General features: G+C 35.8%; 5 protein-coding genes, 1 long non-coding RNA gene and 1 pseudogene across 8 annotated transcripts; 3 read left to right on the forward strand and 4 right to left on the reverse strand.

The window, feature by feature from the left end:
• Positions 1-7685: 7685 nt before the first annotated feature.
• On the forward strand, positions 7686-18473 carry LOC145582197 (proline--tRNA ligase, cytoplasmic-like). The gene is made up of 13 exons (XM_081639201.1): positions 7686-7880; positions 7954-8033; positions 8132-8220; positions 8314-8406; positions 9774-9890; positions 10078-10265; positions 10969-11035; positions 14278-14400; positions 14558-14710; positions 15148-15432; positions 16755-16973; positions 17809-17902; positions 18216-18473. Exons 1-13 carry the CDS (start codon positions 7735-7737, stop codon positions 18278-18280), a joined length of 1719 nt encoding a protein of 572 aa, XP_081495327.1. The 5' UTR covers positions 7686-7734; the 3' UTR covers positions 18281-18473.
• A 1485-nt stretch (positions 18474-19958) lies between these two features.
• On the reverse strand, positions 19959-23862 carry LOC145582199 (ammonium transporter 1 member 1-like; annotated as a pseudogene).
• A 3802-nt stretch (positions 23863-27664) lies between these two features.
• Positions 27665-29369, forward strand: LOC145581138 (uncharacterized). Its single transcript, XM_081638201.1, has 5 exons — positions 27665-27878; positions 28045-28290; positions 28465-28668; positions 28756-29004; positions 29152-29369. The coding sequence occupies exons 1-5, from the start codon at positions 27665-27667 to the stop codon at positions 29367-29369; spliced, it is 1131 nt and encodes a 376-aa protein (XP_081494327.1).
• Positions 29370-38117: 8748 nt separating this feature from the next.
• Positions 38118-51001, reverse strand: LOC145582200 (uncharacterized). Of its 3 annotated transcripts, XR_014099830.1 has the most exons (6): positions 50113-51001; positions 49899-49969; positions 49696-49797; positions 49453-49530; positions 49268-49349; positions 48723-48841 (listed from the first exon to the last, which is right to left on the reverse strand). It is a non-coding gene; the product is annotated as an uncharacterized LOC145582200 (long non-coding RNA). The 3 variants fall into 3 exon arrangements; XR_014099829.1 differs by lacking the exon at positions 48723-48841 and adding an exon at positions 38118-41637 and having other exon boundaries at positions 49899-51001; XR_014099828.1 differs by having other exon boundaries at positions 49899-51001.
• A 1244-nt stretch (positions 51002-52245) lies between these two features.
• On the reverse strand, positions 52246-54967 carry LOC145582201 (pentatricopeptide repeat-containing protein At1g15510, chloroplastic-like). Its single transcript, XM_081639203.1, has one exon. It carries the CDS (start codon positions 54913-54915, stop codon positions 52267-52269), a length of 2649 nt encoding a protein of 882 aa, XP_081495329.1. The 5' UTR covers positions 54916-54967; the 3' UTR covers positions 52246-52266.
• A 2301-nt stretch (positions 54968-57268) lies between these two features.
• LOC145581139 (uncharacterized) lies at positions 57269-58033 on the reverse strand. The gene has a single exon (XM_081638202.1). The coding sequence runs from the start codon at positions 58031-58033 to the stop codon at positions 57269-57271; it is 765 nt and encodes a 254-aa protein (XP_081494328.1).
• A 7275-nt stretch (positions 58034-65308) lies between these two features.
• LOC145581140 (protein ACCELERATED CELL DEATH 6-like) lies at positions 65309-67762 on the forward strand. Its single transcript, XM_081638203.1, has 3 exons — positions 65309-65978; positions 66570-67093; positions 67205-67762. The coding sequence occupies exons 1-3, from the start codon at positions 65309-65311 to the stop codon at positions 67760-67762; spliced, it is 1752 nt and encodes a 583-aa protein (XP_081494329.1).
• Positions 67763-72089: the final 4327 nt, after the last annotated feature.

Raw genomic sequence — 72089 nt, forward strand, 5'->3', positions numbered from 1 at the left:
GTCCATGGAAGGCTAATTTCCATGCATATCAAATAATGTAGAGTCAAAACTTATTTGTAAATGAACATACTATATAACACAAATCAATGAGCATAATTTAGGTATACAGAGCATATTTTCCATAACATTAGTCAACCCTGTAGGTTTTGAGCCCAAGATATTAATATTTGAGAGTAGTTTCAACTGTTCTAGACGGCACGTGGGTGTTTGAGCTATTGCTCATGTAACATGCAAATATTGATTCTTCAGAAAAGTGGTGTTAAGTTTCATCATTAAGCCTTTCTGATTGGGACAAAGTGCCAAAAATAGGTGTCTACAACATTTGCTGTAGTTTATTGTGTCTGGCTTCTGGATTTGGTGCAGTGGACTTGCTAGTATAAATTTTTACATATCGTTCTAGCTTGAATGGTATCCCTTATGAATCAAATAATAAACCTGTATGCATTATAATATTCCAGGCTATTACATCTGTAACCTGAATAGGTTGCAGTATCCCTCTTTCCTGGCAAAGGTTAATATAGTTCAGTATCCCTCAATCTTCGCAAGGGTTAAAAATGCATCTCTGAAGGCCAATAATTGGAAAGAAGAGCAAGCTATAGTTTCATTCCCTGATGGTAAAGCTTTTCAAGAAGTGGCAACAGAAGAAGGTGGAAATACAAAAGAGGAAGGTGACCTTGACAACTTGGATAATCTCAAAATGATCCGTGTTTGTGACAAGTTGATTGAAGTTTTTTTATTGGACAAACCATCTCCAGCTGATTGGAGGAGGTTGTTAATTTTTAGCAAAGAATGGAGTTCTATCCGACCCCACTTTTTTCTGCGTTGTGAGGAAAGGGCAGAGAGTGATGACAACCCTGAAATGAAACACAAGCTACTTCGGCTTGGAAGGAAGCTGAGAGAGGTAGGTAAAAACATTTAACTGTGCAATGGGTGAATTTCTTGAGTGGGTGGCTCCTATTTAAAATTGACGTTTAAATTGGCATCAATTATGGTTAAATGTCTAAATCTGCTACTTTTTTGTTTTCGGTTATTGGCTTTTATCTCCTGTTTTCTTTACAAGATTCTTTTCTGGAGCGTTGTTTTGTCTTTTTGATCATTCAAGTAAAGTAACATACTCTATGTGCTTATGTATCAATCTTGCATAAGTTTTTTTTAACAGGACGATTGTGCTTTGTTCTTTTTTCTTTTTTTCCTTGATTATACTATAAAATGCTCTCAAATTTTGTGTGCAGATTGATGAAGATGTCCAGAGAGCTAATGAACTTCTCGAGGTAGTGAGAGGAGCCTCAGAAAATATTAGTGAAGTAGTTGCAAGGCGTCGTAAAGACTTCACTAAGGAGTTTTTTGAGCATCTTCACACTGTTGCAGAATCTTATTATGACAATCCTGAGGAGCAAAATGGTTAGCCACTGATCTTATGTTCCATATAACTAATCATCACCTTCCTAATCACAGTTCGTTTTCTACTACACCATCTGATTAAGTGGTGAGACTGGTGACTTATTTTGAAAGTACAAGCTTTAGTTGCTATAATGTATGGGGAAATTAACAATATTGATCCGAATTAGTAGTAGCCTTTTCAGAATAATCCTATCTATTGTTTTGCTAATAATATTTTCAACTGATACTCTACCTTTCCCAAATTAGCCCCCCTATATTGGTTTATTTCTTTATTTTTATGTATTTTATTAAAATGCATCTCGTTCTCTCGCTTTCTTCCTCCTCCCCCCCACCCTGCCACAAGGTCCACAACCACAATCATCGCTGCCAGCCTGCCAGGTGCCATCCCATAACCCACTCCTTCAGCACTTTCTAGTTCCTCTCCCTTTCTCCTCACTCCGGCACGGCTGCATTTACCACCAGCCCATGGCATAATTCCTACACTTTTCTGCCATAACTACTGAAACTTGTGTGCGACAACTATGTCAATGGAGCTCCAGTATAAGACAAAGAAATTATTGATGCCACCAAATTTTTATTCCAAAGTTTGGGTACCAAGACCTCATTGAGCTCAAGACATATCATGGAAAGATTAGTGGCACTGTAATTGGTGAAGAAGACGCGATGGTGGTGGCATAATGATACAAACCTTAATGTCAAAAGCAATGAGTATAGACTTTTGTGGTTAATTTGTAGTTTTTACTTCCAAATTTTACCATCAAGGGTAATTTCATTCTGTCATCTGCCTTGGGGGTGGCAGTGGAGTAGTGGATGACTGCCATGTTGCATTAGTGCCTTTGCCGCTCTCCTCCTCTTTCTTTGTCATCAAAACATTACTGTATCCTTACCATGGTATTATCAAAATTTGAAAGTTGGGTGTGGGAAAATTGAAATAATAATGGTAACTAGTCAAACTAGATTTGTTGATTGTAGTACTGACAAGAAAGAGAATGTTTAGACATTTAAACTAAGGCAAGTAGACAACACAACAATAAGAAGGTACCACAGTTTGTTATAGCATCCATGAAGTAGCCATGGCTGGTTTATCAGTGACCTGTCTTTCTATCTATCACAAGGTCTTAGATCTCCATGAAACTCCAGTCTGATCTATGAACTTCAGTAGGATTTTTCTTGTACCAATTGCAACCATATCAGAAGTACACACATGTTCTAACAAGCCTTGGATTTCAAATTGGTTAGTGTTGTATGTATATTGTACAATCTTGTCCTTGCTGTCATTGTTGCATGTAAGATTCACTCGTATGCATTCAAGCCTCTTGTCCCCATGAGGATTTTTCCTCATCTCCTTTTCTGTATCACTCTTTCACCTGCCTTTTTGTTCCATTGGTAACGAATCTAACGATACTTCTTTGCAAAAATAGCTGTGGTAGAGCTTTGGAATAGGTGCTTATCTGCCGTACAAGCTTATGATACAGCTTCTGAAAGCTTAGAGGCTATCAATTCTGCTGAAGTGAAGTTCCAGGACATTATCAACTCTCCCTCTTTAGATGCTGCTTGCAGAAAAATAGACACCTTGGCTGCGAAGAATGAACTTGATTCTGCCCTGGTTTTGATGATTACAAAAGCTTGGTCTAGTGCCAAAGAATCAAACATGATGAAAGATGAGGTAAGATATTATTAGTTTTAGAGGAAGCTTTGAATTTGGTTTGGAGAGATGTTCAATCTGAAAAAGGCCTTTTCTTTTTTTCTGAGCTCAGAGCTTAAATTAATCTACAATTGAGAATGTTATGATGTTTATAATTTCTCACAAGGCTTGAAGCTCCATCAATTTGTTACTCGATGTGCATGATGAATTGTCTAATTTCTAATGCCAGAATGTTGAACGGTGCGTCAGCACATAGATACCCATAGTGAAGTGGTTTGTCAATGCTACAAAGTTGTGTAAGCCCTTGTGGCCTTGTTTGATACTCCATCTGTTTTCTTTTATAGTTTATTCAAGAGTAAGGGATGTGAGAGGAGAGTAATAAAAAGGTAGGAGTAGAAACCATGAGACTAGAGATATATCTAGTAACTAGTAAGTGTAGAAGATTTCCTTAAATAGAAGTGGCATACTCAAAACAAATTTGGCCACTTTAGGGAAGAGGTGCCCTTGAAAAAAAGGAGAATTTAATAAAATTCTCAGTTCTGTTTGTTTTTTGCTGTAGGATGTGCTATGGTCAATGCATTAAGGACACACCCTTTCACTGGGGCAGGGAGAAGACCTTAGTCTAAACCACTTGGGGAAGGGAGCTGAGACGCATATAGTACCCTTGTCTCCAAATTTGGTATAAATGTACTTCATGGAAGCTAACAATATAAGTTATGTCTAAAGAGTTTATGCTTGTCTTATTACTGGATTAAATCAGAGATGAAAGTTCCAGGTTTAGAGAAATAGACCATTGCACATGCTGATCACACTAGTTGACATTTTTAAGTCAGTGTGTTGGCACTGCTTCTTTCGTTATGGATTGATTATGCATATGATATTGGTTGGCAGACAAAAACCATTTTATTTGCTAGAAATTGAATTTAAATTGAATTATTTTTCACAGGATGTATTCCTTCATGCACTCATTAATATTTTTTCTGTCATCCATCTATAGGTAAAGGATGTTTTATATCATTTGTACAAGACTGCAAGAGGTAATCTTCAGAGGCTAATGCCAAAGGAGATCAGGATTGTGAAATATCTTCTGACAATTGAGGATCCTGAGGAGAAACTTTCTGCTCTGCAAGATGCATTTACTCCTGGAGAAGAGCTTGAAGGGACTGACGTTGATAACTTGTACACGTATGTATATCTGTGACCAATCTCATTAAAATTTCCTTTCCCTATTCTCAAACGTTTTGTTAGGGTTGCTTTCGGATAATTACCTTCCTCACTTTAAGGTGTTTCATTGCTGTTTATGTGAAATATACAGGACACCAGAGAAACTACATACTTGGATAAAAGCTGTGGTGGACGCATATCATTTCAGCCAAGAAGGAACACTAATTAGGGAGGCAAGGGATTTGATGAATCCAAAAATTATCCAGAAGTTGGAAGAACTAAACAAAATTGTTCAGGATAGGTTTTTGTAAGTAGATTAAAATGTAGCTCAAACACTATCCAAGATTGGCGTCTCGTTAGCAATGTGTGTCCATATCCTAGGCAGCTCTATCTCTTTCAATTCTATCCCATCCACAAGGAAAGAAAAAAGAAATGTATTTACTCATGACTGTACTGATATAATTTCGTCTCCCCTATTGGGGTTCATTAGTTAACTTTTATATTGTTTATCTCTTTTTGTAAGATAAATCAGTACATTTGGTTCTGTATAGTTTGTGAACTATAGTCACTAGATTTGGTAGTTTGTCCCTTGACAAGGCATCTATCTGCCAACCAATACGTCGTATGTAATCGATTGTCCGTACTATCTTAACACTTGAATTTTGGTTTGCTCCTAAAAGATTTTTATAGTACTCTTATTACATTACCTCTCTTAACTACTACCGGATGTCACTACTACTAACTACTTCCAACTGATACCTTACCTAGTACTAACTACTACCGAACATCACTACTACTAACTACTACTGCTGCTTGCTACTTCTACTACTCCTACTACCAGTGGTACTGCTACTACTACTTCTACTGTTGCTATCCTTACTGCAACTACTTCTATTACTGCTGCTACTGCTATTGCTACAATTGTTGCTGGTGTTGCTACTATAGATGCTACTGCTACTACTACTATTATCGCTGCTACTGATAAAAACTTATTTTTACTAAATATCTATGTTATTATATTATCTAATTTTTACTAATTAAAACTTATTTTTGATGAATTGATCTTATTTGTGCTAAATTTAACTTATCTGAATATTATTTGAATAAGGTGAAGAGAAAAAGAACAATTCAAGAAAAGAATGACAACACACAAGATGTACAGGCCAAGCCCTTATAATATTACAACTTATAAGTATATTATAAACGACGACTAACTCCCTATATTCTTTTTTGTTTTACCTTCTAATCACTTTTCATTTTAGGTTGTTCTTTTAAATTCTACCCACTTTGTTTTATTCTATTTATAGCATATCCCTTTTACAATCTTACTCTTTTAAACCCATATTAACTCACCATTTCAGACTCCCCTTCTCATTTTATTCAATTCAGCTTTTTCTTGCACAAACCAACCTTTTTTAGATTCTATCTCTTACTTTATCTTACATCCACTCACATTCTTCAACAATTTTTTAAATTGTGTATCATAGTGAGTAAAAACATACAAGAACAAGAGTAGTAAGAAGCTCACTTTCTATACTAATACATATACTTATGACATTATTTCATTATTTGTAACAAGTAAAGAGTTGCTTATATTAATCGGATGATTAACTCATGTATGGAGTAAAGTTGTGGTATGTCACTCATGAAGACACATCAAGCTAAAGTGTTAAATCCACCTAGTCAACAAGTATTTTATAACACTCCCCCGATGGATGTACGCCCATGAACACCTCTTAGATCCTATGTATGCAATGTGTATCATTAAAAACCTTACATGGAAAAACCAAATGGGATAAAACATGGCTAGGGGAAATAGAGTGTATGTACATATTATTATCCTCTTTAACTTGGATACTACATACATCATATTAATGTCATATACTACCTCCGTTTTATATTTTTTTACAGCCCTTTATGTTAAATCCTTGCAAATAATATAAAACGAATGTAGTATGAGTTTTTATAGATACAATTGTAGATAATGACTTTGTAAACAAGCTAAATGCTTATGTAAGCTAATTTGTTGAACATCAAAATTGCCTTTCATTTGTAATTTTCATAGGATTTTGGTACATATGTGATTGGTTTTATCGCTTTTAATATGGAGTATATCTTTCTTTAATTAGAGCATACAAGTAGCATTATCTTTAATCTAAATATCATTGTAGGTTTCCCCTAAACCATGTTAAGCCACACGACTTTTGGATATGGTGAATTAATGACCTACCGCCTTTTGCCCTTTAATAAATTTGATTAATGGAAAAGACTAAGACATTACTGTCACCTTAAACATATTTTATCAAAGACACATAATGAAAGCTTTTCAAAACAATCAATAACTATATACTAAAAAACACACCAGCAATGACACGTGTCATCTCCTAGTGTGTCTTTAGTTATTTTTTTTTTTAAAAAAGTCTATTGATTAAGGAAACAAATTATTTATAAAAATAATATTATTTTATATATATATTTCATATTAAAACGTAGTAATTATTTTATATTTAAAATAAAAAGATTTCACAAATCTTTCTAAATTTTTTTTTGACAACTATAAACCAAAAATCATATTCTTAAAATAATTTGTGACCTGTTTTAGAACAAGAAAATATATTACTCAGATTTTTGCTTACTTTTGTTTTAGTTGTGTATTAGAAGTTACAACTAAAAAATCAAAATATCACATACTTTTATTATTCCTCGATTAATTTATGATTATATATTTATTATCAATCAATAAATCTATATTTATATATAATTGTACATTATCGTGCATGGCACGGGACCTAACCTAGTTCAAACAAAATCAAAATTCAACTAACAAAACAACTCAAAATCAAACGAAGTTTTGTCAAAAAAAAAAAAATAAAAAAATAAAAAAAATAGTGCCAATACTCAAACCTAAAAGTTGTAACCATTGTAGGCTCTTAAAACCAAACCAAATATTTCAAAATCAATAACATTAGTGCCAACACTCAAATTAAAATATCCATAAACAATAAAGTTCACATAAACAAGTAATAAGAGAAACATAATCTCTCTATGCTCGATTCCCAATATGAAATATGTTGCATTACGTGAAATGTTTCTCTTTATGTTATCCCTACTACTAACAATTAAATGGATCATGATAGGACCAAGATAAAACCTAGGCAACACAAATCAGCATAACTCAGTACATAAACGTAAGTAAAATACACTAACATGATACATCCTAGCGATATCAAAACTTACTTAGAATTTCCTTAGGTCAATGTTTTCGGATCAATTTTCGGGTCGCAAGTCGAGTCATTTGGGTTGGGTCAATGTTGCTAGGTTATATTGCAAATAATTTGAAACGGGTGTAGTAATTTATTTGAAAACGAGAAATAATTACTTATCCTATCCTAGCTATAGCATCAGTGCATCACCCTATCCAAGTCAATTTGTAGGGTTTTAGCAAGAAAGTGTAAGAAGAATGTGGGGGGCTATCTAGTAAACCCAAATACACTAATCAAATATAATCAAGTCAACAACTTTTAATGTCTGCTGCCGGTTTCGCTTGCACCTTTATTAGCGCAGCATCATCTTCGCTCACCCGCCCTTGTTATCTCACTTCCTCTCGCATTCTCTCCTTCTTCTCTTTCTCTCTCCTCTCGTCACCTCCGCCGCCATTACCGTCGCACAGGTAAACCTTCTTCGCCGCCATTTTTGCCATTCAAATTCTGCATTTGCTCAACTCTAGGTTTGACTTTTTGCAGGTATTTTAATCGTAGTAGAAGATTGTTTGCTATGGCTGGTGATTCCAAGGCTAAAACTGCTGATCCAAAGGCGAAAAATGGTGAGTTTGTGAATTTTTTGATGTTAATTTAATAATTTTGATGTATTTTTTGTTGTTAGTGGAGGATTAATGTAGTTGTTAATGATTGGGATTTTTAGCTGGGAAGAAGAAGAAGGAGGTGAAGAAAGAGACTGGATTAGGGTTAACTAATAAAAAGGATGAGAATTTTGGGGAGTGGTATTCTGAGGTATTTGATTTTTGTTTTTGTATTTTTTGGTTGAATTATAGAACTATGTAATGAGTAATTGGGTTGTAATGGTATTTGTGATTGATAATGCAGGTTGTTGTGAATTCTGAGATGATTGAGTATTATGATATTTCTGGGTGTTACATTCTCAGACCGTGGACTATGGCGATTTGGGAGGCTATGCAAGTGAGTTATCTTTTATTTCAGTAAAATGCTTTGACTTGTTGTAGAAAGAATTTGTAGATGCAATTAGCAATCGACTTGCTTATGGGGTTGGGATCTTTTGTTGCTTGGTCAGTTTCGGGGTTACGTGAACTTGTCAACGTGTAAAATGAACTTTTATTGAATGTGAGCTTCAATAGCAATATCGCATTAACACTTCAAATTCGGATAGGAGAAGGGTTCCTAATTTCTTTTCGAAATGTTTACTGTTGTAGTTTGTGATGAAACCTTTCAAGCTTATGTTGAATGCTTTTTGAGGAATGACTCTAATGACTTAGTGTAGTCCTTTAAAAACTTATAGCGGAGGTGTTCTTCTTCTATGGTTATGTTCTCTTCACCTTATTTCAAGAACCTATTCTTTTAGATTCAGTGTGTCCATGACAATGTTATTCACCAAGTCAGACTAAACTTCTATAAAATCAGACAGATCACCTCAGTTGAAGAGTCGATAACCTAAATTTGTCATGGTTTTTTTGGTTCCCTTATGTAATATCAAAAGGCTAGCGGGGATAGATTTTAGGTTACGAGAATTTCTATGTTTGATATGGTATTCAAGGTAAATTTTGTTGGAGGGAGGTCACTTGCTAGTTGTTACATCACCAAATTTGTGATTATACTTTTGTGCAAATCATGTTTGGGATATATGTTCTCTTATCCACCCCCCTCCCTATGTTTTGTACGGAAGTGATGGCTTGATGTATCTACTATTATAAATATTAGGAATTTAGGATATTTGAGAAGGATATTTCTGAAATTTGTGAAATTTGCCAGTGATTGAGGGAAGGACTCGATTCTTTGGATGGCAAATGATCTAAGTAGAGTATATGGTTTTTTTCGTTCTTATATCTTCTCTTTTATCATTGATGAAAGTCTAGGAATTTTCTATCATGCCGGACAAATGTCCAGGGTCAATTTGAAATATTCTTTGTTGCAAACTTACAAATTCAATCTCTCCTCCCTCCTTGATCTCATATCGTTTTAGAATGACAATTGCTGCTTGATTGAAGCCTAACTGAATATATGCCAGAACCATCCGGCGAAATTTCCACTTTTCCCAATCTAGAAGAGTAGAGGCAGGGTATGAAACAAGCTGATATTAGACTTTTAATGTCCCCTTGAAATGTAAGTTTCAGGATTAACATGCTTATATTAATTCAGAAAGGGGTCAATTAGCATAGGTAAGTCCAGATTCGTTTAGTAAGTCCTAAGTTGTCTTTAAGGCCCAATCTATATATGATTTCAGGGTTAAAGAACATACTTGTGAGGAATATTGCTTAGAATTATAGAGACTACTACGTGCATCTTCCTAATTATATTAATGATTCTATAAGGAATTTTTTGATGCGGAAATCAAGAAGATGAAGATAAAGAATTGCTACTTCCCACTATTTGTCTCACCTGGTGTTTTGGAGAAGGAAAAAGATCACATCGAAGGGTTTGCCCCCGAGGTAAGCTCAAATGAGCACATTTGTTTGTTGAACTATATCTTTGAGACTATGTGAAAGGGAGAGGTTCAGATGATAAAGGAATGCTGGCTGTGTCGCTAATTTGGATGGATGAGATTGAGAGAGCTGTTAATAGAATTTCTTGGGGTTTTTTTCCGCATGCTTCTAATAATTGAAACTTTTTATATAGGTTGCATGGGTAACAAAGTCTGGGCAATCTGACTTGGAGGTGCCTATTGCTATTCGTCCAACCAGTGAGACTGTTATGTACCCTTACTATTCAAAGTGGATCAGGGGACACCGTGACTTACCTCTAAGACTGAATCAGTGGTGTAATGTTGTCCGTTGGGAATTCAGCAATCCAACTCCTTTTATCAGGTAGTATATGGTGTACTTTTCTACATAATGCTTTGTAAGTTCTTTCTACATTGTGCATTTTTCCTTTCTTTTCTTTTCCTTAGCGTATCATGGTTGATGGCTCTATTGGATAATACATTACTTTGTCTTGTCATTTTAATTGCAAATATAAAGAGTCATATAGTGAAAGAAAGAATTGCTAACCCTGAAGCTCTGATGACTCCATATAGGGATAGAAATGAATTGCTAACCTGAAGGTCTGATAACTGTGAGGGGGCATCTGTTTTGGGGTATTCAGTTAAGAAAAGAGTATCTATAAGGTTTATTCCCTCAGTTGTTATATGTTAGGTTTGCATTATCATTCTCTTATTTGTAATTTGTTGGGTAACGAAACTAGGTTGGGTTTGTATTAGTAATTGTCTTTTCTTGATTATTCTGGATAGTAATCTGCCAGGTAGTTGGAAGAAATGGTTATTTGGACATACAAGTGATACAACTCTCGTGGTACTTTATTTATGTAATTTTTTACCTGTTAAAAACAAAGGTAGGAGCACTATTGAAAGGAAGAAATATATAAATAAGTTGATTTTTTCTTTGTCAGGAACAAAAGTATATTTTTAAGAAATCAGTCTACTGAGAGAGGAATACAATTCTTAACAATCTTTGTTACATGCAAATGATCTTCAAAATATAAGCTAATTTAGGCTTGCTCTTGTGTTTGTAGGAGTCGTGAATTTCTCTGGCAAGAAGGCCATACAGCATTTGCAACACAGGAAGAGGCAGATGCTGAGGTATGAGCGTATGGCAGTGGAGTTTGCTAATATCTGGTTTAACTAATTACTTTATGCGACTCCTATAACTACCCCTGTGTGCCAATACATTCTAGTACGCGACCCTGCTAATTCATATTAGCTTACTAAAGTAACTTGGGGCTTTTGCAATTTTGAGTAGAATGGATGGTTTTAGTGTCTAGTCGGCCATAAGTTTTCTTCACTTTGTTGGCAAAATGGATGTTGGCAAAAAATCAAGATGAACAAATACGCTAGATATGAAAATCAAGGCATTGAATATAGAGGAATGAAAATACTACCTCCGTCTTTTTTTAGTTGACACGTATTCCTTTTTGGGAAGTTTATTTTTAGTTGATACGATTCTATTTTCGGTAAAAAGGGTAATATTAAATGTCACTTTTGCCCTCATCTCTATACTCTCCTCCACATAGACCCCCCTCTCTCTCCTCTCTTCCTTAACCCCCTCTTTCTTCTTCCTTCTCTGTCACGACATTCAGACCACCATGGACACCAATTGTTTCTCTTTCCTCCCTATAGCCATCACCATCATTCCATTTTCTTACTTCATTACATCTGTTGATCAATTCATCCCTTCTCTCATCCCGTGATTTGTGATCTTGTGAGCTTGATGCCTTGATGGGGTTTTCCAATCTTACTATTTGAAGGCGGCAGCACGAGTGAATCCTACCCTCCAATCTTACCATGACCCGTTGGCGTTCGATCTGGTCATGGCAGAGAGGATTGCCCGATTTTCTGACATGAGGAGGAGAGAGAAAGTGAGCATCGGTCGCGAGAAACACCACACTCAGGGGTAAGGTTGTCACCGGAGTAGATAACGGTGAGAGAGGTGCGGCGGCTAAGGTTCAAACGTCAGCTTGGGGTAGTGTGGGCCAGACAAAAGGTTGGGGTGGTGTGGGCCTTGTTCATTGTTTCTATTATCTGGCCAAAGGGAAGGGTAGGTGGTATAAGGTTGGATAAGGGTATATGGGTCTTTTGCTTTTCTCTTTCACTCCTCCTTAATATGTGCTCCAAAATGAAACGTGTCAACTAATTAGAAACGGAGGAAGTATAAGTTTTGGGCTTTTGGTTGACTGAGTGACGCGATTCTATCAATATGTTTTTTGGCTTATGATGCCAGCTTAGGCATGTTGTACAGTCACAGGGAGAGGGAGGTGGAGGTGGTGAGATAGGGAGTTATTTTGGGAGGAAAAGGTAACTTTTTGAAAAGTATTATCTTATATTCTTTTTCGGAAAAACAATTTTATTTACTTTTACAGGTTCATTTTTCACCTTCCCATACAAACACCATTTCCCATTTTCTCTCACCTTAGCCTATATACAGAGTACTACTTTTTGGGTGTAATGTCCCATAGCGTATTATGATCTGAAATAATTTGTATAAAAAACTCCAAACATGTTAGAATTCTCCCAACTAGTGTTTTGCGGTCTTTGTACTCGAACCGCTTACCGAAGCATACTTTGTGATAGGTACTCTAGTCTCAAGTTCCATGTAAAAATGATGGAAGCCTGCGAATTGCCATGATTTTTAAACACCACCTTGACCTTTCAGGATATAGAGTATAGGATTTTGTTATTTTAGATCCCCTTTATCGTCCGTATAGTTCGTAGTTCATTTTAGATATTGATCCTCAGCCTTCACTCATTGCTTGATTGGTGTTTTCACCCTGATTTTGGCTGTGGATTTTTTTTTCCCTAGTCATCCATATCTTATAGAAGAAGACTTGGTTAATTTCATCGACTTTTGATAAATTTCTGGCAATCTGTCGCCCTTTTTCATCCTCATTCCCTATGGATTCCTATCTACGCTTTAAATATCGATCAGTTATATATCCAATTCAATATCATGGACTATCTTTCTTGTCTTTTTCACGATAATAGATTTAATCTGAAATTCAAGAAAAGGATTTCCTAGATGGTTGACTTACTTGACTATACCAACTGGCTTTGTTCAAAATTCAGTGGTTGCTGTCATGAATTGTATTATAATTTCTGTTAGAGATTTATGTAGTATTTCGAAATATTTTTCTATCTTTTTCTTAAGTTGCTTATGCTTTTTGAGATTTTGTTCGATTTCCCCCCTTATTTTTACATATTTGGATTTCTCTCTCTCTCTCTCTCTCTCTCTCTCTCTTTTTTTTTTTTCCATGTTAACTCCAAAAATAAAAGTTGTATCATTGTGGAGCTGTTTTGGAATTGTTCAATTCTGAAAATGGATTTTATCTTTTCCACCTTCTGTTGGTCCTTTATCTTAGTTTTCTTGCTAATATTTCTTGGCCGTTTTTATGTCCTTTCTCCTCTATAATCTTTTTTTTTGGGTAAGTTTGGGGTTGATTAGTTTGAACTTCTGTTAAATGTTATAGAGCTCTCCAAGGTTCTTTCTTGACGTAACTTTGAGATACTGAGGAAGCATGTTGTAGTTTAAGTTTATTATTATTATGCTATTGGTCTAACTCTAAGACAGGGGACCTTTATGCTTGTGTACCTTTCCTCCAAAAAATAAGAAAATATTTTGGACTAGATGAATGTCTAACACCCACATGCCAGGCAGTTATAATGCCTTTTTCTGCTTGGTCACTATTCATGCCTTTAATGAGCATCATCATTGATAGAATCTCCTTGAACCAAAACACCCCTATTAGTGGGGGGCTGATGATGAAAAATGAAAGGGACTTGCAGATCCATTTCCCAAGGCGCACCAAGATCATATTGAAATCTTTACCTTGTCTGAAACATGTTGAAGATGTTCGTCTACTGGCTTCTCCAACGTCCTGATCATGGCGTCATTTACAGTTTAAAATGGTACAGGGCATTAGCTAGCCGTGCTCCAATGGAATAAATTTATGTAGATGAAGCAAATAAGAATGAGAATGATTCTAGTGAGAGAGAGCTATGATTAGACTTGCAATTTTAATGTAATACTCAAGTGGATGACAATTCCAAATAAAGTCTGTATCTGCTGCTCTTTGAACTACTTTTTCAATGGTTTGTCACCGTCTGTGAAAACTGATAGAATCTGGTGTTTTCTCTGTATTCTAGTTCTGTTGGATGTTGATTGATAACCAGTACATTATTATATGCCTTTCTGAAAAACAAAATGAAAAGAATTAAATCCTTTTGTAGTTATTTCTTATTATAATCATATGGCTGTAATGTTGTTTTGATCATCCATTAATGGCCAAAATAATAACTTAATGTTATCATATATTTTGGGGCTACATTAGGTTCTTGATATATTGGAACTCTACCGGCGAATATATGAAGAGTTTTTGGCTGTTCCAGTGGTCAAGGGGAAGAAAAGTGAAATGGAGAAGTTTGCAGGTGGATATTACACAACAAGTGTTGAGGTAGCATTTTTTTTAATAAGAGTTGAAACTTCTTTGCATCTGAATTTTTCTATGTAAATTATTGGAATCTTGATAAATGTTGTAATATTTATTATGAGACTCAATTTTGTCTGTTTTCTTTAAATATCTTAAATTGCATATTGTCTTCCTATTCCAGGCATTTATACCAAACACTGGACGTGGTGTTCAAGGTGCAACTTCACATTGTCTTGGTCAAAATTTTGCAAAGATGTTTGATATTACTTATGAAAATGAGAAAGGAGAGAAGGCAATGGTCTGGCAGAACTCATGGGCATACAGTACCAGAACGGTCTGCTCCTCTACCCTTCATTTGCTATTACTGCTAGAGTTGTTTGATTGGAGCTTACTTTTGTGCAACTTTCCTGTCTGCAGTGTCTTGGTTTTTGGTTGTGGTGGACATTTTGAGTTGTTTGTTTGGCAATGAGTTATTGTCTGTTTGATGATATTCTTGTCACTATTTGGTTCTTTAATTGGCTCATTTCTGTAATAATATTCATTGGATTCACTGAGGATCTTGTTATTTTACATTCTTAATGACTGAGCAGTATTCATTTTATTGGTTACCTTCCTGTGGGGGTTCTTAAGCGGTAATAGAGGGTAACGTTTCAATATAGGGTGGATTGATGATGCCGCTTGTTTGTTGAATGTGACCCCTTGAGGCCTTGATTGACAGGAGGGTTCCTTCTGACTTTTTTTATATCTAAATTTTATTCTGTCAATTTGCAGATAGGGGTAATGGTCATGACACATGGTGATGACAAAGGCTTAGTTTTGCCACCTAAAGTAGCAGCTGTCCAAGTCATTGTGGTACCTGTACCTTTCAAAGATGCCGACACACAAGGAATTTTCGATGCTTGTGCTTCTACTGTCAAAATTCTGAGTGAAGCAGGCATTCGGGCTGAATGTGATCTTAGGGATAACTATTCTCCAGGCTGGAAGTATTCACACTGGGAAATGAAAGGTGTTCCTTTGAGGCTTGAGATTGGACCAAAGGATTTGGCCAATAGTCAGGTAAATCTAATGCATGTCTTCTCCAAGTTTTTTAAAATTGTATGTTTTATGTTTTTCTTATCTAAAAATTGTTATTTTGGGCTTATCTATCTGATCAATGAATTTTGTGAAATGCTATTGCTGGTTGTCTTTTTGTCTCACGCATTTCGTTACCATGCCTGCTGAGTTCCTTTTTCCCTTTGTTGCTGTATTATTTGAAATACATTCAGAAAAAGAGAATACATATATTTGTCACTGAAATACCAAATTAGCATTGTAACTTAGAGGGAAAAAAAAAAAACCTAACAATTTCCCTTGGGCTGGAATTGAATAAATTTGGGTTTTTCTATATAATAACCCTCTTAATTTCACTTTTCTACGTTGTGCCCCAACATATGTCACTTTCCACACTTTAACCCCAATATACATTTTGTTTCCATACAGTAACCTTGCCGTTATCCCGCCGCTAAAAGTTCCGTTAGTGGGGCCCACTCTCAATTTATTAATATTTTTTAAATCGAGACATTACTTACTAAGCAAAACGAGGCATTTACGTTATTTTTTTGTGAAATCTGAGATAAAAAATAAATTGAGAGTGGGCCCTACTAACGGAATTTTTAACGGCGGGATAACGGCAAGGTTACCGTATGGAAACAAAATGTATATTAGGGTTACAGTGTGGAAAGTGATATATGTTGGGGCACAACGTAGAAAAGTGAAATTAATAGGGTTATTATATAGAAAAACCCGATAAATTTTAATTAGATTTTATATCCTTAGTGACGGATTGTGATGGCTGATGCAGTAATATAATGAATTTTGTGTGCTGTTAAACTATGTATCTTTGGGTAATTTTGAGAAACATATTGCACATTGTTCTATTGTGTGAAAGATATTTGATTTAATGGTCATTGGTCTGATATGTTTTGTAAGGCATTTAAAAAAAAATTCATAAATGGTCCCCATTGGACTAAATTCAGTATGGTTTATAGCAGCTGTGGCAAATAGTTTGTTTGAAGAGCAAAGAATACTATCATAGATCCCTATTATTTCTCTCTATAAAAATCATCACTGAATCAAATAGTTCAGAGTTCAGACGCTATTCCCTTTGACCCCCTGTAACTCATGTTTTGGTGGCAAAAAGGAATGCCTCACTAAAATATGCTCATGTATATATTTTTATTGTTTATTTTTTTAATTGAAAAGATGATTTCTCAGGATGACTTTATTGTGTTGCGTAGCTTGTGGTGTTATACAGCCATTGGCCACATCAGTTTTATTGTTAATGTCATATTTTGTAGAAGCTAAGTATGGTTGAGATTAACAATTTTATCAACTTTTAGACTCGTGCTGTTCGACGTGACAATTCGTCCAAGAAGGATATACCAATGGCAGATTTGGTCGATCAGGTGAAAGAATTGCTGGATACAATTCAACAAAACTTGTTTGATGTTGCCAAGGAAAAGAGAGATGCATGTGTTAAAGAAGTTAGGACATGGGATGAGTTTGTTGAAGCATTGGCACAGAAGAAACTGATTTTAGCTCCTTGGTGTGATGAAGAGGTACCATGGATTTTACTTATTTATTTTTGAGTTCATATTATTTAAGAAGTTCATCGCTTTGTCTTGATTTTTTCTGTTCTATATTCTTAATAAATATGTATCTTTCTAATATTAGAAACAATCATGTTGATCATGTTCTTTGCATGGACTCGATAATTTGATGTAATCTAATTGAATCTAACTCAAGTAAAATCTAACATATGTTGCTTTCTTAAAGGAAAGCCATGGCTATACTCACTGCCATCACATGCATGCAACCTTAGAAGTGGAGGTTTTAAAACTTAATTTTTGTATTGACTTGCTCAAGTATATTGTTTTTATGCCGACTATGGTGTTCGTATCGGTATACTTTGTGTATTGAACAATTGCCACAGTGATGCACCACTTGTAGAGGTATTTGGATAAATACTAGTTGATATACTGATTTGGATGTTTTCATGTTGTTGCAAAGTGGTTATTGAATTGTATAATCCTATCCCTCAAAAAATCTTGAGTTAATCATCAACATTAGGGACTAAATTTTCCAAATTTTCACCAATCCGGACTTTACCTAAAGTTTAATATATTTTTGGGACCTTAGTCCTCCCCACTTGTGGAATTAAGGCTTTGATTGATTGATTTGGGACCTTAGATTGGAATGGATAACACTTGAAGAATATGCAGCCCCTCCCCCTTACCAGATCCACCTCATGTGCTTTTAGAAATGATGCAAATCTCCCTTTCCCAGGAATAAAAAGCTCAAGATCCACCTCATGTGTTTATAGAAGTGATTTCAAATCTTAGATTGTATGTGATAAAATTCTTAAGAGACGTGCATTGTTTTTTCCTTTTTCAGGAAGTTGAGAAGGATGTCAAAGCTCGAACAAAAGGAGAGATAGGAGCTGCTAAGACTTTATGCTCACCATTTGATCAGCCAGCGCTAGAAGAAGGTATAACCTCTCCAATTCTGTACGGAATTTCTTGCAAAATTATAATTTTCAAGCTGCTACCTGCTAGTTTGAAGTATTCTGTCATTGTTTTATACTCATAGTATATATGATTTTTAATCTCTAAACTCCTGCATTGTAGTGACACATGTTTGATCCCAGAATTGATTCTCTCTCTTTTTTTTTTTTTTTTTCCCTAAAACTGATACTAGTCATGTAGTAATGCATCAAATTGTTTAGTGCATAATTATGTAGTGTTTTTAAGCTGTCTTACTAAACCGGAATTTTTTTTTTTCTTTTTTCTATTGCTCTTTAGGCACCCTTTGCTTTGCTTCTGGAAAGCCGGCCAAGAAATGGACATATTGGGGCAGAAGCTACTAGCACTACTATCTTTGTTATTCTCCTGTTTTTTTTGCACATCACTCGTACTATTGTCTATTTCTCTAAATACTCTATATTTTTTACACAGGTGTTCCATGATTTCTTATTCTACCATAAGCGGTAGTTCGTTGTTCCACACTTCGTAAAACATTTCAAATCTCACAATGAAACAAATGCAATTTAAGTTTCTTTAGTCAAACATGTCATACTATAGGCTTTGTAGCTGAGACTAGAGTAGATCTTACTGATAGAGATAGCATGTTAACTTTTTTGAGGAAGTAGCAAGCTTACAATTGTGATTAACCTTGGAGGTAACTTTTCCCTTGTAATTAATGGGAGAAGTATTGACGCATAGGACTTATGTGCCAATGAAATAAATAGGATGATATTTTTGTGAATAATGGGAACACGAGGAAAAATAGTGGTGGAAAACTTGATGGCAAAAAGTACCACTACATGTATAATGGTACATTATAATATACCACTGTATCATTAAGAGAGAGATAAAAAATAATAAAAATCTCATATTGCCCTCTTATGTGCATGTAAAACTATGGTTTGGCAATCCCTGACCTGATCCGAATTTACTTAGGGAAACCTGAACCCGACCTAACCCAAACTCGAACAATTTGAATTTGACCCGATTTGATCTAAATTTCATATTTCATAATAATATTAAATTTTACACTATTTTTGATAGTTTCTAAGCATAACCTAAAATCTGACTTGAACTCGACCTGTTGACCTGAATTGCCACCCTTATGTGAAACACATAGGCCCTATGCACCTAGATGCATTCTAATTAATACAATCGTAACTTGTTTTAATTACGCAAAATTACCAACTAAAATATGTTCTTATTTAAAACTATATTTAAATATACAAAATAATTTAGTCCATAATATATTTTTTATTCAATTCGAAATAAAGCAACTTAAAATACTATTTTTTTTACTACATATTATATTTTTAATTCAAACTTTCTTCTATTTTGAACCTTGATGGCATATAATTTTTTTTTAATTTACATTTCAAAAAATTTCATTCACTAATTAATTATGTTAGGTTGAAATATATTCATGATTTTCTTACTATAAATAATAATTATATACATTAAAAATAATTACTTGTATAGGAATGTATAAAAAGATATGGTTAGAAATCTAAGTTGGCAAATATATTATTATGCGATTTTTTTTTCCCTAAAAAATTTTGGAAGAAAATATTTAGTGTGTATTTTATATCATTTTATTTCAAATTTATTTGTTTATTTATTTTTAAATATATTAAGGACACTAAAAAAATGACATGTATCATTGATGGTGTGTCTTTTAGTATATAAGTTATTGAATGATTGATTAAAGAAACTAGGAAAACAGTTTTCCTTATGAAAGAAAATGTTTAATCCTCCTTATCCCAATTGATGTGATGTCTTCACCACTAAATATCTCACTCTCTATATCTTATGTGATGTCCTTCAATTACTTCTCCCTCTTCCTCAAAAAGAAAAAATAAAAAATCTCCCTCAAATTCAATTGTCCATAGTTTGTTTGCCCACCTTTTGTTTCTCTTTTTTCTTTGTCCAAGCCAAAAGTAATAGTGATAGTAAACAAAATTAAAAAAAAAATAAATAAATAAAAAAACAAAAATATTTGCTTGAAATGTAATTACATTATCATGAATATAAGAGGCAAATCTTCAAAAATTACTTATAGGTTTATTATAATTATTAATAGAGGATTTACAATTAGACTAATCACGAATGAGTAAACAATTACTACATAAAATAAAATGAAATAAAGGATCCTATCTAAATCCAAAATTAAATGCAAGGGGATATGAGTTAACTTTTCTATGAATTTACAAGTTTTAATTAATTGAAACTAAAGGATTTTACAATAATTGAAGAAGACCAACTTTTAATTGATGCTACAAGAAGCACTTTTAGAAAGCGTAAGATTATGAAGTTGACCCATATCCATCAATTTTCCTTAATTGGATCCCTACCCGTTGGTTAGAATCCCCTTCATCATTATAAGCATAAGCGAATCCACCATGTCGGGTCAAATCCATACCCTCCATTTCATCAACGGGCAATATTCGTAGAAGTTTGAGCTTATGAAGGACCAAAAAAAGAGGACCCATTGTGAAGCTAACCCACCCGATTATAGACAAGATTTGACCAACATGGGCTGCCAAAAGCCTACCACCCCCACCCATAAACAAACCATATGGTCGACCGGCTTTACCCGAGACCGGGTAAACCTCGTCGACATACTTCTTGCTTGCAAAAAGGGCCGTAAAAAGGACACCCCACGCCCCACACCCGCCATGTAGTTGGGCTGCCTCCAACGGGTCGTCATATTTGTATCGCTCTGCCAACTTGTTTGAGCCCATAAGTACCCCAGCTGCCACAAAACCGCAAATTATTGCAGCCCATGGCTCGACCACAGCACATCCAGATGTGATTGCCGCGAACCCACCCAATAAACCATTGCAAACATCAGTAATGTTCCAATGACCCGAAAGAATTCTTTTACCAAATAATGTGGTTAGAGCGGCCGTGCAGCCCGCTAATGTTGTAGTGACAGCGGTCCTTCCAACCGCGCTCCATTGACCATAGTATGCTTGTGACCCATCATAAGTTACAAGAATTTTAGTAAAGGAACCTGGGTTGAATCCATACCATCCAACCCAAAGTAGAAAAGTCCCTAAGACCACCAGTGAGGCACTATGACCCCTCAATGCAACAGATCGACCCTCGTGGTCAAATCTTCCAATCCTACGAATAAAATAAATTAAATTAACGAACGATATAAATTTTTGTACTAATTGAACAATATAAATTAATTGAACCAAAAAAAAAAAAAAAAAAAAAAACAAATTAATTTAGAGGCAACAAAAATAATACTGTAGATAAGATACCATTGTTGAACAAAAATTTTGAGGTGGGAGACATTTGAAACACACATTTTTGTTTCGTGTAATGAAATTAAAACCACATAAAATGCTACTCCTTTATAGCTGATTCAGCTCACTAAGGTTAAAATTATGGTCCAAAATAACTACTTTAAAGCTAAACTAAACATTATTAAACAGTTTTGGCTAAAAAAAAAAAAAAAAATACACATCATCTAGAACAGTCCAAAAACTAATACGGAGTATTATTGCTGAAGTTTTACCAAAAACTCTAGTTTGTTGTTAATACTAGTTTGCCAAGTATTTGAATTTATTTTCCTTATAATCCAATGCTGATTCTATAATCCCCAAATTTTCAATGCCCTTTTTGGTACTTGGTGAAATATTCTGACAATGCAGTCATATCTTCGAATAATTTCATCTAGAAATGTACTCCCCAATCCCCATACTACAATGCTGATTGATGACAAAAATATAAAGAATGTTAAATGGTCAAAAGTTTAAATGGTTTGTGGTTTGTAATTGCTAGCAGAAAGTACGGCACGAATATGGTAACTAGCGTTTATTTATTTATTTTTTGTTGCAAGTAACTAGGGTTTATTTAAAATGTTATATCCTCTAGTTCGCATTAATAACTGAATAAGTAATAGTTGACTCGTACTAAATGAGTAACACGTTGCAATTCATAAAAAAGGGATCAAAATAAAAATTATTGCAATTACTCTGAAATTGAGGAAATATTAAAATTAGAGTGTTAGAGTATATACGAAGTACTAGCTTATTATTCACATCAATAATATTTTTTTTTTGAAATAAATCAATTCATTAAAAAAAAGACATACGACATGTATAAATAAGATCTAAATTAACAAATACATAAAATTGAATCAAACAAAGGTTTCCTACATCAAAGCTACAATAAAAGATAAGTTAAAAATACAATCAAAGAAACTTTTTGCGCATTTCAAGTGAGATAAATAAAAAGAAACAATTTAAGTGGAGTCTCTTTTTACAATCCAAAATCTTAAAATTTGAATTTCAACTGTTAATTTGATAAATTTTATTACAATTATGTACTTTAGTTGTTCTTGATTATAAGGTTTGAACTACATAAATAGCCAACCTACGGCCATATTGTTGGAATTTTCATTATAGACATATGTTTATATTAAAAAAAAAAATAATAATAAAATAAAATAAAATTCCTCCACGGTTCAAAATTGAATTCTTTTGTACAAAGGTTTGCTTGTTTCATTCTCTAATCTTGCTCAAAAAAAAAAAAAAAAAATTAAATAAATAAAATAAAATCATATGCCCAAGGCTCAAGGGTATATGATAATACTCCCTACGTTCTTAATGTGAAAAAACTTTATTTAAATGACATATTTTCTCATAAAAGCTCCTAATAACTCTAATAAACAAGTACCAGACTTCTAATAAATATTTTACGTGCTAAAATGTTCCTCTACCATGCCAATTTAATTACTTGTTTGTTCACTTATATATCTTAGCAACACCTATTGACTCTACTATTAATTCAGTTCAATTTAGAACGTAAAATTTGTACATTACCTTGGACCTTCAATGAAGGCACCCCAAAATCCAGCAATTCCGCCAACCATATGAACAACACCAGAGCCAGCAAAATCGATAACACCCGACCCAAACAACGGATGAGTGTTACTAGCACTCGCCCACCCGTCTTCTGACCAAAACCAATGCGACACCACCGGTTAAACGAACCCGGTCAAGAACGACGAGTATATCAAATACGCCACGAACTGAGTCCTCTCAGCAATAGACCCACTAGTGATTCCGGCAGCTGCAATCGCAAACGACCATTGATAAAGAAAATAAGGAAAATCAACGTCACTATTGGGAAAAGACTCGAGGGCGAAGAACCGGCGTCCGATGAAGGGGTTACTAGGAGAGCCGAAAGCTAAAGCGAATCCGAAGAGATAGTAGAAGAGAGCCCCAGCAGCAGCGTCAAGGACGTTGGTAAGCATGATGTTCATGGTGTTCTTAGCACGGACGGAGCCAGCGCAGAGCATGGCGAACCCGACTTGCATGGAGAAGACGAGGTAAGCGGAGGAGAGAAGGAAGGTGGAGTCTAAGGCGTAGGTTGTGGAGGCAAACTGTGTGGAGGTGGAGGTGAAGCGGGAGCAGATGTAGGCAGCTGCTGCGAAGGGGTTTGTGGTGTTGGGGCCGAAGAAGGTAGCAAGCTCAGTGGTAGAACACGGGACTAGTGGTGGCGTGGAAGAAGACATGATGGGTGGTGGTGGAGGCGGCGAGGGTGGTTGGAGGGAATGAGATTGGGTGGAGTGGGAGTGGGGAGTAAATGGGTGGTGGTAGATCCTATCTTATAGGAAAGGAGAGATTCACGTGAGATAAAGTGGACCAATGGAAGTGGAAAATGACTATGTCTATTGTGTGATGTTGTGTCCCTCCCTATAACGGCACCTGAAATACTTGCGGAGCACAAGACTTAAATTAATAAAGAGGAAAACCAATTAGATTATCTATTGTGTTATACTAAATTAAACAATTACAAACAAAAAATCTACTCTGTTTAAATGTGATAAATAAAAGTGTAATAATTTCTCTTTTTAATATGTATTATTATATGGAATATTTAATTACTAAAAAAGAATACAAATTCTTAAACGGACCTGGTTCACACTAATTTATTGTGGACCACTAACATTAGAGACAATATGATTGTTTTAATAATAAAAAAAAAAAGTCACTACAATAAAGGTTATTATGTTGAAATAAAAGTTAGTTTGACATTATAAAAGTTATAAGAGGTTAATTTTTTTTATTGAAATTTCTAATATAATGGTCAATATGAATAATAAAGATCACACTATGTTAAAATTAGGTCATTATTTAATATAATGTCATACTTTAAGTTCATAATAACATTAAAGGTCACACAAATTTTAAAAAAGGTTACTGTGTTAAAAATAAGGTTACTATAATATAATTAAGGGTCACTATGTTGAATATAATGCCAATTATGTATGTATAAACCTTAGGTCTACAATAATATTATTGTGGACCAGATCCACGCAAAATTTTCTAGAATACTAAATATTATGTGTAATAATTTTATATTATTATTAAAAAAAAATTACACTGTTTTATACTCCTTTATATTATATTATTTGCTCCATTTTAATGAGTTTTAGGAGGACTAGTAGAAAAATATGATTTTATGATTGAAGTGGGGTTTGGTTGAAAAATAAAAAAAATAAAAAAAATCTAAAAAAGCAAAAGTGAGTACAAGGTCCTGTTCACTTCACCTTCTAAAAATAATATTAAGTAAAAATAATTTTAGTTCAGTAAAAATAAGTTTAATTTAGTAAAATAAATTTCAGTTCAGTAAAAATAATTTCAATTCAATAAAAATAAGTTCAGTTCAGTAAAATTCAGTTTTCTTAAAGAAAAATTATAATAGAAAATCAGTAAAAATAATTTCAGGTCAGTAAAAATAATTTAAGTTCAACAAATATAATTTTGTTTCAGTAAAAATAATTTCAGTTCAGCAAAAATACGGTGAAGTGAATGGGGTCTAAGTGAGGAGAAGTGAATATGAAAAATATTAAAATGTACTCCCTCCGTTTTTAAATATTTGTTTCACTTTCCTTTTTCGACCGTTTTTAAATACTTGTTCCATTTCCTTATTTGGAAATCTTTTACAATATTTGTTTCATTTCTCTCACCTAGTGAACCCAACATAAATCATATTATGTTAATTCCATATTATCTCTCTTTCAATTCTTTCCACTACTTTTGCTTTTTACAAATTTTTATTCTTCCTCCTACCCTACTACCTCCATATTTTTAAAACTTTCTACAATTTTTCCTAAAACTCCGCACATGGAGAAATGAAGCAAGTATTTAAAAACGAAAAGAGTAACAGAGTATCACTAGTATGGAGAAAAATAGTAAAATTTTGTTAAAATTTTTCAAAAAAGAAAATGGAGCAAGTAATAAAATTCGGTAGCAAAAGAAAACATGAAACAAGTAATAAAATTCGGTGGGAGTTTTTTTTTTTTTTTTTTAAATATAAGTTTTCATTTAGTGAATTGCTATTCGTCGCTCCCATTTTACATAGTAACGCTCCCATTTTGACTTGAATGGACAAAGATGCCCTTTATGCAAGTTGTACTATTTAAAAAGAACTTTGTTCCCTTCATGGACAATTTATATACTAACGTTTCCCTCAAATTAGTACACCGTGAATCCCGAGCCCACCACATCGGTCCCCACGTCCTTCAAACTAAATTGGTCCCCACGACCACCTTCAATCGTTTTTTTTTTAAAATTTAATCATCAAGTTTTTTCCGACGGGTCTTGGATGATGGATGACTGGGACATCCGTACGCCGGAGAATGCGTCGGAACATTCTGTAAGTTTTTTTTTTATTTTTTTATTTTCTGAAAATGGTACATCCGCCTAAAAATTCCGGATGTCCCATGGTGGATCCGCCTGAAATTTCCGGATCCACCATGGAACATCCGGAAATTTTAGGCGGAAGTATACATCCGCCCAAAATTTCCGGATGTTCCATGGTGGATCCGGAAATTTTAGGCGGATCCACCATGGGACATCCGGAATTTTTGGGCGGATGTCCCATTTTTCATTTTTTTTTCTTTTTAAGTTAATTATTATTTTTTTTTAATTGTTGTTAGGATTTAGTTTTTAATAATGTTATTATTGTTTTGTAATTGTTGTTGTTATTAGTAGTAATATTATTATTATTATTATTATTATTATTATTATTAGTAGTAGTAGTAGTAGTAGTAGTAGTAGTAGTAGTAGTAGTAATTTTATTTTTTGAAACCTTATTATTATTATTATATTAATTAGTAATTATGTTAGGGTATTAATTGTTTTGTTATTTATATTATTAATATTGTTATTGTTGTTGGTGGTGTTTATGATTATTGTTGTTGCTATTATGATTGTTGTTATTATTAGTATTAGTTATTAATGTTAATAATATTATTAGTTGTAATATTGTTTTATAAATATTATTATTGTAATATTGTTTAAGTTAATTAATTTTTTTTAATTGTTGTTGTGATTTAGTTTTTGATAATTTGAGTAATTAGTAATAATGTTATTATTGTTTGGTAATTGTTGTTGTTACTAGTAGTAATATTATTATTATTATTAGTAGTAGTAATTTTATTTTTTGAAACCTTATTATTATTATTATTTATAATAATTATTTATGTTAGGGTATTAATTGTTTTGTTATTTGTATTATTAGTATTGTTATTGTTGTTGGTGGTGTTTATGATTATTGTTGTTGCTATTATGATTGTTGTTATTATTAGTATTAGTTATTAATGTTAATAATATTATTAGCTGTAATATTGTTTTATAAATATTATTATTAGTATTATAAAAAAGAACATAATGATATAAACCATTGTTTTGTTTAATTTGTATAGGATATAGAATCTGAAGACGGCAGTGACGGTGTGAATTATAGTGGAACTTTCGTCACGGATACGTTATTTCCAACGTTTGAGGATGCGGTTACATGGGCGGATGCTGTTTCCATAAATTTGGGATTTATTTTGGTGAAATCGTCTTATAACAAAACCAGAGATGGTCGGCCGTATCGATATTTGAGATGTGATCGGTCACGGAGGAACAAGCCGAGAGATTTGGAGAACGCGATACGGAAAGACACAAAAACCAAAGCTAATGGTTGTCCTTTCTACATCAAGATATATTATGAAGTCAGCACTGATAGTTGGAAGATCCGTGCGAAAAATGATCACACCGGGACACATAACCACCCAATGATTGTGTATGAAGAGGGTCATCGTAAAGTGAGCGGATTGAGCCCGGGTGCAAAACAGGCGTGACATGACAAAGTCCAAGGTTCCTCGTAACATCATGGCAACTATTGCAGAGCAATTTCCTGATGATCATCCAAACATTAGGCATATTTACAACTGTCGGAATGACTTCAGGATGGAGATGTCCGAAGGAAGAAGAGTTGTTCAGCAATTTCTTCATTTGGCGAGAGAGAGTAAGTACATTTACTGGGTCATGTCCGATGATCTCGACGTCTTGCAACATACATTTATGGTGCACCCGATCACGATCAACATACTCCGCACATACCCACACGTCATAGGGATGGATTCTACTTACAAGACCAATCGATATGGCATGCCGTTCTTTGAGATAGTAGGCGTGACACCGACAAACCAGAATTTTCTAGTTGGTTATGTTTTCATGCGCAACGAGTGCACGGCTAGCTATCGGTGGGTGTTGCAGAGATTAAGGGAATTAATTGGGTTTGATAAAGAGCCATCGGTATTTTTGTCAGACCGTGAACTTGGGCTATGTGCGGCTTTGAGAGAAGTGTTTCCAGGGACGTCGCATTTACTATGTCGATGGCACATTAACAAAGATGTGGAGGCTAGGGTGACGAAGATGTTCAAAAACAAGAAGATTGGTGCCAGTTTTAAAAATGGCAAATGGAAACGTATTATGGATGCATCAACTGAGGCGGAGTATGATCATGCTCTGGCTTCCATGAAAGCAAGGTGGGAAAGTTTTCCGGCAGTGATTAAGTACGTTGAGGGAACATGGCTGTGTCATAAAACCAAATTTGTGACGTATTGGACGAACCAAATTCTTCACTTTGGTAACACCACCAACTGTAGAGTTGAGAGCCAACATTCAGCAGTGAAAACGTGGTTTGAATCATCCACAGGTTAGTTGTTTTACTATATTAGTTGTTGTCTTTATTTCGTAACTGTAATTATAATAAATAATAGCAAAATGTTTTTACTAATTGGAATCAATGGCAGGTTCTTTGGATACCGTATGGGCCCGAGTCCATTGTCATATCGGTAATCGAATTATTGAAATTCGTAATAGTTTGGAGGCATCAAGGTTTAAAATTGGGGAGATGTACAGACAATTGCCACTGTCACGTATAAATGGCAAAGTGTCTCAACATTGCTTGAAATTACTTCATGCGGAGACCAAAAGGATGCGGGATTTGAGTTACCAGGTTTATGAACGCTGTGGATGTGCTATGCGTGTGACTCATGGTGTACCGTGTGCCTGCCAGATACATGATTCGCTAGTTGCACAGACATGCTTGTATAGCAGCCAAATTCATTCTTTCTGGAAGACTTTGGTTATTGGTGATGGTGTTAACATTCCAGAATTTGTTAACGATTTGACCGAGGAGGCTGCACATTTTCGTTCCCTGGTTGATGAAGTCATGGAAAGTGATCCTGCTGTACGTCGAAATTTATCGCGCATCATTGAAGAGGAGCTGCACCCGGATCATACACAACTTGAAGAACCACATGTGAACCTCAACGTTCGTGGTCGACAGAGGAACAATGACACCAGGCGTGATCGAAGTTATTTCGAGCATGTGAATCGTCAATACAGTCAACGTGGTGGTGACCAAGAAACAGGTAATATTAAAAGTCTAGTGATTTTAAAAATTATATGTATTTCATCTTGTAGCTTTACTAATAATTAATCTTTGTAATTATGTGCAGCAGATCCATGTGACATTAGTCAGTGCAGGTATTTAAACCAGCTTCCGGGCCCGATGTTGCCGTACATTACGACTTGGAAGAATGTCATTGGTGATGGGAACTGTGGCTTTCGTTGTGTCGCTGACTTCTTCTTTGGTGATCAGGGACTATGGTTTGACGCTCGGGAAACAATAGCGAACGAGATCGCCGATCATCCTGATTTGTACGAACGGATTTACGGGCTTGGACGACTATGGATGAACATAGAGCGTATTCGATGGGATGGTGGGGCTGTTGGGGAGCGGCATTGGATGGTAACTATTCAAGATTTATTTCCTATTGCTACGTGGTTCAACGCAAGGGTGATTTGTCTCGGGGTAGGCCTAGTACCAACTTGCTACTACCCATGCATCACAGTGTTACCGCTGAGGGCACGAAATGGGGTCCTGTCACCGAGTCGGGAGTTCGTAATTGCTACAGTTGGTGGATCACATTTCATCTGTCTTGACCTTGCACCTGATTCACCTCTCCCGCCGATCGCCGGTTGGTGGACTGAGCACCACGAGGCTAGTGTTAATGGATGGGATCAACAATATGAAGCTAGAAAGAACATGTGGGATGCATTAGTTAGATAGTAGGTGCAACAAAAACTAAGAAATATACACTGTCCAGTTCTTATTGTACATGACTAATAAAAAAGAAATATAAAGCAATTCAAACAAGTTCACATAAAAATCACTAACACGACCAAAAAAGCAATCTAGAGTCCCATTTTTTACTTCCAATCAAATACAAGCTGCTCCGTCATTGTCCTAGTCTCATTAGACATGTGAGGATACTCAGCCAGTGCTCTTTGGTGAATCTCCATGGACAGACTCATCCACTGCAAATCACATAATAACATATTATATAAACAACAATTATTATAAGTCATTCTAAATAGTAAAATAAACGCAAAAACTTACATAATCAGTGTTAGTTCGCTCTGGTAGATTGCTTGTAACTGATGGACCTGGAGATACCTAAACATGGGCAACGGGCCGTGCCGTGCCGCCGCGGGCCGTGCCTGGCCGTGTTGCGGTGTGGGGCGTGCCGTGCCGTGCTGGCGCCGCGGCGGGCCGTGGGCCGTGCCTAATTTTGGCACACCCCAGCCCACGGCATGGCCCACGTGCCTGGCGGGCCGTGGGCCAAACCGTGCCTTTTTTTTGAATAATAAATGTAAATAAAAAAACGATATATATATTTTTTAGTACAACTTAATTTTATATAAATAATGTGATTAATTTATGTTTATGTTAATGTTAATATATTTTATTTTGAACAACTTTATTTTAATTAAGGTTATATAAATTATTTATCTAATTATGTTTAAGTTTAAATAAACAAATAAAAACAATTTTATTAATTTAGCAAAAAACAACAATGCATATAATAAAAAAAAAAATTACAAGTGCAATAATTCGAAAACACAAAAAATTGAATAATAACTTAGTTTATTATATGCCGGTAGCCGGTACGATAAATCGATGATACAAATAATTAATGATAATTAAAAATCGTACAATATTTGGTGAATAACTTCATTTATTATACGAAATACGAAGTTCGATAATACAAAAATTTTACAATAGTGTATAATGTAAATATGTAATAATGTAATTATTATTGTTTGTCTTCGTCTTCGTCTTCTTGTGGTTCAAGGTCATCGGCCAATTGAGTTGATTGAGAAGTATGAGAACTAAAAGAAGTCGACGTTCCTTCATCGTCGTCGTTTTGTGCATAAGTACGATCTTGAGAACGAGTTTCGGCATCCAACCAATCCTTGAAACAAACACACATTTCAAGTGTTTCGGGTTTTAGTCTTGTTCTTCTATCGTCTAAAACCCGTCCCGACACACTAAAAGCTCTTTTGGAGGCAACGGAGGAGACTTGGATAGCAAAAATGTCACGAGCCATTGCCGACAAAATTGGATGTTTCATGGTTTGTGATTTCCACCAATCAAGGATGTTGAGGCCAAACTTCTCTTCATCGTCCATGTCTTTCATGAAGTCGTAACTTAGGTACATTTGCAACTCCTAAACATCGCTTTGTGTTCTCCTAGTTGATGATGATTCCGTACCTGAAAACTTGGACATCATGTTAGCAGCTTATGCAAATAAACCTTTGGCCCGTTTACTTACGTTTTTGGATGTTTGAGAAGGGGCAAATCGAGACACAGTTCCATATTTAGTTTCATAAACTATATATAAAGAGAAAAACTCATTAGTCACCTTATTTTTAAAAGTTTCAACATCATCTTCCAAATTCTTGTTACTATAATAAATATCAATTAATAAAAAAGTGCCATCATATTTTTGCCTAGGATCTAAAATAGAAGCAAAAATATAAATCATAGGAATATCAGTGTAATATTTACGCCATTTTTCCTCCATAGATGGAAGATATCCATGATATTCATATTGTGATATATGTTCGGCAAAAAGTTGTGCAAGTAAACATGCATTGCTAAGAAAAGAATGGGAACAAGGGTTATATACAGAAGAAAAACAATGTGTCATACTATATAGTAATTGTAAAAACTGAATATATTTTTCACAATTAGCCCAATCATCTTCTAGTAAAGCACATTGTGGAAATTTCATATTATAAAAAAGTGTTAAATCAACCTTGTACTCGATTACCCGACTCAACATTTCATAGGTGGAGTTCCACCTAGTTGGACAATCCGGTGTTATTTTTATAGCCTTTCTCCTTTGTTGCCTGCAAAAACCTTTCCATTCTTGATATCTCAAGTTAGAGCTATTAATAGACATAATAGCATTCCTTATTTTGTGATAAAATGGACCAATTGCTTGTGTTCCATCCTTCACACACAAGTTAAGAACATGACAAATGCATCTAATATGAAGTGCTTCTCCATCTAATACTAAATCGGTCAATTGGGGTTTAACCAAATTCGCACTATATGTCATAGAAGTTGCATTATCGAAAGTCATAGACATGATTTTATCCTTAAGACTATATGCATCAATGGCTTCCATTAAATGATGAGAAATGTTAAGACCGGTATGAGGGTATTCAAGCATTTTAAAATGAATGATGCGTTTGTAACAACCAATCATTATCCAACCAATGACAAGTAACACATAAATAGTGAAGTCCGTATCCACTATCCCATGCATCGGCAGTTAAAGAAACTCTACTAGGAAGATTAGCCAATTCATTTACTAATTTCAATTTACACTCTTGATAATTCTTCGTGGCAGCAGATCGAACGGTTTTTCGGGAGATTTTTTTGTGTTTGGGTTGTAGTGCTCAGTTAATGTAGTTCTTAAAGGCATTATTTTCGGCGAAAAGAAAAGGTTGTTCGGAATGTACAATCATTCTCCCAAGTTCATCCCTATCTCTCTCATAACTATAAATGAAGCCTTGTGGATGAAAATGAGAAATTTTGGGTTGGGTTGGATCATTAGATGGTCCACCACATCTTTTTGAATGTCTACTAAGGTGTCCCGTCCCTCCCTTGGTATCGACCGAGAAAATTTTACTACAAGTCCGACACCGGGCTTTGGTTCCATTTTTACTCAATTGATAATGTGCCCAAACTTCACTCTTTCGGTTGGTTTGAGCAAATTCCTCTTCGGTACACCACTCTAATATATTAGGATTTTGGGTGTTAGGCATTTGGGTGGATTGTTCACTCGACCCGAAGGCTTGTGTTTGGCTACCTTGGTTACTAGGAATAGAAAATTCATGTTGTGATCCATATAAATGAGGTGAGAAATGGGTTTGTTGAAATCCCGAACTAGGCATAGTCCAAGGAGCCATATCATCCATTTGTTCGTGCCCTCCCGTGGTTTGGGGATGAAAGAAAGGGGTGGAAGTGTTTGGAAAGGGCATGTTAGGGGAGTGAAAGGGCATGTTAGGGGAGGGAAAGGTGTTAGGGGGGCATTGAAGTGTTTCGGTTTGGTGATTCCCTACGTTTTGACTTGGCTTTTCTAGAGGAGGAGGAAGTGTTCAGGTTTGATGCCATGATATTTAATAATAATAACAACAACAATAATAATACAATTAACAAATTAACAATAACAATAATAATAACAATTGACAACAATAATAATAACGATAGCAATAAGAATTAGTAAGTAGTTTTTATATAAATTAAGTTTTCAAAAATAATTATAATAATAGTAGATTACTTAGGTCAATGAGATCCCAGGTAGGAGAGGTTAGGAACGACGTTTTCCAGAGCCCAAGTCCCGCCTTAGACAGATTTCACTAACAATCTAAATTATCCACAATAAAAACAGAAAGTAGTTTTTATATAATTAAGTTGTTCCAACTTCCAAGAAAACAATAACAACAACAACAACAACAACAACAACAACAACAATAATAATAATAGTAATAATAATAATAACAATAACAAACACTAGTGGAAAAAACGCCATCCGTAACGGGCAAAAAGGGCCCATCCGTAACGGGCAGTGTCCGTTACGTATGCGGCCGTTACGGATGGCCATTACTATACGTAACGGGCGTTGTCCTTTACGAATAACCGGTTATTCGTAACGGACGTATAAAGTGTCCGTTACGGATAATAGGTTATTCGTAACGGGCGTTCAGGTGCCCGTTACGAATAAGTCCTTTTTTGAAATAAAATAAGTTCTTATTCGTAACGGACAAATAAAACGCCCGTTACGAATAACCGGTTATTCGTAACGGACATGTAAAGTGTCCGTTACGTATAATGGGTTATTCGTAACGGGCGTTTTATTTGTCCATTACGAATAAGGACTTATTTTATTTCAAAAAAGGACTTATTCGTAACGGGCAATAAAAATGCCTGTTACGAATAACCCATTATCCGTAACGGACACTTTCTCTGCCCGTAACCTGGGAGGAGATGTGATAGCGAAGAGCGGCGGCAGTGCGCTTCAATGGAGAACTCAGAGTGCGCTTCAATGGAGAACTCAGAGTGCGCTTCAATGGAGGAGAAGAGTGAGGATGATAGGAGCGAACTGAGCAACCCGAACTGAGCGAACTGAGCTTGGAGCTGCTTCAATGGAGTTGAGGACGACGACCGCGCGCGGTTTTGGTTTCAATATTGGAGAGAGAAAGGGGAAATATTTTGAGAGAGAGTGAGAAAGGGAAATGGTTTACATTGAAACATTATTCGTAACGGACACAATTTGTTAGTTACAATTAGTTGGTTATTCGTAACGAGTAGAGTAATGCCCGTTACAAATAACCACTTATTCGTAACGGGCACCAATCTGTCCGTTACGAATAACTCTTTTCCTGCCCAAGTCACAACTTTTTTGTAACGGACATTGGATTTGCCCGTTACAAATGATATATTTGTAACGGAAAATCATATGCCCGTTACGAATAGCTTGTTACAAATAAGAGTTTTTCCACTAGTGAAATTAAAATAAAATTGAGTTAGATCTTACAATGACGCTTCAATTGCTTTCCCAAATTTATAATTTTCCGATCCCGAATTTATAATTTCCCGAGTGTAAATATAAGAATTTTTTTATTTATTTATTTTTTATTTTTATTTTTTATAATTTTGGTAGTAGACTAATAAAAGTAAAAATGTAAAATTTATAAGAGAGTAGGAATTTTTTTTTTCTTTGCACAAAAGAGAAAAAAAATAAGATTGTAGGAATTAGAGAATAAGAAAATTAGAAAATAAGAGAGAAGAGATGAGTTGATGAATTGTGAAAATTTTGGAGGAAGAAATGAGGTATTTATAGGGATTTTGGGTGGGAAAAATGGCCGTTTTATAGCTGTTAGAAAACGGCTACTTCCAACGGCTAGGCACGGGCCGTGTCCCGTGCCGTGCCGGCGTGCCGGCCCACGTGCTGGGTACTGTGCCGCCCGCCGTGCCCGTGCCATTTTCCGAACTTTGTGTTCACGGCCCACGGCCCACTGGTGGGCCGCTGTGCCGTGCTGGTGGCCATGCCGTGCCGCCTGCGTGCCGGCATGGCCCGTGCCCACCTTTAGAGATACCTGAGGGTGAGAAAACCTGTACAGCCACTGCATGTAACCAGGCGTAACAGAAGGAGTTCCAACACTAAGTCTGGTGAGGGCACCTAAAACTACACTCTGAGATATCCCAGGGACAAACCCCCTCCACATCACATCTGTCATCTCGGTCGGGAAGTCTACCTTATACATCTTCAAGTTAGTCGGCCTCTTGGCCTTCTCTGGCCTGATAATGTCACGTGGAATGCCTTGCACGAAACCAAGCTGTCGAACCACTCTATCAGGCATGTACGGCTCTATGATGTTACGGTACTGGATGCAGCCAATGAATAAAGTGGGGGGCACTCCAAGTCCAGGATCAACTCCATATGGTAGCCAGTTCACCTCACGGTCAGTCAGCGCATCAATTCTAGTACGAAAAGATATCAGGCGCTCCAAGTTCTTGCTAGGACATCCCGCTCCTACATCCCAAGCAGACGCACGAGGGATATTAAGGTCCCTCGTCAAGGTACCCTGCTGAGGCCGAAAGCACGGAAAGTACTCGTAAATCCACGCTTGCAGAAGCGTGAGACAACCCGCGATCGAATCAGCACCTTTCCGTGATGCTGTGCCCAATTGCCTAAACAAGTAAGCCAGTGCAGCTGTGCCCCAAGCGTACTCATTAATAGGGACATCCATATAACATAACTCATGGAGGAAGGAAGGATGCGTACGGTTACCACTCTTGTCTATAAATAGTGAACCTCCAAGCACTAACCACAAGTACGCAGTATACTGAGCACTAAACTGCCTCTCAACCTCCAATGTCGACTGAAAAATCTTATCAGTCAACACCCCACTACCCTGCCAAATCGTCTTTGTGCCGCAAATCTCAGACAAATCATCCGGAGTCATATCCATGGTAATCGAGCACGCGTCCCGTAAGTAGTCCGTGCTAGGTGTAGTGGTGACCATCTTGTCATGTACACGTAGCCCAAGAATGTTGTACACATCGTGCAACATGATCGTGATCTCCCCAAATGGCATATGAAAAGTGTTTGTATCTGGCTGCCATCTCTCAACAAAAGCAGAAATCAATGGCCAATCAAGTTTTTTAAACATCAGCCCGAGCAAGTGAGACAACCAACTACCATCAATCAACTGGAGGTTCTCCGCTGATTGACTACCTCACCACGTAACCAAGTTAGAACACAGCTTTGACCTACTCAAACATCGCAAAACACCTCGCTCCTGCTCGATCCATATATATCGTGCCACGTGACCACCAAAACTAGGGATAACAGTCCCATCCTCAAGACCACCCGGCATCGGCTCCTGCACTAACCATGCCTCTGCAGAGCTGGTAGTAGGCTGACTCGATCCACTACCAACAAATCTCCCATACTGACCCCTATATACCATATGATAATCCTGAGGGGGGCTCGATTCTTCATCCCGGTCACCAGCATGACTAGCCGAGACTTCCTCCCCATCAGATGTAGGTACTCCACCTGGCGAATACATAGGCCGACTACGTCCTGACTGTTGGTCTCCCGACCAACCACTAGTAGACCCGTATTGCTGCTCGGGCTGAAACGGTGCTGAACGAGATGATTGTCTCCTAACAGACGCATTCAAACGTCGTGATATTGCATGTCGAGCACCAGAACCCTTGATCTACATAAAATAAGTACAAAATTCAATTTCAGTAATAATTACAAAAAATACTACTTGTTTAAAGTTGGACTACAAAAAATACTATTCAAATTAATTAATTTCATACCAACACACCATTAACAACAACAACAATAATAATAATAAAAATAATATTAATAATAATAAAAATCATACTCAAAAAAATAATCATACCAACCACAAATTTTAAATATAATCATAATCATAATAATCACAATAGCAAAAACAATAATCATAATCACAAAAATAAACTAACAATAACATACTACTACTAATAATTAGAAGAATAATAAGGTTTCAACAAAAAAAAAACATAAATAACTAAAAAAAAAAATAAGAATAATAATATTAATAATCATAATAACAACAATAAGAATAATAATAATCATAATCACAAAAATAAACTAACAATAACATACTACTAATAATAATAATAATAATAATAAGAATAATAAGGTTTCAACAAAAAAAAAAAAAAAAAAAAAGGAAAGAAAGAATAATAATAATATAAATAATCATAATAACAAAAATAAGAATAATAATATAAATAATCATAATAAAAATCATAAAAATAACAACAATCATAATAATAACAATAATAATAATAATAATACTAATACTAAATATAACAATAACATTACAAATAATGTACTACTAACATAATAATCACAATAACAACAACAACAATCATAATCACAACAACAATAATCATAATCACAAAAATCATGCTAATAATAACATATTACTACTACTACTACTACTACTAATAATCATAATAATAATAACAACAATCATAATAAAAATCATAAAAATAACAATAATCATAATAATAATAAGATTTATTCACGAAAAAAAAGGAAATTGGGACTTCCGCCTAGAAATTCCGGAAATTCCTTGGAGGATCCGGAAAGCCCCAGAAATTCCGGAAGTCCCTTGGAGGATCCGCCTGAAATTTCCGGATCCTTCAAGGAATTTCCGGAAATTTCAAGCGGATATGGACTTCCGCCCAGAAATTCTTGAAATCCCATGGAGGATCCGGAAATTTCAGGCGGATCCTCCATGGGACTTCGGAATTTCTGGGCGGAAGTCCCAAATTTCCGTTTTTTTTTTTTTAAAAAAAAAAATTTACCTGTTCGCCGCCGTCATCGCCACCTAATCCACGACCACCGTAAGTCACCCTAATTCGCCTCGGATCAGCCATCCCTTTGCCTTGTTCTTCAAGTGGTGGTTGTAAGGTGGTTGTTGGTGATGGTTTTTTTTTTTATTTATTTTTTTTTTTAGGAGTTAAATTTCAGATTTTTATAAAATTTTCAAATTTAAATTTTTAGAGAGAGAAAATGAGAGTGAATGAGGTTAGACAGTGAAATATGTGACTCGTTGAGTAGAAATTCCGTAATTATATGCTAGGGGTAGAAAAGGAAATTTCTTATAAAAATGGGAGCGTTACTATGTAATTTGCGAGCGACGTTTAACAACACCCTTCATTTATCTTATTCTCTCTCATCATCATATGCATTTCTATCTTTTATCTTATTCTCTCTCATCATCATATGCATTTCTATCTCTTTTTTTTCCCTATTAAACACTCACAAGCAAATTTTTTTAGAACTGTGCAAATTTATTTGTTGTAAATAATATGAAATAGAGATAATTAGTGAAATCAATGAGGTAACTCTTGACGTGAATAGCATACCACATATAAGTGGGAAAAAAATTAGATGAACTGAAAAAATGATTCAATTACAGCTTTTTGGAAAAAGATAATTAGCAACTAGTTTACTGTTTGTATTTAAAGTTTGTAATTCAAGAAATGGTAATATATTTTTCCTATAATTAACTTATTTGTCATTATTAACATCTTAGGAAAAATAAGGTTATAGGAAGTACAAGGATAAATCAACATCATCTTATTCCAATTCATCATCTGGTCAAGATGCCAGTCATGCCACTGAGGTGTTACTAAAATGCACTCCAATCAGGTGGGAAATGGTCTTCTGCAAAGCTTCAGTAAGTTCACCTCCCGTCCTCTCAATCTTACACTAATACCTCGTCGCCATTTCAAGACTCAACCATTGAACTGCAGTGGCGCAGTGCCAATATCAACATTACGAATTGTGCCATATTCTTTATTACTCAAGAACATGTTCAGGCTTCTGATTTCTGGATCATGTGTACTCTGTTGCCCCTGACAAAATGATATTATACAACGAAGCAACCTTGTGGCTTCAAGCCAGCTTTTTAATTCTTCCAAGCATTGTAGTGCCTTCTATCAGAGATAAGCACATAACCCAATCATACATTAGTGTTGTGCAAACCTCAATAACTTCACTCAAACGGCTTTTGTTTCTTGAATTGTCTATATGTATTCCCTGAGCAACAAAGATATTCATATAGTTACTTACTTATAATGCTGACCTAGCTGCTAAAATCTAGGATCTGCATAAAAAATAGACTCCTAAACAACAGCTAAACGTGACATGAAACAATACACAACATATTACTATTCTTTGCTTAGTGCAAATGACATGTGAGAGAACAAATGAATCATCAACACTACAGAAACAACCAGATGAGACATACCACTTACATATACATACAATTAATGCTAAAAAAATTTGCCAGATCACTAAACACCAAGCAAACAAAACAGAATGGTGCAGACAAGTCAAAGCTCGGGTAAGTTCAAATCACTTCATTCAAGCAAATGCCCAACAATGTCATCAAAATGCATATATGACTGAATGAATAAAATGCTGTGAAGTTGTATGAATATTATCAGATGTCAGCATGATGGAAAAGGTAAGGTGAGAACTCAGCAAACATGAGTGAAGTTAAGATGTCAGTATGGCTACACTATATAATCTTCTTCAGAGACGGTAGCTTAGTAGAATTTCTTGATGTTTCAATATACCAAAGGGTTGTTCTGCCCATACTTTCAACTACACAAAATGCAAGAAATCACAAAATAAGGGAAACGAAGAAACTAAAGCATAAATGAACGAAACCAAGGCATTAATCAAGGAGAAAAACTATAAAAGAAGAGGAAAACATCCTAAAAATGCTACCAAATGAGTGCCATAAATGACACTCATCAAATTCCCCCAAACTAGACTTTTGCTCGTCCTCAAGCAAAACAAAAGGGAGAAAAAGGAAAAAGAAAGTGAATGACACTCACATGATAGCTTATTCAAATAAAAAGAAGAAAAGGGATTAGAAATATACACTAACTCACTAACGTAGGAATTACGGTTGTTTTTAGCTACAACAAGCCCTTAAAACCCCAAAGACGCCAATGAGGACGAGTGAGGTCTCGGAAGGGTTTCCAAAAGAGATTTAACCCATAACTCTCAAAGTAAAACGAGGCAAAGCACTAAAAGGAAAGAAAAAGGCAAAAACAAAAGCTTTTACAATGACCCATTGAAAATAGACAAAACACAAATAGATACCAAGCTTTCTAAACAAAAGCGTAAGCACGTTTCAAGATATCCAAGGTTGATTGAAACATAATGTATGCTAAGCATAGAGAACTAACAAGACACGATTCACCTTCATCCCAAACAATCTTATCGCGTTCTCCCTACTAGCTTGAAATCCACCTCTAGTGAGCATCTCAACCTCGAAGGAACCAGAAAAGAAAAGACTTTAGGGCTACTCGACATCTTGACTATGCAAACCGCTCCATAGGCTTGACCCATATCTCCCTCCACCGACTTGTGACTAAACCACAAAGGTCAAAAGGGCTTTTTAAGGTTGTAATGTATTGGGCAAAAAGGGTAAAGGTAGGCTAAAATTTGAAATTTTGTAGTATACCTAAATTATGAAGCAAAGAATGGCCAATTTTTAACACCATAACCAAGTAATCACTAAAGAAAAACACCAACACCCCCAAGCTTATTCGAAACAAAGATCACAAACATATATACAAATAGCCTAAGAACGCTTTCCTCCAAGCTTGAATATAGCATTGTACTCAATGCTCTAAATAGGGAGGATAACACTTAAATCAAAATATTTTTGAGCTTTTCATTTTCTCATTTTTTTCACTTTTGCCAAAGCATATGCAAGTACTTTGCTTTTTCTCATTTTTTTTTTTTCATTTTTTCTATTTTTCACTTTATTGCTATGTCCTCGCCTCTTTTAACTATGGACAGTTTTTCAACTTGGCAATTGCATTATTTACATAAAATTCACAATACAACTTGCTTCCATTAAAAGAACCAAATATTCAAACCCATACACCATGAACTCCAACAATAAGGACCAATTTGCTTCACAAACACCAATAGTGGAAACAAAAATGAAACAAATGGCTCAAAAGCTAAATATATGGCTTGAAAAGAATGCATAAGGCTCAAATGGTTGGCAAGTAGGCAAATGTAAACCCAAAACAAAAAAGATAGATACTATCCTAGAAAAAGAAAGATTACCACCACGAAAAGATGCTTTTGTCCTTCCTAAATGGTTCGGTCGCCATCTCAGAAGATAAAAGTCAAATTCTAGATAAAGTAAGCGATAGTCAAGGATCCATGTTCCGCTTATGCAAAACAAGTATAAGGCTAGAAGAAATGAAACCTCACATGGTGGTAGTAAAAACTCACTTTTGGTTTCATATCCATTAAAGGAAGCAACACCATCTTACCACAAACAAGTAAATAAGGGCTTCAAGGTCTGGAAAGTTCTTAACAAACTACCTTAGCATACGCTATCCTAGAATCAATCGGGCATCCTCTCAAACCGTGCGAACCATTATTATTTAGGAAGGTTAATATCCAAAAATGCAAGTCCGTAAGGTACTAATTCCAAAGCAAAAGCAAATACAAGATAAAGAGATAACTTGCCTCAAAAGAAATTCCTTTTTTTTTTTTTTAAAAAAAAAAGGAAGAAAAGAAAATAGAAAAGAAAGAAAATGAAAAAGAATAAGAAATGAAAAAGAAAAGGAAATAGTAAAAGAAAAGCACAAGGATGCAAGCCAAATCACATAAATCTCAATCGACAAACAAGTGGTCATTTGACTACAACGTCAATGGCCCCAAACACTCTATGGTGTTGATAGCAAACATCCTCGAACCGTTCCACTATTCCTAATCTAAACCTAAACTATGCACACAGAAAGAAAAGTAAAAGAGATAAGAACAATAGAAAGATCTCACCAAGCGATCCCGAGTTAATAGAACAAGTGTGACAACAAGTTATTTCTCACCAAATTCCATGCGTCATATGCTCCAACAAAGGACCTAGAACGTGAGACAAAAAGAAGGGGAAAAAAAAAAGTTTACACAAAAGAAGGTTAGTAACTTCATGAGGAATAAAGAAAAAAAAAGAAAAGAGGAGAAACTAAACTATACTAAGGGCATGCTTGGATTGGGGGTAATACATTAAGGGGGTAATAAAAGTCAAATTAAGCAAAATGAATGTGAAAATAGGGAAGAAGGAGATAGTGATGGTGTGATTGTAAGAAAATTATGTAGTGATGTTATGGTGTGAGGTGAAGGAAAGAGGAATCAATACCCTTATTTTGGGGTAATAGTTACACTAGGGGGAGGGTGGGTAACCCTCATTACAAGAGTAATAATTCCTCCATCTCTGTTTTTCTCATGGAACAATTACCTTATTTCATTTGTAAACATCATGTTTTCAACAACAATACCTCTAATTACTTTTGTTTTTTCAAGTTTGACTTTTATTACCCCCTTAATATATTACCCCCAATCCAAGCATACCTTAAAGAAATTTGGACACAAAGGGATTTGGATTAGGGGGAATCAAAGGAATAGTAGCATAAATCATCAAGAATCAGATATCATAGGAACTGAACAACCAAGAGAACAATCAACAACATCAGGAAACAATAACGCCAATCAAACAATCATCGAGAAACAAACATCAACTAATCAGAAGAATAAAGAAGCATGAGACAGGAAACAACAACCACCAACAATAGCTCATAAAAGAGACCAAAGTGAAACCATAAAAGCAAAAGGGAAGGAAAGGAAACACATCAAGATCAACTAAATAGTCCCCCAAAGCTTGAAAAGAACTACCCCCCAAAGCTCAAAACCTAACATCAAGTAGGCATAAGAAAGGCATCAAAGTAAAACAAGCAAGTAAGGGGAGTAGCTAAAAAGGATTCACTCGCCGCTATGGTAAGGTGAATTACCCCTACCTCCCGGTCCAACAAGGGCCTATTCCTCAATGGGTTCCCTATGATCTGAACCATGGACCTTCTCTTTGTTATCCATATTAGGAGGGGCCTCATTTGCCTTCTAATGCAATCCTTGGGACCACCGCGGCCACATATGACTACAAGAGGCCCGGGGGATGCGATTTTGATTATGACCCGTTAAACCCTAAGCCCTTTCCTAACCCCGAGACTTTTGGTAGGTGGGGACTTTCGGGTGAGCCTATTTTGGATTATTGGTCGTAGTTCTTTGAGGAAGATAAGGCTAGGAGAGAGGGTAGGGTAAAGGGTAAGGCTCCTATGGTGGTAGGTGATTTTATGAGCTCTAGTCATGCTATTTCAGAGACCAGTGAGGGGAGTACCCATTCTACCCCTTACCATAGCGCCGAGTGATTCCTTTTTAGCTACCCCCCTTACTTGCTTGCTTTACTTTGATGTCTTTCTTATGCCTACTTGATGTTAGGTTTTGAACTTTGGGGGGTAGTTCTTTTCAAGCTTGGGGGACTATTTAGTTGATCTTAATGTGTTTCATTTCCTTCCTCTTTGCTTTTATGGTTCACTTTGGTCTCTTTTATGAGCTATTATTGGTGGTTGTTGTTTCCTGTCTCATGCTTCTCTATTCTTCTGATTGGTTGATGTTTGTTTCTCGATGATTGTTTGATTGGCGTTATTGTTTCCTAATGTTGTTGATTGTTCTCTTGGTTGTTCAGTTCCTATGATGCCTGCTTCTTAATGATTTATGCTACAATCCCTTTGATTCCCGCTAATCCAAATCCCTTTGTGTCCAAATTTCTTTAGTATAGTTTAGTTTCTCTTCTTTTCTTTGTTCTTCATGAAGTTACTAACCTTCTTTTGTGTAGATTTTTCTTTTTTTTCCTTCTTTTTGTCTCACGTTCTATGTCCTTTGTTGGAGCATATGGCGCATGGAATTTAGTGAGAAATAACTTATTGTCACACTTGTTCTTTTAACTCGGGATCGCTTGGTGAGAACTTTCTATTTTTCTTCTCTCTTTTACTTTTCTTTGTGTATGCATAGTTTAGGTTTAGATTAGGAAGAGTTGAATGGTTCGAGAATGTTTGCTATCAACACCATAGAGTGTTTGGGGTTATTGACGTTGTAGTCGAATGACCACTTGTTTGTCGATTGGGATTTATTTGATTTGGCTTGTATCCTTGTGCTTTTCTTTTACTTTTTCCTTTTTTTTTCATTTCTTATTCTTTTTCATTTTCTTTCTTTTCTATTTTCTTCCTTGAAAAATAAAAAAATAAAAAATAAAGATTTTCTTTTGAAGCAAAGTTTTCTTTGCTTTTGCTTTGGAATTAGTACCTTACGGACTTACATTTTTGGATATTAACCTTCCTAAATAATAATGGTTCGCACGGTTTGAGAGTATTCTCGATTAATTCTAGGATAGCGTATGCTAAGGTAGTTTGTTAAGAACTTTCCGGACCTTGAAGCCCTAATCTACTTGTTTGTGGTAAGATGGTGTTGCTTCCTTTAATGGATTTGAAACCAAAAGTGAGTTTTTGCTACCACCATGTGAGGTTTCATTTCTTCTAGCCTTCTACCTATTTTGCATGAGCGGCACATGGATTCTTGAATATCGTTTACTTTATCTAGAATTTGACTTTTGTCTTCCGAGATCGCAATCGAACCATTTAGGAAGGACAAAGGCATCTTTTCGTGGTGGTAATCTTTCTTTTTCTAGGATAGTATCTATCTTTTTGGTTTTGGGTTTACATTTGCCTACTTGCTAACCATTTGAGTCTTATACATTCTTTTCAAGCCATATATTTAGCTTTTGAGCCATTTGTTTCATTTTAGTTTCCACTCTTGGTTTTTGTGAAGCAAATTGGTCCTTATTGTTGGAGTTCATGGTGTATGGGTTTGAATATTTGGTTCTTTTAATGAAAGCAAGTTGTATTGTGAATTTTATGTGAATAATGGCAATTGCAAAGTTGAAAATGCCATCCATAGTTAAAAGAGGCGAGGGCATAGCAATAAAGTGAAAAATAGAAAAAATGAAAAAAATGAGAAAAAGAAAAGCACTTACATATGCTTTGGCAAAAGTGATAAAAATGAGAAAATGAAAAGCTCAAAAATATTTTGATGTTACTGTTATTCTCCCTATTTAGAGCATTGAGGACAATGTTATATTCAAGCTTGGGGGAAAGCGTTCTTATGGTATTTGTATATATATTTGTGATCTTTGTTTCGAATAAGCTTGGGGGTGTTGGTGTTTTTGTTTAGTGATTACTTGGTTATGGTGTTAAGAATTGACCATTCTTTGCTTCACAATTTAGGTATACTACCAAATTTCAAATTTTAGCCTACCTTTACCCTTTTCGCCCATACATTACAATCTTAAAAAGCCCTTTTGACCTTTATGGTTGAGTCAAAAGTCGGTGGAGAAAGTTATGGGTCAAGCCTATGAAGCAGTTTACATAGTCAAGAAGTCGAGTAGCCACAAAGTCTTTTCTTTTCCGGTTCCTTCGAGAAATCATTGAGATGCTCACTACAGGTGGATTTGAAGCTAGTAGGGAGAACGCGGTAAGATTGTTTGGGATGATGGTGAATCGTGTCTTGTTAGTTCTCTATGCTTAGCATACATTATATTTCAATCAACCTTGGATATCTTGAAACGTGCTTACCCTTGTTTGTTTAGAAAGCTTGGTATCTATTTGTGTTTTGTCTATTTGCAAAGGTCCATTGTAAAAGCATTTGTGTTCTTTTGTTTTTGCCTTTTTCTTTCCTTTTTGTGCTTTGCCTCGTTTTACTTTGAGAGTTATGAGTTAATCTCTTTTGGAAACCCTTACAAGATCTCACTCGTCCTCATTGGCGTCTTTGGGGTTTTAAGGGCTTGTTGTAGCTAAAAACAACCGTAATTCCTACGTTAGTGAGTTAGTGTATATTTCTAATCCCTTTTCTTCTTTTTATTTGAATAAGCTATCATGTGAGTGTCATTCACTTTCTTTTTCCTTTTTCTCACTTTTGTTTTGCTCGAGGACGAGCAAAAGTCTAGCTTGGGGGAATTTGATGAGTGTCATTAATGGCACTCATTTGGTAGCATTTTTAGGATGTTTTCCTCTTCTGTTATAGTTTTTCTCCTTGATTAATGCCTTGGTTTTGTTCATTTATGCTTTAGTTTCTTCGTTTCTCTTATTTTGTGATTTCTTGCATTTTAAGGGTATTTTCGTTTTTTCTATTTTACTTGCTCTACTTTCTTTCATTGTAGGACTTGCTCGGGCCTCGGAATTTACTTTGGAAGGTTCTCCAAATCTTTTGGATGCTCGGGACAAGACCTCATATTATTTGGTTGGCTAGAATTCAAGATAAGAAGCAAACTTCCACTCTTAGCATTAGCTCTCTCGTGCATCACCCTCATCACATGTCTTGGTGAGGCTGCCCCCCTCGTGAGCATCACATGAGAGCGTCGACTATGGGGATGCTTGGGCGCGCAAGGCTCATGTGCGGCTGCTGCTAGGCTCGGTGCATCGCAGCAATGGAGCTGCGCGCCACAACCAACAGCAGGTGGTGCATGTGAGCAGGCCCTGCTGTGCGTGCGCACCAGAGGCTAGCCGAGCCTCTTTTCTTCCCTTGCTATAAATACCTTGGACCTTTCCATTTTTAGGGGACGACGTTTTTTCTAGTACAATTAGTGAATTTTCGGATTTAGTAGAGAGAGAAAGTAGAGAGAGAAACACTTGAATACTTGATTTGTACTTCAATTAAGCTTGGATTTCTTCCTTAATCAATGATAATTAGTGAGATTTTCTTCCTTTAATTCTTTTCTATTGCTTGATTTTACTTTTGATTCTTGTATGATTGCTTGATTGTTGATCTTTTGGTTTAAAAGTTTGATTGATTTGAATTTCTACTTGATTAAGCTTGAGATGATGATGTTTGTGATTCAATTAGTTTTGTTCTTCAATCTTAATGTCTAGTGAGTACATTAGTTGCTAGGGAGATGGTGAAGCATACATGAATGATGATTATTGCTAGTTGATGATTCATGATTGATTAGAATGTTGTAATTAAATTGGTTGATAGAATTGTGCATGTGATTGATTTGACTAGAAGTGATCAACCTTGATAATCAAGCTAGATTGCATTGTGATTTCCAATGACATGAAGCCTTGATTTGGGAATTGCTTTAATTGATTGAATTTCATTGTGAATTTTCCTAGTTAGTCATTCCTAGTGAACCCTAGCTTGACTTATAGGAGATAGCTTTTGAATCCTCTTGATTACAATTACTATTTTCCTTTACAACGTTTGAATCGATTGAGTTTTCTTCGTTTAGCATGATTATCTAACTTGCGTGTGGATCCTTAATCCCTAGTGTTTGTTATATCGAATTTCTACATAGCTTAGTTGATTGAGACCTTAGTCACACTTCAATTACCATTTACTTTTCAAAATAACTTGACCTAAGACTATAGCATCTAACCCCCATTTCTAGTGGTTCGACCTTTTTAGCTTGTCATTATACAAGTATTTTGGTTAGTTGATTGATTACAAATTTTGTTTGACCCTAGGGAAGAATAATTAAGACAACGACCTAGTTTTCCCCACGTCACTACTAACATCTAGGATCTGCATACAAAATAGAGAGACTTCTAAACAAAAAGCTAAACGTGACGTGAAGCAATACACAACATAATTGCTGTTCTTTGCTTAGTGCAAATGACATGTGAGTGAACAAATGAATCATAAACACTACAGAGTATCAGAAACAAACAGATGAGACATACCACTTAAGAAACTGAGAAAGTCCTGATTCATACAATTAAAGCTAAAAAAATTTGCCAGATCACTAAACACCAAGCAAACAAAACAGAATGGTGCAGACAAGTCAAAGCTCGGGTAAGTTCAAACCACTTCATACAAGCGAATGCCCGACAATGTCATCAAATTGCATATAACTGAATAAATAGAATGCTGCAAAGTTGGATGAATGTTCTTAGATGTCAGCATGATGGAAAAGGTAAGGCGAAAACTCAGCCAACATGAGTGAAGTTAAGATGTCAGTATGGCTACACTATTTAATCTTCCTCAGAGACGGCAGCTTAGTAGAATTTCTTGATGTTTCATTATCCCAAAGGGTTGTTCTGCCCATACTTTCAACTACACAGAATGAAAGAAATGTAATTTTCTTTGCTTTCCTTATTTAGGAGCAATTTCACTATCAAATAATTTGGCAACTGGATGAAGTGTAATGCTTGAAATGCATACAAATCATTGCTCTAGAAGTAGCATATACTGCACTAGAATGTCAGATTCTACTGGACAATATTCTACCGTAATTGACATGACACTACTACAAATTACAACATTCAATTCAAATTAGCAGTTTAGAGGAAGGGATAGTTGTATTAATAGATCAAAGTGATTGACTCAAATACAAGATAATTCCAACTCTATGAGAAATGAGCTCTCCCAATACTCACTCTATATATATTTTTCAATGCCTTTCTCTTACTTCTGTCCCCTTTCCATTACTACTTCCTTTCCACACCTTACAACCTTTCCCTACAAATGCACTAACAAATCAGAATTTTCCACCTGGAATCTTATTTAACAGAAAAGATTTCTTAATAGTTACTTGACTACTCTTGGCTGCCTTCTAGCATAAGTGAGCACAACAGGACACCTGACTAAATTCCTTGTAGACGTGAACTCTAAAAGCAAGAATTGCCGCTATTAGATCAAAGTTCAACTTTCCAGGACAATAATCAATATACGAAGTATATTGTTGGTCTGGAATGGCTGGCAGAGCTATGTATCTACTTCCCAACCATCCCACCAACAAATCCACATAGTCACCTAGTATTTCACCAACAAAATTTTCTAAAACTCCATGCTACATTGTGAGTTACCAAGTGCAAAACTACCCTATTACAGGCGAAAAGTTTTTGTTCAGAATAACTGATCCTGTAAACCCTCATCATATTGAATTTCGATCAACACAGACTAATGTGCTGTGCACCAGAATCCTCATGGAAAATCCTATGAAATTAACAGTTAACTGGCAAACTAGACCGTCTTAGTCTTATCATGAATCTATTATCATTTTAAGTTTTACAATATTATTTAATATTTTGAATTGCAATAGCAGGAATTGTTTTCTCACTCACCATCACCCCTCAAAGCTCCCACCTTCCCTTGTATATCAGCAAACCCATAGCATGAGCACAGAACAGCTGCTTGCAGCAATAATGTTCCCTCGGCTTACTCACTCGAAGGATCATTTCATTTCCTTAAGATGATAAAAAATGCACATGTTAGCACCCCTCTACTAGGCATATCTAGCATGTATATTTCTGGTTACTACCATTCAAAGCTTAAGCTCCAAAGTGTGAGAACTAACAATAAGTTAGAACTACAAGTCTATCCTCTCGTATATTAATCCAGCAAAGAAAGTAACAGCAAATAATCCCTAAGAAGTTGCTTCCACTACAGCCCACTAAAGTACCAGTAGTGGAGATCTTGACGAACAAATAACAATTAATTTTATCACAAACTCTGAAGGAGTTGATAAAAAAAAAAAATAAAAAATAAAAAAATAAAAAAAAAATACTATAATTCAAACTTGCATGAGCGAAAACTGACAAAAAAAAAGCATGAACACAATCCTATATTTCACATTGCAGACCAGTAAACAGAGAAAAGAAACCCTACATACCAGTTTGACCATATGCAAAGCATGTTGCCTTTGTGCGCTGAAATATGGTTGGAATGATTGGTTCAACTGTATCACAATATACCTGATGGAAAAAGAAATGAGGGATAGCGAAACAGAATACACATGAACATTACTATATGTCTATTATTATAACCAAAATAACTTAAATTCAAAAAATGGAAAACCTCATCATTTGTTACATGCTCATCCAGAACAGCATCAAAACAAAATTCATGCTTCTCAACGTATGCTGTTAAGTCCACCTTTCATATGTAAGGGCAAAAGTAAAATAAGGAGTAATTTCACAATTTAAAATAGAATAATTTCAAGGACAGAAAGAGTAAACAATAAAACACTAAAACCCACAGTCGGCTTTATCCAATAGAAAGCTAATCTCAAGTTCTCACTGCATACAGAAATATAGATACCTTCAATTTGGGTTCATGAACAGTCAAAGCATTGTCGTAAACAGTAACTACATCATCTTCTTTTCGAGTAAGCTCCTTTTTGTTCAAAGGCCTTTTGCGCACCTAATAACATAAACATAGCCTTTAGAGCTCCCACATATGACATATCCCTTGCAATGGACAAAAGACGACATAACGTTTACACACAACATATAAACACTTACAGGCTTATAGCCATCAATTTGCGCAAATAAATTATTGTTAACAGCAGCAAGCTTAGGGAGAACCAAGGCATCTGCATTAGCCAGCAGCCCACGACATGAAAATAGAATTATCTACTATAGTGTTAAAAACAAATTTTGTCTTTCTTATGGTGTTAAAAGTCAAAATTTCCTCCATTCAATTGTTTAGTTGGATTTTAACTACAAAACCTCATACCAAAGGATTTTTACTCTACTGTATCCCTCTAGAACTGCAATGAACCACTCCTCACCACCTATCCGTTACACCTACAGTAGAAGACAGAGGGGACCAGAACAGAGCCAGCGACAGAACCAACAACAGCAAGAGAGCAGCAGCAACCCGCAACACCCACAAGCAAGGCCTTAAGCTGCAGTCTGCCAGTTTGGCTTAACACTGTTTTTTTCTTTTCGTCCGATACAGAATTTTTCGAGAAAAGGTCCCATCCGCAGGGCCTTCTGCGGCAGAAAAAATGTCTAGCCGACGTAGGCTGCCTGATCAACCCGACTCTTTTCCCGGCCCTTTGGCCAGCTAAGTTTGTAATTACTGTAGCTCCCCAAAAGCTCATCTGACCCCTCTTTTTCGAGAAGCGGCCTCGGCTTCGCTATTTTCCTGGACCTTCAAAAAAAAATATTGAACCGGGAAGAAAAAGTCGAAATGAAGCTATTAAATGGCTCAATCCGGCCCCTAAATCTAAATAAGTCGCCTGGAAAAAGCACCCATTTCTGTACCGGTTCCGGAAGAGCGGAATCCCCTGAAGAATAACTGAAGGCATTTCCGATCCAGACACTCCAGATGGGAAATTTGATTGATGATGAGTAATGAGTCTCCGTGCACTTGGAGCTTTTTGTCCTTTCACCCCTCACTCTCCTAAGGCGGGGTCTTATTAGCTTTACTTTTGTGCTTTTAGGATGAGGACAAGGAGTAGTAAATGTATCAATTAAGGCTATAGGCCATGTCATGTAGGAAGGAGAGTATGAGAAGTACTATAAATAGATGTAGCCATAGCAGAGAGAAACTATTCAGAAAAGTGTATCGGAACCCTTGAAGAGTTATGGCCTAAAGCCATTAGTTTGTATCTTGACAACTGTTTGATTAACTATCCATCTATCAACTGTCCTCTTCCATATTCTTGAGCTTAAATTCTGTTAATTTAATTCTTTGACCACGCAGTTCGTAGCAGAATCTCATATTTATCTAATTCCCTATGATTCACAATCCATTCCATTGATGATATGTGGAAACGTTCCAACAATAAACCAAACAATTTCAAACTAGTATGGGATTTTAAATCCATACCTCCTTAGTCCTTACCAATCCAATCCAATTTAACGAACCAAATCAGCCCTAAGTGAACCGACAAAAGGCCAAACTCCAATAAAACCCAGCCCAAATTGATCGGACCAAACTGGACATGAAAAAGTTTGGATCTGACTATACGATTAGTACTCAAATATCTAAGTCCAGATGTTATTAGACTAGAATTGAAAATGTTTGGATTGGACTTAGATTCAAATATCGGAGTCACAAAATTTTTGGATTAGAATTGAAGTTGGCAATGTCCTATCCAGTCCTCCAATTCACACCCCTAGTTCCAGCACCAGTGTATCTCACAATTTTGTTAAGTGTAAACAATTATCATTACAAGCAAAAATCTATGACGGTCAACTGGCACAGCAGATACGCAAAGTTTCCAAAAATCTATTTAAAAATGAAAAAAAATTATATAAAAACTTGACATACCCTTCTACTCTATTAAATCCTCAAGAAAAGAATCACAACAGGCTCCAGTACTCCAGATAAATTGAATCAGCTCCGTACTCACAGAGATGAACTGAAGAGGTTCAGGATCGAAAGAATAGCTGCAGTCACTGGCTCAACAGAGTACTCAGCACGAGCCAATTTTAATTAGATCTATTCCAAAGAATAAAAATAAGTTAGTTTTGGTAGTCTAGTGTATCTTTAGACAGCATAAGCTGCTAATTTAAATAAAAGTTAGTTTTGCAAATGTATTATCTTTTATTCTGAACAAAATAAATAAAAAGAATGTAAAAAAAGTTTGATACTTGCCTAAATTTCAAACTGACCAATGCATACAGATTCTTAAGGCTTTTATGCCTTTCAAATATAATGGTAGTGCAGTTTGTGGCTACTAAAGATACCAAGTTTCTAAAGACTATATGTCTTAGAAACTTGACCAGTGTTCTTGTATGAGATCTATGATCAAGATGCGGACACTATAACTGTGAGGTAGTATCAGCAGCAAAGCTGCAACCACCAGTTTCATAGAGCCATTTCAAAGTGAAGAAAGCCCTTTATGGTACAAAAATGTTGGGATAATTATATTTACAACTACATTGTACACGAAGTATGACTAATATACAATGTTTCCTTGTAATCCTCATCACTGCAAGAGCAAACACCATTCCTGAAGTGGTGAAAATGTTCAGTATCCCTAACACAAATTTCTCGTCTAACAACTTTTGAAATAAATTTTACAATATTATGACAGCTTTTACACATATAAAGATTTTTAGTAACCCAAATAGGTGTTCCTGGGGCAGAGTTGATAAGCCCAAATCCAATGGCCAGTCTTTCGCTATGACCACAGAATACCTCTGCTTTTGAAGCATTTTCAGAAAGAATCTCAGCCTTATCAATTCCAGCTGCTTCCATTCTCTCATAAAAGGATTTCAGAACGGCATGTACTTCTTTTATCTCAGGATGGGACTCATCATCACTGAGGAATGCATGTACTTTCCCCTTCACTTCTATCCAACTACAGCCAGGGTCAACAATTAAACCTCTCTCCTTCATCGTCTTTCTCACTCTAGCAAGTTCATTCCATTTATCACAACCAGCATATAGATTACACAAAAGAACATAATATCCAATACTATGTTTATCAACTTCAAAGATTTTCTTTGCTGCAAGTTCCCCAAGCTTGACATTCTGATGAATCCTACAAGCATTCAATAAGGCTCCCCAAATAGCTGGATCTGGCTCAAGAGGCATATTTTGAATAAATGCATAAGCATCCTCTAAATTACCAGCACGTCCTAGCAAATCAACTATGCAAGCATAATGCTTCAGATTTCGAGAAACACAATACTTAGTTTCCATGCTGTCAAAATATTCTAACCCTTCAGCCACCATGCCAGTCCTACTACAGGCACAAAGTAACGCTATAAAGGTGATTTCATCTGGGTTCACATTAGAAGCTATCATTTTATGAAAGAACTCCACAGCAAGTACTCCCAGCTTTCGGTCTGCAAAACCAGTGAGCATAATATTCCATGCAGCAATGTCTTTACCCCATCCATTGAACTGGTTCCATGCAAGTCCCATCCTACCACACCTAACATACATATCTAAAATTGCATTTGGTACATACCCATCGAATGGCAACATGGTCCTTAAGGCATATGCATGGATTTCTTTTCCACACATTAGTGCTCCTATTCTACCACATGCAGAAAGGGCAGAAATCAAAGTGACTGAATTAGGATTTAAAGAAAGTTTCATCTGCCGAAAGAAAAATAATGCCTCAAAGCTCCTGTTGTTTTGTCGAAGCCCAGCGATGATTGAAGTCCACGATATTATGTTCTTGTCTTTGATTTGATGGAAAACTTCCAAAGCCGTGTCAATACATTTACACTTGGAGTACATATCAATTAGTGTATTAGAGACAATTACATATGAAATGTATCCTGTTCTAACAGCTAAATCATGAAGTTTCATACCCATATCTAGAAGACTCAACGACGCACAAGCTGATATGACACTAGAGATAGTGATCTCATCTGGCATGATACCTTCACTCTCCATTAATTTAAAACTTTGTATCGCCTTTTCAGGAAAACCATTATTTTCATATCCAGAAATCATTGAGGTCCATGTCACTACATCTTTACATGGCATATTAGCAAAAATTCTTTCTGCTTCAACCCAATTTCCAGTACCTATACACATTTGAATTAATGAATTACAAACTGCAACTTCAACACTTAAACCACTGGTTATAGCATATCCATGAACTTCCCTCCCTAACCTCTCATCACCCACACCCTCACAAGCCGAAACTACACATGTCATAGTCATCAAATCCGGAATAACCCCAACTTCACGCATCATAAGAAACAATCGTAGCCCCTCGTAACACTCTCCGTTCTCTACACACCCCGAAATCATTGCATTCCATGAAATCCTATCTCTTTGAGGCATTCTATCAAACACCAAGCGTGCACTAACAATTTCACCACATTTCACATACATTGTAATCAAAGCATTAATCACATCGATGTTAGACTCGAAACCATATCGAATTACATGAACATGAACCTCCCTACCCCTCGCTAAATCCGGCATACCGCCACAAGTCCTCAAAACACAAGGGAAAGTATACTCATCAGGCCTAACACCAGCCCATAACATCTTATGATACAGAATCAATGCCTCGTCGAAAAACCCGGCTTTCGCATACCCACCAATTAACACATTCCATGAAAACAAATCTCTCTCCTCCATTTTACCAAACACATACCAAGCATCATTCAATTTACCCAACCTCACAAACATACTCAACAATGCATTTCCAAGTCTGATATCAAAACTCTTAATCTTTTTCGAGTCACAAATATAGGAATATACCTGCAAACCTTGCTTCACCGCTCTCCGCCATTCGCAAAGCTTCAGCAGAGCAACAATGGCGTCGTCTTCAACAAACAGATTGAGGTCTTTAACAACTGAATTGAGAAGGTTGAGAGCTTCATCTAAGCTTCCATGGAAGCAAAGCTCGGTAATTCGAGAGGTGGAGTTGGTGGTAGTGGTGGTTGTGGAGCTGGAATTGGGGTTGAGAAGGGAGAATTGAGGGAGTTTTCGAAGAGAAAGAGGGTGAGTTTTGGTGAGAGAAAGAGATTTGGGAAGATGGGTTTTAGGGTAGAGAGAGTTTAAGGAGTCTGGTGATGGAGGAATTGGAAGGGTTTTAGAGGTGACCGCCATTGTTATGGGGTTTTAGAGCATCAAGGTTTCGCTTTGGATGAGGTTGCACTGGCAAAACTTGCCTTTCTTATTGTTTAACTATAATTAACAATACTTGGTTTACATACTTTATTACTTTATTTCGATTTTCCGTAAATATCTATTTCGGGTCTGCTCGTATTTCCTGAATTAAGCTGAACTCAATTAAACTGTACTGAACTGATTGGAGCTGAACTGAACTAAACTAAACTGAACTGAGCTGAAATGAATTGAATATTTTATGAGAGAAAAAAATTAAGAGTTGAACTGAACTGAACGGAACTGAACTGAGCTGAAATGAATATTTTACGAGAGAAGAAAATTAAGAGTTGAACTGAATTGAACTGATTGGAGTTGAACTGGACTGAACTGAAATTAAGTTGAAGTGAACAGGCCTTTCATGTCTGAGGGAGCCCCCAATTTATCTTCTTACGGAGTAATTAGCATACTCTGTATTTCGTTTGTTTATTAAGGGGCAAAATCGTAATATATTTATTGTAGTATTAAAAGTAAGGACGGTTAAGATGCATGAAATAGCTAATCATGTTCGAAAGCTCTTTTGATTTGGTCTTATATCACAAATTTAGTTGTTGAAGAGTGTGAGATAACTAAAGTGGTTAGAGGAATCTTAGGATCGATTCTCATTATCTGCCTTTGTGGCTAAAGATGGCAATGGATTGGATTCGGATCGAGTGGAGCTTCACCTGCATCCATCCATTATTCTAATCGCTCCATCTACATCCATCCGCCACCGCTTCACCCATCATCCATATTCGTCTGTCCATCATATGCGGATGAAACAGGAAGAGCGGATGACTAATGGATAAGTATTAAAGTGAAGAAAAAAAAAACTCACATGAAACTCTAATTTTCGGTTATTTAAATAATAATTTTTTTTTTAATTTTATTAATAAAATAGGAAACAATATTAATAAAAAAGGAAACAATAACAACGTATTGTTTGAAAAATTATTTGGCAACAAGAAAATCAAGTAATCTCTTGCACATTTCATATTTTATTATTAAAATTCTTAGATTAAAAATTTAATATAAGCTAAACATCGAGTGGGTGGCTGGTTAGCGGGTGAAAAAAGTATCATCCACATCCGATCCATCACCCGCTTCATCCGTCACCCGCTTCTCATCCATTTAATCTGGATTTTCCTCCATTTATTTATTGCGGGGTGTAGCGGGGTATAGCGGGGTAGCGAATATCCACTTAATATTGTCATCCCTACTTGTGGTTCTCTAAGAGCATGAGCAATGGTGGGTAACTCACCACCATTACAACTCATCTCATTTATTTCTCTCTCTTCCAAATCATCTCTCACCTCACTTTCCACTATCTTAAAGTTACTATTATGAGTCACCTTATTTGTTTATCTACAAGGGTAAGGTTACTCACCACTCTCTCTCCTAATTTTTATCAATACCCAATCATCTATTCTTTCTTTGAATTTGTAATTATTAAACTTACATAATTATGTAATAAAACTAAGACATTGTTAATTGTTTTATTATTTTAATTAGAACATTATATTTACTACAGTACAATCTTAATAATCACTTAAATATGTAAGCTTTTTTTTTCTAATTTTTGAAATGAAAAATACAATAGTAATATAAAATTTAAATTACATAGTTTATAAAACAAAGAGATACATAAAAATATGAAACACAATCTTCATTAAAAGTGACTTTGCTCATCTATTCATTTGTTGCCGAAACATCCCCACATATGCCCAACCAAGTCATTTTTTAATGCAATATGGGTCTCCTTATCACGAACATTATTTCTATTTGCCATATAACCACTTAAATTGAGCCTATCCAATCGTCAACTTCTCACGGTAAATGGTTGGTTGTTGTTACCAGATGATGACCCAACTACATTTTGCGGTTGATCATTGATAAATTCAGATGCATCGTAATGCAAATATCCATCTCGCTCATCTTCAACAATCATATTGTGCATGATAATACAAGCCATTACGATTTTCCATAAAATTTCAGTCGACCATGCTAGACCTGGTTGACGTATTATTGCAAATCGAGCTTGTAACACTCCAAAGGCACGTTCAACGTCTTTTCAATAATTCTCTTGCTTCTTGGTAAATAATTTGTGCTTAGCGGTTTGTGGGTGTTTGATTGTTGGGATAAATGTTGCCCATTTTGGATAGATACCGTTTGTAAGATAATAACCCATATTGTATGTATTTTCGTTGACATTAAAGCTAACCTCTGGAGCTCTGCCCTCACATATATCAGAGAACACTGGTGACCGTTGGAGGATATTTATATCATTACAAGAACCTAGTGTACCAAAAAAGGCATGTCATATCCACAAGTCTTGTGAAGCAAAGTCCTCTAAGCTCATGGTTGTTGTTTTACTTCTATCTTGATACATTTCTTTCCAAGCACGTGGACAATTTTTACACTCCCAGTTCATGCAATCAATGCTTCCCGTCATACAAGGAAATCCACGACTATAACTTTCACGGAGGAGTCGTTCAGTATCCGTAGTATTCGCCCTCCTCAAGTACTCTGGTCTAAACTCAAAGACGACTCCTTCAACAAAGTGAGCGAGACATTCCCTTGCGGTACTTGACGCGATTTTAAGATATTCGCCAACTGCATCGGCTGATGTACCGTATGCTAACATCCGAATTGCTGCAGTGCATTTTTGGAGGGGGGATGCACCTAGTCTTCCGGTGGCATTCGACCTTTGTTGAAAGTAAACATTACTTTCTCTTAGTTGATTAACAATGAGTGTGAACACATTCTTATGCATCCGAAACCGTCGACGGAACATATCGTTTGTGTACAATGGTTGTGGACTAAAGTAGTCGTTATATAATTGTACATCAGCATATTCTTGATCTCTTGGTACATACCACCTTTGGTACGTAGGTTTAGGAGTGAAGGGGGGCTGATGAGTAGAGGTTACAAGGGGAACAACAGTTGTATTGATTGCTTCCTCAATCAATTCTTCTTCTTTTCGCCTTTGGGTAATTGATTCATGCCACTCTACATATTCGTTCACCATGTAATCAAATAACCCTGAACTAGATGAACTAGAAGAATTTGAATCAAAGTTCATTTTGTAATATTTTTTGGTTGAGAGGAGGAGAGTTTTGTTGCAGAAATGATACTTATTTTTATGTTTTGAACCATGAAGTACAACCTTCTTATATAACTTCTAAAATAATTCAAAACAAATAATTGGTGTTTATGATATATTGGCACAAAAGTATAAGAGATATGATTTTCGATAAGGTTTACAGAATTTCTACATTTGTGATAGGGTTTGTAGGTTTCTTTTGTTTGACATTTCAATTCATGGGGTACACATAACAGTAAAAGATAAGATTTTCTGATGATGCATATAGATTTTCTGTCAACACATGTGACATTTCAATGTAGCATTATTGTAGGTCGGTCATATTGTACATATTTTCAAAAGTTACTACAGAACATTTTTCAATATGGAGTTGATATTAATAATTTAATTATTTGCAATAAATAATTTATGATGTTAACAAAAGTAGAGAATTAATAATAAAACTTCAACTTTGTTGTTAGTTCTTTCTTAATGTAATGTTGTTATTTTTTATTATTTTTATTTTTTTTATTATTATGATTATTATTATTATTATTATTATTATTATTATTATTATTATTATTATTATTATTATTATGTTATTGTTTGTATGATTATTGTTGTTGTTATTGTGATTATTGTTATTGTTGTTGGTGGTGTTATGATTATTGTTTTTGTTATTATGATTATTGTTATAGTAGTAATATTATTATTATTATTATTATTATTATTATTATATTTCAAAAACTGATGAAGTCATACAACCTACAAAAAATTAGTGGGAAGCCGAGATACAATCTGGGCCCCCACTCCTCTAGCTATAGAAAAGTCTATCCTAGTAAAAATATGAGCAGCAGCACGAGCCCCGATGTCTTGAGTCGTTTTTTTAAACCTTATTATTATTATTATTATTATTATTATTATTATTATTATTATTATTATTATGTTATTGTTAATATGTTTTTTGTTATTATGATTATTGTTGTTGTTATTGTGATAAATGTTATTGTTGTTGTTGTTGTTATGATTAGTGTTGTTAGTATGTATTATGTTATTAGTGTTATTGTTGTTGTTGTTGTTGTTATGATTAGTGTTGGTTTATAATTATTATTATTTTTGGTTATGGTGTTGGTATGAAGTTATTTTATTTGAATATTAATATTTGTAGTCCAACTTTAATCAAATAGTGTTTTTTGTAATTATTACTGATATTTTATTTTGTACTTATTTAATGTAGATCGAGGGTTCTGGTGCTCGTCAAGTTATGTCACGACGTTTGAATGCGTCTGTTAGGAGACAGTAATCTCATTCAGTAATGACCGGGTCATCGCTTCAGCATGAGCAGCAATATGGGTCTCCTAATGGTTGGCCGGGAGACCAACAGTCAGGAGGTAGTCGGCCCATGTATTCGCCAGGTGGACTACCTACATCTGACGAGGAGGACGAAGACTCGGCTAGTCATGCTGGTGATCGGGATGAAGAATTGGACCCTTAGGATTATCATATGGTATATAGGGGTCAGCATGGGAGATTTGTTAGTAGTCAAGCAAGTCATCCTACCACCAGCTCGGTAGAGACATGGTTAGTGCAGCAGCCGATGCCAGGTGGTCCTGAGGATGGGACTGTTATCCCTAGTTTTGGTGGTCACGTGGCATCATATATATGGGTCGAGAAGGAGCGAAATGTTTTGCGGTGTTTAAGTAGGTCAAAGCTGTGTTCTGAATTGGTTAAGTGGCGAGGTCGGCTTCCACAGGAGCACCTCGAATAGATTGATGCCAGCTGGTTGTCTCACTTACCCGGGCTTATGTTTAAAAAACTTGATTGGCCGTTGATTTCTGCTTTTGTTGAAAGATGGCAACCGGATACAAACACATTTCATATGCCATTTGGGGAAATCACGATCATGCTGCACAATGTGTACTATATTCTTGGGCTTCATGTCGATGGTGCTATGGTTACCACTACACCTAGCACGGACGTCTTACGGGACGCGTGCTCAGTTACCATGGATATGACTGCGGATGAGTTGACTGAGATATGCGGTACTAAGAAGATTTGGCAGGTTAGTGGGGTGTTGACTTATAAGATTTTTGGTACGACGTTGGAGGCTCAAAGGCCCTTTTGTGTCCATTATTCTGCGTACATGTGGTTAGTGCTTGGAGGTTCACTGTTTTTAGACAAGAGTGGTAACCGGACTCATCCTTCCTTCCTCCATGAGCTAGTTGTTGATGATACCCCTATTAATGAGTATTGTTGGGGTATAGCTACTCTAGCTTACTTGTATCGGCAATTGGGTGCGGCATTACGAAAAGATGCTGATTCGATCGCTGGTTGTTTCACGCTTCTGCAAGCGTGGATTTACAAGTACAATATGTGCTTTCGACCACAGCAGGGTACCTTGACGAGGGACCTTAATATCCCTCGTGCGTCTGCTTGGGATGTTGGAGTTGGATGTCCTAGAAAGAACGTGGAGGGCCTCTTTTCTTTTCGTACTAAACTGAAAGCATTGACTGACCTTGAGGTTAACTAGCTCCCGTACGGAGTTGATCCTGCACGTACTTGAAGATGTACCGGGTAGATTTTCCGACTGAGATGACATCTAATTTGTGGAGACGATTTGTCCCTAGTGTTTCTTTCAGTGTTGTTTTAGGTGCCCTCACCAGACTTAGTTCTGGAGCTCCTACAGTTGCGCCTGGTTATATGCAGTGGTTGTACAGATTTTCTCACCCTCGGGTATCTCCTGGTTCAGGAGTTACAAGCAATCTACCTGAGAGAACTAACACGGATTATGTAAGTTGTGTTTTATTATACTATTATTTCGACTATTAGTAATTGCTATTTATATAATATGTTGTTGTCTTATTTGTAGTGGATGGATCGGTCCATGGAGATTCACCAGAGAGCACTGGACGAGTATCCTTACATGTCGCGTGAAGTAAGGGCAATGACTGAGCAGCTTGTATTTGATTGGAAGTCGAAGGTGGGGTTGTAGATTAATCTTTATTTGTAATAGTGGTTGCATTTTTAATACATGTTTGAACTATTTTATATTTGTTTTTATTCGGCATGTAATGTAAGAACTGGACACTTTTATAATTTATTTTGTTGCATGTAATGTAAGAACTTAAATACTTAATTTATAACTTTACATTACACATAGCTACAACTATTCAAACTTAGTGAAAGTACATTAGTAATTACATACATAACTATACTATCTAATTAATGCCTCTCACATGTTCCTTCTAATTTCATATTGTTGATCCCATCCATCAACACTAGCTTTGTGGTTCTCAGTCCACAAACCTGTGATTGGCGGAAGAGGTGATTCATTTGCATGTTCAAGACAGATGAAATGTGACCCATCAACTGTAGCGATCACGAACTCTGTACTTGGTGTCGTGACCCCGTTTCGTGCCCTTAGCGGTAACACTGTGATGCATAGGTAGTAGCAAGTTGGTACTAGGCATACACCAAGACAAATCACCCTTGTGTTGAACCAAGTAGCAATAGGAAATAAATCTTGGATTGTTACCATCCAATGCCGCTCCCTAACCGCGCCACCATCCCATCGAATACGCTCTATATTCATCCAATGTCTCCCAATCCCGTAAATCTGTTCGTACAACTGTGAATGACTGGCGATCTCGTTTGCTATTGTTTCCCAAGCGTTATACCATTGCGCTTGATCACCAAAGAAGAAGTCGGCCACATAACGAAAGCCACAGTTCCCATCACCAATAACATCCTTCCACGCCGTGATGTACGGCAACATTGGTCTCGGAAGCTGCCGCAAATACCTGCAGTGACTAATGTCACACGGATCTTTTGCACAAAAGTAATAGTCAATATTAGTAAAGCTACAAGATCTTATACACTTAATTTATAAAATTAATAGTTATTTATTAGTACCTGTTTCTTGGTTACCACCACGTTCAGTGTTTCGACGGTTTACATGCTCGAAATAACTTGGATCACGCCTATTATCATTGTTCCTCCGTCGACCTTGAACATTGAGGTTTACATGTGGTTCTTAAATGTTTGTATGATCCGGATGCAGCTCCTCTTAATGATGCGAGATACATTTCGAAGTACAACAGGATCACTATCCATGACCTCATCAACCAGAGGACAAAAATGTGTAGCTTCCTCGGTCGAATCGTTAAACAAATCAGGAATATTAACACCATCTCCAATAACCAAGGTCTTCCAGTAGGAATGAATTTGCCTGGTATACAAGCTTATTTGTGTAATTCGCGAATCATGTATCTGGAAAGCACATGGTACACCATGGGTCACACGCATTGCACATCCACAACGTTCATAGACCTGGTAACTCAAATCCCGAATCCTTTTCGTCTCATCATCAAGTACTTTCAAACAATGTTGAGACACTTTGCCATTTACACATGACAGTGGCAATTGTCTGTACTTCTCACCAATTTTAGATCTTGATGCTTCCAAACCATTACGAATTGCAATGATTTGATTACCAATATGACAATGGACTCGGGCTCATACGGTATCCAAAGAACCTACCATTGATTCAGATTATTAAAAACATTATTATTTTTTATTAAAATTACAATAACGAAGTAAACACAACAACTAATATAGTAAAACAACGAACCTGTGGATGATTCAAACCACATCTTCACTGCTGAATGTTGGCTCTCAACTCTACAGTTGCTCGTGTTACCAAAGTGAAGAACTTAGTTCTTCCAATCTGTCACATATTTGGTTTTATAACAAAGCCATGTTCTCTCAACATAAAGAATCACTGCCGGAAAACTTTTCCACCTAGCTTTCATCGTAGCTAGAGCACCATCATACTCCGCCTCGGTTGTAGCATCCATGATACGTTTCCATTTGCCATTTTTAAAACTCTTACCAATCTTCTTGTTTTTGAATATATCAGCCACCCTAGCCTCCACATCTTTGTTAATATGCCATCGACAGAGTAAATGAGACGTCCTTGGAAACACTTCTCTTAAAGCCGCACAGAGGCCAAGTTCACGGTCTGACAAAAATACCGCTGGCTCTTTATCAAACCCAATCAAATCCCTTAATCTCTGGAACACTTATCGATAGCTTGCCGTGCACTCGTTGTGCATGAAAACATAACCAACTAGGAAATTCTGGTTTGTCGGTATGACACTTACTATCTCAAAGAATGGCATCCCATATCGGTTGGTCTTGTAAGTCGAATCCATACATATTACATGTGGGTATGTGCGGAGTATGTTGACCGTGATTGGGTGCACCATAAATGCATGTCGCAGGACGCCGAGATCATCGGCCAAGACCCATTAAATATACTTACTCTCTCTCACCAAATGAAGAAATTGTTGAACAACTCCTCTTCCTTCAGACATCTCTGTCCTCAAGTGATTCCGGCAATTGTAAATGTGCCTAATGTTTGGATGATCATCAGAAAATTGCTCTGCAATGTGTTGCCATGATGTTACGCGACGCAACCTTGGACTTTGTCATGTCACGCACAACCAGTTTTGCACCCGGGCTCAATCCACTAACTTTACGATGACCCTCTTGATACACAATCATTGGATGGTTATGGGTGCCGATTTCATCATTTTTTGCACGGATCTTCCAACTGTCAGTGGTGAATTCATAATATATTTTGATGTAGAAAGGATAACCATTAACTTTAGTTTTTGTGTCCTTCCGTATCGCGTTCTCCAAATCTCTCGGCTTGCTCCTCTGTCCCCGATCACATTTCAAATATCGATACGGCCAACCATCTCTGGTTTTGTTATAAGACGATTTCACCAAAATAAATCCCAGATTTATGGAAACAACATCCGCCCATTTAATTGCATCATCAAACGTTGGAGATAACGTGTCCGTGACGAAATTCACAGTATAATTCACACCATCATCGCAGTTTTCAGATTCCAAATCCTATAAAAACAAAATAAACAAAACAATGGTCTAAGACATTATGTTCTTTTTTATAATATTAATAATAATATTTATAAAACGATATTAGAACTAATAATATCATTATTCACAAAATAATGCGAAGTAATAATAATAATGTTAATACTAATAATAACATTAATATTAATTACATAAAAAATAATAACATTAATAGTAATTATTCAAATTATCAAAATATTAATAATAACCACATTAAAAATTAAAAAACTAATAAGAAGACTATGTTAATTAATTTAATTAATTAAAAAAAACATTAATAATATTAACAATAACAACAATAAACTAAGAATAATAACTACAATAAAAACGTTAATACTAATTACAAAACAATAATAACATTATTACTAATTACTCATATTATCAATAACATGATAACCACAATAAAAAATAAAATAAAAAAAAGTAATTTAATAATCACGTATCGTAATTAATTTAAATTAAATAAAAAAAAATCTAGAAGTGGGACATCCGCCCAAAAATTACGAATCCACCTAAGTGGATCCGGAAATTTCATGCGGATCCACCTAAGTATATCTGAATATTTTGGGCGGATGTCCCATTTCTAGAAAATAAAAAAAAAATCTTACAAATTCATCCGACGACATCTCCAGAATACGAATGTTCCAGTTGTCCATCATCCAAAACCCGTCGTAAAAACTTGATAATTTTTATTTAAAAAAAACGATTTTTGGGTGGTAAATCGAAGCAAGTGAGGTTGGATGTCGTGAGGACCGATTTGGTGGGCTCGGGATTCATGTGGTACACATTTGAGGAGACCGTTTGATATAATAATTTCGTGACCAACAAATGAGCTTTGTATAATACAACTTGCAAAAAGGGAAAACTTGTTCATTCATGTAAAAAGAGAGCGTTTCCTTGTAAAATGGAAGCGAGTTTAGTGGCTCACATAAATCGTTGAATAACATCAGCAAAAGCAAAGCTGGAATATTTAATTTGGTCGTGCGATGATCAACTTCAACCATCTAATTAGGTGGAGTAACAACCGTCTAATTCAACTACATCGACTATCATGCAAAACTATTAATAAATTTGCATGTATGTTCCACTATGTAGTATGTAACTAACCTCAATCAAATGAACATTTTTTTAACGATACGATATACTTGTATTCTATTCTCTGAGAATAATTGAACTATACCTACACTTAGTGAGCAAAACGTGGACAAAGACTATGTTGTGCTTTAAAAGCATTTCGACTTTGAGCTGAAGAAAAATACCACTACCTTATACTCAGCAGTGGAAGTAAGGGCAGAGGAGAGCCACTGTACCAGAAAACTAGAGATGACGACACCCATGGATGTTTATCTCGAAACAGCTGCCAGAGAAGGAAATGAAGGCTATCTCAATGATATTCATTTACAATCCAACGGGGAAGAAAACGGAGAAGCAGCTCCAGATGAGAGCTACTTTCTCGGTCAAACGTCAAACGGGGAAAACATTCTTCACTTGGCAGCAAGCCGAGGCCACTATGGCTTCATAGTGAAGGCTCTGCTGAAAATTCCGGCAGCAGTTCCTCTAATCTGCCACAGCAACTCCTATGGGGAAAATTCATTACATATTGCTGCAAGATTAGGTCACCTTGATGTAGTGCAGGTGCTAATAAATTCTTACAAGTCTCACTTGCAGAATGTCAAAGGTAAGAAGGTTAAATCCACCTTGCTGTCACACATGGTGGTTGAAGAAGGCACCAGTCCTGATCCATGGGTAGCTCAAGACTCAAGTGGAAACACACCACTACATGAGGCTCTCAGGAATGGATATGAGGAGGTAGCAATGTCCCTGCTCGATGTGGAACCGAGACTGGCTAATTATGTTAACAATGCAGCTGAAGGAATCCCATATCTTTCTGCAGCCTATGGTCATGAGCAAGTTCTTGAGAAGATCCTAACCTCAGATATTTCCTACAGCTTAAGTGCACCAGCTGGGTTGACTCCACTACACGCAGCAATACACAACTGCACAGGTATGACTTAAATATTCACACTTCCGGCAACTATTCTGCACTAGTTTGATCTAACTCCTAGATTACAGTTCCTTTACCCACTAGTTTGATCTTCCTTAAGGTAATATATGCAACAAAAAATAAATATGGAATATGATATTCAACTATCTTTATGGCAGGTGCGAAGAAATAATGTGTGTTATGTGTTTTTTAATACATATATTCACCATAAACAAGCTCGTTGCTCTCAATCAAATTTCGATTTTCCCCTATCTTCCAAAAAGACTTCTTTTCTTTCTATGTCTGCTCAACCTTAAGAGAGCATTAATTCGAGGACAGGATAGTATGAGGTATATAAAAGAAAAAACATCAGATACGTTACACATGCATTGGAGAATTGGATCATTGATAAACTATACTATAAGAAATTAAAAAGGAAAAAAGGACCAATTAGGGTGAGGGGTCACAATGCCAGTATACTATATAAATTAGTCACCCTAATTATGTGAAAGTTGAGAGCATACATACTAATCATTTTAATGAAACAATTATATATGTTTTCATAAACAGCTTCTGCATGCAACTAAGTATATCAACCATATTGTGATGCAGAGGATGTTGTTAGACTATTTCTAGAAAAACACCCAGAACTAGCAAAGAAAGCAGATCGGCGCAGGCAAAGTGCTTTGTACTATGCAGCAGTAGCAGATAAAGAAGGGCATGTAAAGGCAATACTTAAGACAGAGAAATCATGTGCATACCTACGTGACGAGAAAGGTCTTAGTCCTTTACTTATTGCAGCCAGCCTTGGCCAGTTAAAAGCTGTTCGTGCAATTCTTCTCCATTGTCCACAGTCAATTACAATTTGTGACCCTAATGGCAAAACTGCGCTGCACCTTATGAAATTGGGAAGTTATCAAGAAGGTACAGAAATGCTCAGTATTCCAGCACTGAAGAGGCTCATTAATATACCAGATATAGAAGGAAATACTCCTTTACATCTAGCAGCAAGGAACTCTGACCACATTATGGCCAAAGTGATACTAGATACTGATAAGACAGGAATTAATCTGAGGAATAAAGAAGGTTACACTCCATGGGATTTAATCAAACTACAAGAACTTTCTGAAAACATGGTAAGCAACTATATCTAAAATTTCTGTAACCTGTAGCAGGCATCTCATAACAAATTGAAGGACTAATAAGGTAATGCAAAATAATGATGTATTTTTTATATTCAATTGCAGGCAGAAATAGGCTACCAGCTAGTAATGCATTTAGATGACAAACAAACACCTAGTCAACCTCAAGTGATCAACCAAACAACACTTTGTCCAGAAAATGCTAACGAAAGAATGCAGAAAAAGTTCAGCACACTTGGAATCATAGCTGTAATTTTAGCAGCTATCACCTTTGCAGCAGGATTCTCAATCCCTGGTGGGTTTGATCAACGTGGATACGCTGTTCTGACACAGGATACAGTTTACAAGGTGTTCATGCTGTCAAATACAACTGCTATGTGTGGCTATACATTTGTGCTATTCAGTACTCTCTGGGCAATGATGCTTGCTCAGCGAGATGATCAGCCAAGATTTCTTCTGCCTTTCAGCATCCATATCCTTCAACTATCTTTCTATGCAACCTTGATAGCTTTTGTGAGCAGTGCATATGCTCTGACATCAGCTCGGTCACTATGGCTGGCCATTGTACTAGTGTGTTTACCTCCATGTGCAGTTTTACTAACTATTTCAAAATCCGTTGTATTTCGCCTAGCAAGATTTTTTTCCAGGCTTCGGATTTATTAAAATAGGAAGAGCTAAATACTGTAGCATTTGTTCTAGGACTTTACATCTGATCTGATTCCTATTAATATAAACATACCACTATGGATCTGTCCAGACAGTTCTTTTTGATATTTATCAATAAAATAATCAGTTCCTCAATCAATATTTCATACCAGAAACCCGTGATTCTGGTTTGTACACCGGAAACCCATATATATACCATCTATAGAAAAAAATTCAGTCATACACTTCTGAGAAGTTGCCACACAACCCCGACTAATTCTTCCAGTCATCTAACTACAGCCTCAGCTCTACAAATGTGAAACGTCGATGGACCAAATAAGGGGGCAAAACAAGTAAATAAAATTAAGATAGAAATAAATAACCGGCTTCAGAAAAGATATTATATATCTATGAATACCTTCCTTTCCTTATCAAACTAGCAGTTATAACTAGGAAAGATATTAATCACAAGGAGCTAGCAGTTATCTTAGAAATCATAAAAAACTAGAAAAAAATACGAAGTATTAATCACAAGGCGCTTCACGAATTAAAAATAAGAAAACTACAGGATGCCAAGTCACTCTTTTAGTTCTCATGTCTCAACACAAGAGTACACCCCTATCTCATCAAAATCTTTCATTCTAAAAACTCATCTAACTACTCTAGCTACCCATAACATTAACATGTATAAATCTACCCATCAACAGATACCAATCAATGGCTCGTTACAAGATGATCTACAATTCCAGAAAACCCGAGGAAGGTAACATATTTCTAGGTCCCCTCGAATACGGAATACAAGTCAGTGAAATAAGAAGTTTACAGCATCGATACCTCAATGCCTCTGCGGATTCGACTAAGGGCAACGTAAGGAGTCCAATGTACAGGCTCCCCATGAACAATTCAAACCTTTTTTTTCTTCATGTTTTCTTATCAGCTAAACATGTATCATCATACTATCATAGTATAAAATACAAAAAAATGGATTCAAAACTTCAGTAGCAAATACTGTAGTTTCTTCAATTCTATCAAAAACATAAAATTATGATAAATTTCAACAGCACAGGAGAAATAATCAAGAGAAAACAAAAGAAATTATACAAACAATTGATATTAAGAGAATATCTTCAACAATCCATCAAATTTCCATATAATTCTCAGAATTCCATAACATACACAAAATCAAAAACCCTAAATTTGTTCATGGTAAAAGCAATTCCGAACATTAGAGAAATTGACACAAACCCTAGGAGAGAGAAAGCGAGGTAGGAGAAGACGATGATCAATCAATTGATATCAGTGTCATCAAAATCATCGGAGAAGAGGTTGAAGAAATCGGCATCAGCAAGCTTGAAATTGTCAGGAGCCATTAAATTTTCGCCGAAAACCTCAAGAGGATCAACGTCATCGACATCCATCGCCATTGCAGCACTTTGCTCCTCGAGCTCTGCAAGGTAGTCTCCCGGAATTTGCTTCATCTTTCTCTCTCTTCTTGTTTCCCTTTCTCACTCTAGAAGAAATCAACTGTGGAAAAGGGATGTTAATTTTTCAAGAAGGTAAAGGACTAAAGGTGAAGAAGTGAAGCCAAAACATTTATATTAGGCCATCTCAAATAATTTGGAGGTATTAATGGTAAATTGGTAATAATATCAATAATTAGGCCGTTAAAAAAACAATAAGTAGGCCCTAAACCTATTCTTTTCATCTTAAGAAATACACACAGTTTCACATGTAGGCCATGTAGTCGAGATTACTTGGTCGTAGGTTACTCGATCGGTCAAGGATACTCAATTAGGGGTTTGGCCTAGCTCTTTAGTTGGATAATATATGGGTTAAGTAATAATCAAATTGATATTCAGTTCAAATCGATTTAGGTCGAGGCATGTTGGTCATTTTCAAGTGCATTGCCATTATGCATGCCTAGTTTAATAAGCGTTCATTATTAGAAATACTAGCTTAAGGCCTGTGCCATGTACGGTATTTCTAATTTTTTTAAGAAAATTAATTATATCCAACAAATAAAATTTGATAAAGCATACAAATCAAATATATAGAAATTATAATGTTATAATCTATATTAATAGACAAAGCAACAAATTATCTAAAATTTGAATTTTTTAGTCTGCTCGAACTAGAGAATTTTTCAGGCGGGGCTTGATCAGATCTAGTGGCCATATTAGTGAATACTTATTTTTAAATGCATTTTAATAAATATCAAAATCAATCGAACAACAAACTAAAATCTCCAAAAAAAAATTATTAGTAAAAGTGCAAACATACACAAAGTTACAAACAATATGTCACCTTTATATGTAAAAAAATCATTTGTTAAACACAACATTTATTTTATAGCTATATTGTATGATATGTCTATTTTATATAGTGATTTACCCCCATCCCTTGGTCATAATTAGTAGTGCTTTTGGCTCTTTAGAGCCACTTTTATTACTAATTTGTGTTTTCTAGTGTTTTCGTAGTTTTGGTTGAGTTTTGTAGGGAATCGCACATTTGGAACATTTTCTTGGGATTATTTAGAGCAACTATGAGCATTGGAGGAGCACGACCACCTTTCGTAGCCCAAGGCCGGTTAGAGTCATCAAACCGGTGATTAAGGGCTCGACATATGAGATACCGAGGCATTGGACCGAGTTATCAAGTCCCAAAAGAGGAAATCTGAATTAGGCTAAAGAATTGGAGCCCAATCAAGAGTTCAAGAGCCTCGCCCGTCCGGATAAGGAATCGCCCGAAGGCGCGCCCGACCGGGCGGGGCGGATGAAGAAGAGAAGCACTCTTCGCCTGAGCTCGCGCCCGACCGGGCGCAAGAGAAGCTTCAAAGACAAAAAGGCGAGCTCAGTCGGGCGGTGCTTCGCCTGACCGGGCGCGTGTTTTGGAGAGGCGTTTTCGACGTTTTTCACTTAGTTTCTAATTAGAATTTTTAGGAGTTTGTATAAATACGTTTTAATAGCTTTAGATACAAATATATCTCTCTTTCACTAGTTTAATCTTCTCTTAAGCTTAAACTTCTCTCTTGTTTTTCTCTCTCTACAACTTTGTTCCTCAATTCAACTCATTATTTCCGTTAACTTTGGTAACGATTTCTTCCTTATTAATTTCAGTAATTTAATTTCTTTAATTCATCATGTCTTGTTTATTTGCTTTGATTAGATTAGATTTAATTATGTGTGAGTAGTTTTCCTTCTAGGGTTTGTGGGGATCCATAAATAATATGAAGGGGTAATTTATTATTGTTGATTGTCAATGCTTGATTAATTTCCTATTGATTGATTTAATGCTATGCAATTAGATTAGGCCTGGTTTAATTGTATGAGTTTAGCAATATTGATTCGAGATTCGAGAGAGAGAATTGATGTTTAGGCTTAATTTCAATAGGCAGACTAATTTATAAATGGTTAAATCGAGATTCAAGAGATGAGATTTAATACCGGTAAATTAACTCTGTGATTGTAATACGTAGTGAAAGCCCTTTATGATCTGATTAATTGATGCATTGATGATTGATTATTATGTTTTACCCTAGAATATTATTTATTGGTGAACCTATACCCTAGGCTTTTATTCATTGATTTCTCCCTACTTTTATCTCCCTTAGTTTACTTCATCATATCTATAATTTAGTTACTCTATAATTTAGACTATATTAATTAATTAGGAATAGGAAGACTTGTTTCCCTGTGGATCGACCCTTCTTCCCTATCTGCATAGTTAGAGGAACTTAGGAATTATTTTTGACTATGTGATACGACTTTATCCTGTCATTGTACACTATAAATCAATTTGTGATAATATGTACGTATAGTAGTAAAATTTTCTTAACAAAATTGTAATTAACTTGAATATATAGTTATATTGAATTGAAATTGAAATAAAATATTAGCTAGAGGTATTTGAAAAAAATAAAATTAAGTGATATTTTAAAGTAATTTCTTTAACATCTATTATATGAATCAATGTATCATAACTTTTTTGGCAAAATCTAATCTATCTATAAACTATTACTAAAACTGAAGATGATGACGTCACCACTGCCCACGTGTCGCTCTCTTAATAAAAAATTTCCCGCCTAAATGCAATGTTGATGTCATCTTTCTTTTTTTTTTTTTTTTTGTTTTTGTTTTGTTGTAGAGCTATCTTTTTTAACATCTTTTAAATTTAAACATTAGAAGCTTCTACCTTACAACTAAAACCTATCAATTTATCGTAGGAAATTGAAACAATTTTAAAAAGCACACTAATAAATGACCTCCTACATTGAACTATGAATTAGACGACGTTGAATAGATACTATATCATAATTTTGATAAACATTAATGATTTTAAATTATAA

The sequence above is a fragment of the Chenopodium album genome, chromosome 15 (genome assembly GCF_948465745.1).
Source record: "Chenopodium album chromosome 15, dcCheAlbu1.1, whole genome shotgun sequence".
Classification (NCBI taxonomy): Eukaryota; Viridiplantae; Streptophyta; class Magnoliopsida; order Caryophyllales; family Amaranthaceae; genus Chenopodium; species Chenopodium album.

Coding starts and splice junctions, on each gene's coding strand:
- LOC145581138 (XM_081638201.1), top strand. CDS start 27,665: ATGTTCAAAAACAAGAAGATTGGTGCCAGTTTTAAAAATGGCAAATGG. Junction 27,879..28,044: donor GAACCAAATTCTTCACTTTG/GTAACACCACCA, acceptor AATCAATGGCAG/GTTCTTTGGATACCGTATGG. Junction 28,669..28,755: donor TGGTGGTGACCAAGAAACAG/GTAATATTAAAA, acceptor AATTATGTGCAG/CAGATCCATGTGACATTAGT.
- LOC145581139 (XM_081638202.1), bottom strand. CDS start 58,033: ATGAACTTTGATTCAAATTCTTCTAGTTCATCTAGTTCAGGGTTATTT.
- LOC145581140 (XM_081638203.1), top strand. CDS start 65,309: ATGGATGTTTATCTCGAAACAGCTGCCAGAGAAGGAAATGAAGGCTAT. Junction 65,979..66,569: donor AGCAATACACAACTGCACAG/GTATGACTTAAA, acceptor ATTGTGATGCAG/AGGATGTTGTTAGACTATTT. Junction 67,094..67,204: donor AAGAACTTTCTGAAAACATG/GTAAGCAACTAT, acceptor ATTCAATTGCAG/GCAGAAATAGGCTACCAGCT.
- LOC145582201 (XM_081639203.1), bottom strand. CDS start 54,915: ATGGCGGTCACCTCTAAAACCCTTCCAATTCCTCCATCACCAGACTCC.
- LOC145582197 (XM_081639201.1), top strand. CDS start 7,735: ATGTCTGCTGCCGGTTTCGCTTGCACCTTTATTAGCGCAGCATCATCT. Junction 14,401..14,557: donor ATTACACAACAAGTGTTGAG/GTAGCATTTTTT, acceptor TTCCTATTCCAG/GCATTTATACCAAACACTGG. Junction 14,711..15,147: donor GGGCATACAGTACCAGAACG/GTCTGCTCCTCT, acceptor GTCAATTTGCAG/ATAGGGGTAATGGTCATGAC.